Raw genomic sequence first — 64,568 nt, 5'->3', positions numbered from 1 at the left:
GAGTTATAAGATCACGTTTTCAGAATGTGCGTACTGTAAAGGAATTAGAACGAAAACCTGGACTTGGCATATCGACATGGCCTGTCAGGATGTTGCTAATTAAACCTTGTACATTTTCACCAGCAAGAAAATTGAGTCCGTATTGGATAAGGTGCCCGACTTACTCGGGCTGCCAAGAAAACACATACTTCTAGTGAAGAATTACGCGAATGATATGCAGCAAGATGACAGCATCAGCACACGGTATTGTTGACACTACGTCAACTGCTGCACTTAGCAGATGATTTAATTGAGAAACTCAAGGTGAAAATGAACCTCAAATTATCTGCCCAGAAGTTTGCAAAAGGCGCTTTCTTCGAGGAAAGCAGTGACTTTTTGAAACACAAACAAATTAAAAATAGTAAGCTTTTCTTTCTAAATACAGACGACCTCACAATTTTGTGTTATTAGGATCACAGAAGAATAGCACCAGATCCAAGTTTTAAGTTTAGTTCTATATTCTGTCTTTCAAACTTATGCTATAATGTGATATGCATGTATGTAACTTGTTATACTTTAGCCTCCTCCTTCTCCAGAGGATGATAAAATACTATGTGTCCTAATGCTTTATATATTCATGTTATAGAACACACACTGAAATTTGTTATTTTAACCTTATTGTACTAAACCTATGTAAATATACATGATTATTGATTCTAGTCAGATTAATGTAATATATTTTAATGCTATAAAATAACTATGCTGTTTCAAAATCTGTATCTACACACATCTATGCTTGAGTAGGTTCAATTTTAGCAGTTTGCTCAGTTGATTGTTTTGTTTGTCTAATTATCTAAATAATTAATTGACTGACTGGTTTGATAAATAATCGATTTCGTTATCCAACGTGGTGCTGCCATGTATTGCTCATTTTGTCATGATAAACAGTTTTATTATTTATTTTTTTATTTATTTTTTAATAATATGTCTTACGTTAGGTAGTTGTATACTATATGTGCTATTGTGTTATCATGTAAATGTTGAGTTTATAAGTCGGTTTTAAAAGCTCTTCAGAGCTTGTGTTTATATGTTTATATACCCGACTTTATAAATAAATATTACTTGACTTGACTTGACTTGATCCATTCTAGAACAACAATCTAGTACTAGCGATCAGTGTATATTGGTTTTAACGTAATCAAATAAGAAAACACATGTTTTTAATTAAACACCACATGAGGCTGACTTTAAACAAAATATTAGAAGCAGCCATCACACAATTATAGATCATTCGATAATATGCTAACTATGTATCTCGATTGAATGTTTTTAGATTTCTAATAATTCATGTATGCTGACGCTCTATATTAAGCACACGTACTTTCTTTAGTGAATGCTTTCTAACTCCACAGCTTTCATTATGTACCCTATATTTGTACAGAAAATATTTATATGAATTATATGCGATATGGAACTTCTTTGCATAATTATAAAAATGAGATAATTTGAATGAGGTTGAACTGTTAGTAGATTACTATCTTATTTGAATAAAAATAAATAATTAAATACAATAAAAGAAAAAACGTTTCCGTTGTCATTGATTAGTGTATATTTTATAAAATAACATTAACCATTACATTAAAATTATCGGTCCAGCTGGATGCTTCCATGCAGATTAATACATTCAAGGAAGCAATATAAAGAAGCGAAACGCCAGCTGCTTGAGCAGTATTGCATTCTCATTATAAAGAATTACATGTAGTTGGTCCTTTATTTAAGACCAATTGTCAAAACAGTACGAACCAGTACAATACGAAACAACATACACATATAGACGAATAAAGCTGGGGTCACACATTAAAACACATTAATTGTTACTTCTTAGTATAGGGAAGCAGTGAATTTGTTAAGCAGGTTAAATATAAAAGTGAACAAGATTGACATGCGCTTACAAGTTCGCAAGCAGCTTATTTCGACCCTTCAGACCTTTGCAACTCGTGGTAGGACTAGGTTACACCATTTTCATGATCAGCAAAATACGAACTTCAACTTATGTGTACTCATTTTGTAATGGGTTTGTGTTCTTTTGTTATTTTTAATTTATTAAGTCAGACTAATGTTTATCAACAGAATACATAGTTCAATTATTAAAAAAGAGCTGATATTATGTTTTCGAGTATATATAAATGCATGTATGGACAATCTATGGAAACAGGGTTTTCAACAGCAGAAAAAAACTGTAAATGGGGTATAAGTGCCATTTTAGTCTTATATAACATATCCTCACAAATATTTTATTCACCTACGCATAACACAGCTCATCGTGATAAACATTATTAGACATTTAAGCATGCATGAAATAAAAGATAATAAAGAAATTATGCGCCAGAGTTTTCATAAAAACAATGCATTGAGTATAAGTTATATAAACAACTGTGTATACAGAAACAATTGGTAACAGGCAAACATAAACTACAATAATTTATTATAAACTGTACATTAACGACAATGATAGTTTTATTGTATAGGTACTTTGTCTTTCCCAAAAAGGACAGGCCATGGCGTCTTCCCTATTTAAACTAAAATGCACTGTCAATGGCGAGGCAAACTGTACGGCTCGGCGTAAGAAATGTTAAGAAAATAATGCGCGTTTAGGAAAAGGTCGTTCCCTATTCTAAACTCCGGAATACAGTAAGTGCCATCGTGGTTACATGAAAATCCTGAAGGCGACAATGCGAGTGTGCGATAGTGCGATAGCGACAATGTGATAGTACGATGGCGACAAGGCGAGTGTACCATGGCGACAATTTGATAGTACGATGGCGATAATGCGACAACGCGATAGTACGATCGCACTATCGCTTTGTCGCCCTCTGGATTTTAATGTGTAACCACGATGGTCCTAACGGTATTCCGTACTAAACTTATATATTTTCTAAATGTAGCTCACAACCAGTGTTTTGGCATTAAAATTGAGTCCGTAATTTAACCACGTCATATATTCAAAAAAATGGATAACTTACCAAATATGCATTGTATTTTATAAACATTCAAATATTTCGTTAATACTCTCATTATGCTCTTCGACTTTCACTTAAATCGGGTTTAAAACATCTATGTCAATGTGTTTCCTTCACACTCTCTTCACAAATTGTTGCAGACCTTGATCAACTATATATAATAATTCGATACAAAATGGTAGTCGATATAAATATAAACCTGTAGGGATGAAATAAGCAATCCCGTCATTGATGATATTATTTATTTATTTGAACGTATTTCAAAACCGTCAAGTTATGTATGTTGTAGCTTATTGTGATGTCTTTAAAATTGATAAACAATTCTGAACATTGTCTTCTTGAACGTTTGTATATAAGCTACCGAATTAGTAATGTAGGTATGTCGCATTACAAAAGAATAACAAACAAAAGACAAATAGCATTTAACAACAGATACGGTTAAACCAATATTTATTTTCAGTCGTTTGATTTTCAAACATGAAATGAAATGCCCATTGAACGTTTAATTCAGAAGTTTTATATCCGACCTCTTGTTTAATCCAAAAATTTAAAATTAAAACGAAATTAACAGATTTTATGAATCAATCTACAGTATAAAGCTCTGGATAATTAAAAATGTTTCCCACCAAAAACCGATTATGATTAAAATAAGTGGTTCATGTACCATGTATAACTTTATTTATCGTAATTTATCAATCTAATGCGTCAATATTGTTATCGGTAAACGCCTCCGCATAAACAGTTTGCAACATACTGTATGTGCCTGATAACTGCTCACGCTCATCCCATTTTAAACCTTTTACAAGGGGTTGAACGTAAATAATTCATCATTCGGGTTTATGTTTTTTATGTCTTTATAGCAAAGATGGCGGAGTGTTGTTGATATGTTTTGAACAAATGGCATAATTTTCATTTTTGAATATATAAATGTTGGCCATTGCTTTTATAACTCCAAATTATCCCGTTCTATATAAACTATTGATGCTAATAGAAAAAACGCAGTTATTGAAAAGGTATTGAAGGGAAAATTCATCGGCATGATATTTACACCAGCTATTTTACAAGGAAGTGTCTGCGTTCAACAGTTTTAAATTATACCATTCAATATCACAAACGGGCTCCCACATATGTACACATGTATTTGTTTTGTATATTGTCAGCACAAAACTGTCTTTTCCATAACTGTTATTCATAATGTTCATAATGTTTACACAGTTATGTCAATTTTAGTCAATATAGTGTTTATGGAAGTTGAAGTCTATCATAGTACACACGTAGGTAAATTAAATTTTACATACGGAGTTAAAACAAACTATGCACAACCAGCTTTTTGCAATTTTTGTATTAGACAGTAATTAAATGCAAAACTTTTCATTTGAGATGAACTATATATTTAAGATGCATTGATAGTCGTAGTAGAGGTCATTGCAGTAGTTCTATGAGCAGATGTAGAAATTGAACATAATGTACGTATAAGTAGGCGTACACGTTAGATCATATACAGAAAAATGGAAAGTTGGTAATTGAATTTAACCTTTATTTAATTTAAACAATAAGTTTCAAGTTCAATCGCAAATTTCTTGTATATTTTCTTTACGTAATAGGTTATGTTTCGGTTTAACTACCGATATTATAGCGTTAGCTTAAATCCTTTTCGATTGTTTTGAAGTTTTTAACCTCGATGAATTCGCCGCATGACACATTGACACTATTTATTTTGAGTACATTACATTTCACTTTGTAATTCATCCAAACAAATAAAAACTCAATACATCTCAAAAATGTGATAAAGAAACATACAACGAAAACTGTTAAGCACATGTCAATATAACTGGATAGCATACCATACACAATAAACAGCTGTTTACTCATGGGCAATTGTCTTCTGTATAAACAACAATGAATTATTAAACTGTAAATAAACGTCATCAGTCAGTTTTTACAGTTTTTGATGTTCTGCGATAAACTGGGGTATATCATCGACTTCAAAATACACTGTTACAAAGCTTGTCGGCATCATGCTGTATTGAAAATGCATGGTAATTTACAAGTCCAACTACACACTTGACCTCATGATGCCTACCTTTACATCCCATGACTTTATTATCAGCGTATGTTTGCTCTGCACAAACAGTGTATTCATGTCACATACTAATAGTCAGTGTCAAAATGCAAATCTTACACAATCATGAATTCATCTGTATGAAAATATACCGCATGTTTATACTAGTAAATGTTCATTTCACTCATTACTAAAGAGAATGTCGCTTCAACCCTACTGGTACATCATTTACGTTCACCCCCTTGCTTTAAGTTTTGAGATCTGATACTCGATAGCTGCAGTGGTATGTATACATGTACAAGGAACTGATTAGATGCGCATTCGCTTGAAAACAAAATAAATTTGTGTTCGCGATTAACGTACAAGGTAAGATTGTTTTAATAATTGTGTACTGTCCAATATACATATAAGTTTATTGCAAACTTATATATGGTAGTAAGATCTCGGATGTTTACTGTTGCTTTATAACGAACGTTCTTATCGAATTTTAGAAATATATGTTTGCTTAAATATGTTGCACTTTGAGGTCTATAATTGTATTGTATTTAAACAACGAAAATATTTTTTTGACGTAGCACTTCATTAAATAGAATGCAGATTCCATTACTGCATAACACTTGATTTTGACACTGTGTTTTCGGAGAAGGGTCCGCCAGTATACATGGTGTGACACGACTACTAGGGCTACCTGGTCGACATTGTTGTACTACTTGTTTATTTGCAAAAGTGTCAAATATTCCCAAGTGAGTTTTCGTTTTCGGAAAATTGTCACTCATATGTTTAAACTTATTGCGGCTAATACGTTTTGATCGATATTTTCAAGCGTCTAAAAAGTAGTCACGCACATGTATATAATCAGTAGAATAAAAAAATTACTTACTCGAAAATACACAGTGAGTGATTATATTGTGGAATGAAATACTTTTTAATATACACATTCATGACCGATTTATTGATTACATCTATAGGTGTAAACCTGGCAAACACAAAACTATGGCGATCTGCTCGTAAACGTTATAGATAATACAAACTAATACATTTTGATGTAATGCGTTACCAATGCAATGTCGGCAAGGGAGCGGAAAGGTCACTGCTTAAGCATCGTAAAATCTAGTTGAAAGGAGATCAAGTCCTCACAATTTTGTCCAAAATTAATTACAAAATATTTAATTGTAAATAGCGATCAACAGCAATGCATTACAATTCAAAATAAACAGCAAATAACACAATGGTAACTATCTGAGCCATGATTAAATGCAGCTAAAAAGGATCAACGAAATGTCATATTTTATTTAAATCGCTTTACAGGTATGATAGTATCATTAAATGTGGCGATCATCGTTGTGCAAATGCATATAGACGCTTCACCAAGTGTTGTAAAAACAATATTACATAGCTTGGTTGTTAATGTTTGATTCGAGCTATATTAAGTAATATTCCCTTTATTGTATTCAAGAAATAAAAATAGTGTAGCCCATTTTGTAACTGAACTAAGTTGATCTATTACAACCTTGCACACACTAAAGACAATTCAAACTGTTAGATTTTTCATCGTTCATCGACCATCGGCCGATGAGATATTCCATGCGATTTAAATCCATATACAAAGTGCCATTATAAATTCGCGTCTTTAATGCATGTTGTTTAAATACATGTTCTAATGATTTAACACCAAAATATGATTTTATTTATCATGCTTTGTTCTACTAGTTTAGTTTCAATTGTTACTTTTTGCATTCAATATAATAACAAACCATCAATTTAACAGGTGTGTACACTTCATTAAAAATTCCTGAATTGAGTATAAATTCGCTGTTACTTGTTGTTTAACGAAGTGTTAACTAACTAGTAGTTGATTTTTGTTTTAGCCAAAGCCGATGTCTGCGTGTCCGTGATTTGTTGCAAGTTTTGAGACCAAAATGGGCACTCTACCTTTAGGGTTTGATGTTCAAAGTTATTTGCATTCTATGCTGTTGGGAGTCATATCCTTAAGTACACAAATGTTTGCATATATATGTCGTACAGTTTGGAAAAAAACGTAGACGCGCATCAGCTAAAAAACACTGAACAATTTGCATGTTGTTTTTGTATTTGCAGTTTATGTAAATTTATCAATATTATTTTTACACTTCCTTAACGCCTCACCTTAGTATGGAATATTTTTTCGAAGGCAATTTATAAATAATGGCAGAACAGGCATTAATTTGAATTGTCGGTCTTATTAAGATTCCGGAAACAATGGCGGGACAGTTGCCTGATAAGTACATGGATCAGCTGGAGTCCTGGATTGGAACGGGACCCAAGATCTTTTCACTGCTCTACAAGATAACCTGGGATGGGTGTAACTCAACACCATTTCACCAGAAATGTGACAACCAAGGACCCACTGTGACAATATTGTACAATCATTGGGACTCCGTGTATGGGGGATATGCAAGCGCCAATTGGAACAGTGCTGGTAATCATATTCAAGATTCAAACTCGTTTCTGTTTCAATTGAAGTTTTCTGGAGCTCCAAAAAATACCAAGTTTCCTGTAAGCAAAGTCCAGTATGGGTTGTATGGAGTAAGCTCTCATGGGCCATGTTTTGGCGCGGCTTTAGATCTACATACCTTCAATGGAACGATTAACCAAACTGGAGGCTATTTTCCGTTAAACGGTACCATGGCCATAGGAAACTATTACAATAGCCAAGGTCTATCTGCGACTCAAATCAACAATGGAACTATGTACGTCACTGAACTAGAGGTTTATCGAGTGACAGGTACGTGCGTAGACTGTTCTTTTGTTTTTTTATTCCATATCAACACAAATTTAGCTTTAATATATGAAACCTATGGGTGAGGTTGAATCAACGATGGTGTTATAATGTAAAAGAACTGTTCACATCAGTGTGAAACAAATAGGTAATATTTTCATCCCATGAAAACACTTTACCTGCAATTCGCGTTTATGTAAACGTATGCACAATCTTCACATACAAGCACCGGCTGTTTCAAGTGTACTAAATACATATGTGCCATTTTAATTCACCGTGCATATCTATTATTACTGATAATAAAAATTATGTCATTTACACAAATTGTTTATCTTGCTCAAACCATTTAAACATGCATTATACGATAAGAGATTATATATGCATTTAATTAGTGCAGATGGAGAAAGGCAAAAGACTCCTGTTCAACCGTGGAGAAAAACTCCTGAATGGAATGAAAAGGTAGATACGCAGTGTGTTTAAATTTAATATAAACACGACAAAGATATAAATTGACAATAAACATCTATTGACGCTACACTATGAACCATTAATGGCTGTCTGACTCTCCATATGTCAATCCTTAGATACCAAGTTCACCCAAAGTTGCGAATGTACGGCATTCTTACAACCATACACGCTTCCTCATGATACGAACTTGTGCCAGTACAATTGTTTTCATTCTAACCTAAACTTTGTATTAGTCATGCCACATTTTTGAATTTATAATAACTTTACAGCAACATCATCACTTTAAAAGCTTTAGTTAATTCAGAAACGATATTAAGTGAACAGCATACTATGCTTATTATTTGAGAACATTTTTCTTTCGGATGCCAAATTTAATTAGCAATTAAAAAAAGAGCAATGCGTTATTGCGATTATTTTGGTGCGGATAATTATCTTTGCCATAAATCAGTTTCTTGAGACGCTTACCGAGGACATCGTATCGTTCAAACCTTCCGGAGAGTTGGGACTGTCAGATGTTCGTATCCTGATGCTTGGTCCAGTGGGGACGGGCAAGTCCAGCTTCAACAACACCATCAACTCGGTGTTCAAAGGCCGTATCTCGCAGAGAGCTCGATGTGGGAATGCTACACATAGTATAACAACCGCGGTACGTATTTTAATAATATGAAAGACCGACATTTTAACTACATGTACTTGAAAAATTTAAGCACTTTCACCAAATCAAAAATGCTTATTTTAAAGCATATCAGTTCAAGATACACGTAACATGTTATAAAACATATCGGAATTAGTTTGTATTGCAACCAATGGCGATGTTGCGTGCCCCTTAGGCGATTTATAAGACCTTTTGTGAATTCACCTTTTGTAAAAAAAATGGTTGCGATGGTTACTTGTTTTTTTTTAATGTTTCTATTTGTAGTACACTTTCCGGTAGCGACATTAGGTATTCCAAAAACATCGTATAGTATTAAAATATGTTTTGACGAGACTTTACTCTTTCTTTCTTATTGTTATTGTCAAGAGTATTCATGTTTTATAGCCTGCCTGTATTTCAGTACACCCCATATGTAGTGAAGGCGCGTTCAGGAGCGTCGTTGAATTTCCGGTTTTGTGATACACGTGGTCTAGAAGTCACGCAAGGTCTTGACATTCTGGAATGTAATTACTTACTCGATAGAAACATTCCAGACTATTACGAGGTAGTAATAAAATGTATATAACTGCTTAACTTATATTCATACGTTTTAGAGTTTGCTTCTATATCATACATCTCATTTACAAAAAGCGTCCTCTAATGTTTGTTATTTATTATGCTATAAAATATTCACTGGTGTGTGGAACAGTTAACATATTTGTTTAATTTCGGCACTCATGCAGGTGCCTTATACAGATGTCATACTAAATTAATAAGATCATTTGATCGTCATTAATCCTTTTCAGTTTAACCCAGCCACGCCAATCTGTCCCGACAATCCCGGGTTCGTGCATCATCCGAGAGTACCTGAAAAGATTCACTGCGTTCTCTTTGTAATCGACGCAAAAACTGTGGGCGACATTCCACCAAAATTGGTTGAAAAGATGAACAGCTTTCAAAAAATCATGAATCACAAGGGTAAAACCAATTAAGTTTCATGATTATTTGTCAAATAATGATAATTTGATTCTCAGCAGGTGTGGATTACAACTTACAAATATGCAAACTAATATGCGTACTTTAACAACACATAATCTATCATTTAAGGTATTCCACAAGCCGTTCTGCTGACCAAAGTCGACTTGGCCTGTCAAGATGTTGCCAGTAAAATCTCCAACGTGTTTACCAGCAAGACAATTGAGACTGCGGTGGACAAGGTATCCGGGTTGCTCGGGTTGCCTAGAAACAACATACTTCCGGTGAAGAATTACGAGAATGAGATGCAGCTGGATGACAACATCAGCATCCTGGCGTTGCTTGCAGTGCGGCAGGTGTTGTACTTTGCAGAAGATTACATTGAGAATCTTCAGGAGAAGATGAACGCGCGCAATGTCTCCAGTGAGAAGCCTTACAAACAGGGAAATAAAGAGAAACGCAGCGACAAAGAATAATAAAAACACTTCAATAATGACACAGTTTGGACACCATATAGTAAAATAACGTGTAACATGTTATGAATGACATCTATGTATAAAAAGCTTTCTTTTAAAACATATTTATAATCTGTATTACTCCAAGTAAATGTTGTCTTAAAATATCAGATAAATAACACAATGTTAACGGCATGTGCTAATGTGTTTATGACAGTGTTTTATCTATTTGCAATTGTGCACATTTTAAATTGTAAGTTACATTTGTATATTGTAACATTATCACATGGATTTATAGGATGTTCTCATGATATCTTACTTACAAAAAGTATTGCATGTTGCAAACTGCTTTCACTGGCTACTTGTATTAATATTCATATACTGTAATTGTCTTTGTATGTTTCGTCCGAGTGTTGTATACTCGTTCCAAAAGTCTTGCTTTAACGTTTGTTTTTAACTTGTTTAAAATGTATTGTTTTATTTGGTTTCAAAACGTATCCTTTTTAATTACATTGGCGTAGTGTAGTGATGTTGCAATTACAATTGTCACTTTCATTTAACGCAATAAGAACGTACATACACACTGTCATATAACTAACGTAAAGAAATTTAACGTATTTTAAAGATACTGCCACGCCACCCCCCCCCCCCCCAAAAAAAAATATAAATACATAAATTCGGTTGGTAAACATTGTGTCAATTCGAAACTCTCAGATATACCTATGTCAATTCAATATCCTGTAAGGCAACATTTGGCCCCTGATGAAATGCATGTTTGGCTAATTGCCTGGTTACAATATCAGCATTATGACCTACTCATAATTATTAGTATCCACTAACTCGACCGACGATAATAGATTTAATTCGGAACTCGCGCGCTTTGGGTTTTTCCGATTTCTTAGCGCGCGCGGGAGGTACAAACATTGTTATTAATACAGTAATGACCAGTTATCGTCGATATCCGATTTGCTTCCCATTTAGAAGTGAATAATAAGTATTTAAACGACAGTAGTGTTTCTTTTAAGAAATGTCAAAATTCAAGTATTTTGTTGTTATTACTATTATTATTAATAATTACACATAACAAAAAAAAACACTGATATACATGTATGTCAAACGTTTAATACAGGATTGAAGTCTAAATACACCGTTCAGATGTACAGCCGCCAACACGAATGGGTCCAGTAGCTAACATCCATAAAAGACATGAAAAAACAGATTTTGTCAGCTGTATGGTAATGTAAGGAACCTATACAAACGGTTTGACATATGCACTATTTCTTCTGAAAAACATTATTCATGTTTTTGTTTTTTCGGCATGCTTTATAGATATAGCAAATAAAAGTCATGTATGGTAAAGCTCGTTAGTGATGTGCCTTCTAATTTAAGGTCTTAGTCTTTAGCGAATACATTTCTTTAATTTTCAGATTAGATTTAAGATGAGCATCACACTATAGCTATATGAATAGACATATAAATATCCAACTGACATGGAACGATATATATTAGTTCTAGTATTGCGAATGAACTGAGGATAGCAAGGTTTTTGTTGTTTGGTACTTGTCTGTATAATATTAAATATATATGAATAGTTTAATACATATACGATGGAGTCAATGTCTTGGTAGTTTCGTTGACAGACTTGCATTTAAAATGTATGCCTAGGCCTACGCACAGTATATGCAATGACACAGTTACGTGACCTAAGCTGTTTACATGAGCATGCAGCATTATATCGTGTTACATAGTATTCTTACAAATTAAACGATCGAGATTAGTTCATCTTAAAAAAATGATTAAATCATGATATTTTTATCAACTATAACGAACGTTTGAGTAGAAAAGTGGTGTTTACTATTCAGCGATAAGAGAAATTATTGATTCACTCTCTTTTAAAATATGCTAGTCAGCTTTTGTTTGTACCCACCTCGCGTACTTAAATATCGGAAAAAACCCAGACTGGAGAGTTCCGAATAACAACTATTGTGGGCAGGGACAATATTTTTGCGTTATCCACGTTGCGTAATCTTTTTTAAATCGATTATATTCTCAAAAGTAACGATTACAATTAAATAATGATATGTTGCAAATATAAAAGATTTGAACATACTTATAAAGTGGAACATAACTTGAGTTTGGCCAACTTATTTTGTGTATACAGTAATAGAAACAAACATCATATTTAATATAATGTGATGTTTATTGTAATTTATAATTAAATTTAGATCATACCTTAGTTTGTGGTTTGTAAACATACAATAATACAAAAATATAACATTAATAAAGATGACGACACATGTGTAATATCGATATACATGTATACACATACGTCTATCACTTAAAGTATCAGAGCTGAGTGCTCAAGTCCAAAGATCTGTACATAATTGTTTATTAATATATCTTTGTCAAGATGTGTATCCGTTGATTAACACACATATGGCATACTCACGATGGTCTCGCTTAAGGGTCGTCTAGCATTTGTCAAGTGTGTGGTTTGAAGCTGTATAAAACCTGTTTAATACGTAATCCGGATAGTGACATCTATAATCTCGCCCTTCTTTCATCAAGGGCGACAATAGACACACGAAGCGATACACAATGTTTTTCGCGACAGTCGCGGCGACGCACGATATTTTTCGCGACAATCGAGGCGACGCACGATATTTTGCTTGACAGTCGCGGCGACGCACGATACATTTAACAGGATATATCGCCCTTGTGTAGGTAGCCCAAAAAGCGATATATCGTGTTTAATATATCGTGCGTCGCCGCGACAATCGGGCAAAATATCGTGCGTCGCCCCGACTGTCGCGAAAAATAGTGTGCGTCGCCGCGACAGTCGCGAAAAATATCGTGCGTCGCCGCGACTGTCGCGAAAAATATCGTGTATCGCTTCGTGTTTCGTGTCTTGCGTTCAAAGGGCGACGCTAGACACGCGAAGGGACGCACGATATTTTGCGCGACAGTCGCGGCGACGCAAGATATTTTATTATTCAAATATCGCCCATATTATCCAAATCTCGTGTATCGCGGTCTAATTTCAGACCGCGACACTAGACACACGAAGCTATACTCGATATTGTGCGCGACAGTCGCGGCGACTCAGGATATTTGTACTGTTCAAATATCGCTGTAATTATATCGCCTGTTGACTGTCGCGTTTTCAAAAAATCAGGGGAGACAAAAATGAGATATGTTTACGTCATCAACCATGTGCATCATGTCGTATATATATATTTTGATATAATATTATTTTATAATAATGTTTATGTCTGATCAGCAATTAAAATGTATATAATTGATATAACAAGATATTCGCTTTTTATACTTCAATCTGGCCATAAATAAAAATATAATATTACATAAATATATAATATAAACGTATATTTGATGATAGGGAAATCGCTTGGAATAACAATTTTGAATATAACACTGAGTTACCTAGGTTGAGTTATTAGTTGTTCGATACTACGGTTCAACGTGCATAACGTGCTTTTTGTTTAAATCATATAAGACATGCACAAAAGTGCGAACTTTATCTGAATATAATTATATAATAGTCATTTATATTATTTCTGGAACCCTGTTAAGCAATATGAAACAAACGTTTTGCGCCCTTCAAAAGCGTTTTTATTAGCCAATATAAATATTATAAAATTGTTGTTTGCACTGTATGCAGTTTTATTTATGCCGATAATTTATTTGATAAAGCATTATCAAAGGTATTTAAAAGGTAAAACAATACCAGCAACAAAAAAACCCGTCTAATTAATGTATCAATAGACTGGACATTAATGTTCATCGTAATCTGGATAACCTATAAATGATGATTACACATGTACCGAAAAGAAATCTTCTGGTTTCATATTGATGTCTAACTTGAAGTTAAACGTTATCTACAAATCTGCAATCCTGTTGGAAGTGATACAGATTATAATGATATAGAATCTTAAAATTGATAGACATTTTACTCCATTGTTCAAATTTTGAATAGTTTTAAACATATATATACACCCTTGTCAATATATATATATATATATATATATATATATATATATATATATATATATATATATATAAATTATTATGAAAATTAATTAATGTGTACTCGGTTTATTAATGCTAGAATAATCTTTCATAAGTGTGTCGAGGGCAGCAATATTGGTAATAAATGGTTAAACAGTTCCGTAACACCGTTTAAAAAACAGTCGACAGGCGATATTATTACAGCGATATTTGAACAGTACACATATCATGCGTCGCCGCGACTGTCGAGCAAAATATCGAGTATCGCTTCGTGTGTCTAGTGTCGCGGCCTGAAATTAAACCGCGATACACGAGATTCGGATAATATGGGCGATATTTGAATAATACAATATCGTGCGTCGCCGCGACTGTCGCGCAAAATACCGTGCGTCGCTTTGTTTGTCTAGTGTCGCCCTTTGAACGCGAGACACGACACACGAAGCGATACACGATATTTTTCGCGACAGTCGCGGCGACGCACGTTATATTTAACACGATATATCGCCTTTTGGGATACCTACACAAGGGCGATAAATCGTGTTGAATATATCCAGCGTCGCCGCGAATGTCGCGAAAAATATCGTGCGTCGCCGCGACTGTCGCGAAAAATATCGTGTTCGCTTCGTGTGTCTAGTGTCGCCCTTGATGAAAGAAAAGCGAGATTATAGATTGCACTATCCGGATTCCGTGATTTAACCCCCCAATGATGAGGATTGCTTGTTCAAGTCGGTGACAACCGTTGTAATTATGTGTTATTAGTTGCTTGTGTATTTGTGCGGCCTATCAAGTATATTTGTTTGTGCGTAAAACTGTTTGGAAATTCGTTCCTGGCTACAAATCGAGGACGACATGTATTAATTGTTTTCTCTGCGGCTGAAGTTTCACTTTGTTTATATTAAAGAGCCTCACAATGGGAAAACGGGGCTAAATGCATGTGCGTGAAGATTTGTTCCAGATTGGGATTCGCAGTCCGCACAGGCTAATCGGGAACTACAATTTCCGCCTAAACTGGATTTCCCCCCCCCCCCCAAAAAAAAAACTTTCTTCAAACGAAAAAAAACATTTAAATTTGTTCTTATTAGCCTGTGTGTTCACAGGCTAATTTTGGACGAGAGTTTACGCTCATACATTAAGCTGCGTTTTCCCAGAGCTCATTTTGCTGCTCAATTGTGTAAGTCTGCTATATACTTTCCAAATATCTTTATTTCGCTAAAATTTTTACTAATTTTGGACAAACAAACACTTTTAATGGGTACTTTATAAATGTTAAGGTGTATTGTTGTGCGATCAGTAATATAATGTTATAAACGATCAGTCGTGTGGATAGACTTCACGCGTCTCGGATTTCAAGTCAATGTCTTTTTTCCATTACGAATGATTGCTTTGATTTATGAGATCTAGTAAGATATGGTAAATAGGGTTAGCGAACAATGACGGGTTTGACCCTGCAACACGATGACAAAACTAACCTAATGTGCGTGTCAACCTGTTGAATAGTATAAATATTGCATATACTTGCTTTAAGGCAAGGCACACTTGCAAAAAATGTTTTAGTATACGTAAAATATTAAATCGCGTGCCTTCTCAAATTATACAACAGTGCAATTATAAAGCAATTAACTACATATTAACACTTAAACTGAAATTATATTTATATTTTATTTGATATATACATAAATTTGATTTACTCACTGAAGACTTAAAAATTCAAAAGAAAAACTTGCTTTCTATTAATAATAAACAAACAAGCTCAACTAAAATTTGAGTCGCGTAGTGCGATATTGGGTCTTATGCTTAAACGGCAAGCGTAGATCCAGACTAGCCTGGTCAGGAGCTCACCGGTCCGCTTAAATGTCACGCAAGGTTTCGTAGTCTTATTTGATGACAGTTTTACTCCTAAAAAATGTGTACTGATGCAGAGGCAGAACTGAAGCTCAAATGTTATAATTTGTCCTTAGGCTTATTTTCGCACAACGCTTGCCATTCGTATGGTGTGTACAACATTGCGAACTGACTTCTACCCATGCTAATCTTTGAAAAAATCATGATATAAAATCATCTTAACAATTTAAATTATCCAATCCACTCGATTTATTTTTAACAAAACTTAACAACAACCCTAATGCTACAATCAGGTTATCAAATATCACAGACACATCTCTCAGTACTTAGACATCATATTTTAAACACCTCCAGGACGTTCTGCATGTGTTTGCTTCGCCCTCCGCCACTAGAGAGGGTCGACACAAGCATCTGGTCTTCCATCACCGTAAGCGCCACAGCCTGTGGGTTAATGATGCCGGTAAGGACGGCAAAAAGCAGAACACCGTCCGGCGACACCTTAAGGACGTTGTGAGAGGCAAAACCGCATACGTATATGTTGCCGTTGATATCAAGACAAAGCCCGGTTGGGTTTCGTAACTCGTTGTTACGGAAAATAAATTTCGGTTGCGAGTCGATTTTAACGCCCGTGAGTACCAGAGCCGTCAGCGTGTGGAGCGTGTAGTCAGTGACGTACAGTTCGTTCTGATCGCGGTTGGTTTGAACGTGCTGCGGGTCTGTGAATAGAAGCTCGCCGCGGTGGTTGTGACGTAATGATGCCACCTCTTCGCCGGCCTTTGTGACTATTTTAACGTAACCGCCTTTGACCGTAACCACAATAAAGCCTTCAATAGCGCAAATACCATAGCATATATTGCTTGTTTTGATTAATCTCTCCGCACAAAGGTTGTTGTTGCGTACCTTTACGATAACGATCTTATCGTTGTCTGGAACTGTAACGGCCACCGTTAAAGAATCCACAAGCGTCATGTCCCATATTTGGCTGGTGAAAACGTACTGCGTAATTATTACCCCGTCTTGATGCACCAATAGCAGCTTGTTGTTACTTCGGTCAAGAGTTATAAAGTGGTTATTGTTAAGAGAACATATGGATGTTATCATAGGCTCATCCTGATCGTCCTTCCGGTGCATGCGAATTTCATGGAGCTTCTGTGCATGCTCAGTTGAGTTTAGCCGGAATGTGGTCTGTGTCGGTTGTTTGGTCATTCTAGTCGACGTTGTCGAAGTTGTTGAAACGATGCTTGCACGTCTCGACATCTCTGCGTTCCTTGTCTCACGATCGTCAAACAGGTCGTCATTCTCGTGGGTTACTTCTACTTTGCCAATGACACCGGGGGATGTGTTAAGGGCATCGGAAACATTGCGGTCTATGGCGAGATCATAATGTACGGGTTGCAGTCGGCTGTGAATACGCTGGAGTGTGTACTTGTACTCGTTACATCTTTGTCGTGCAGCGTTCACTTTGTGAATTGTCTGAGGAGTGATGTATTCCCTTTTCATCCCTTGCGATAGGTCCTTGGACATTTCAATGGCGTTGAATATATTTTCACACTCTTCGATTTTTGCGTCGATCTGCGTATTTTCCGACTGCTGCGCGTACTCCAATTCTGCCGTAATGTGACGTTCGAAGTCGTCTGCAAGACGTTTAAGGCGGTCTCGAAACAAAGACACTTTACGCTGGCATTCAACTTTCTCCGACTCGTTTTGCATTTTCAGATCAAAGAACATCTTCTTCAATGTCAAAGACGTGTCACTCAAACTGTCCATCACTACCAATATGTTATCGATTTCGCGTAACTGCGTTTTCTCGTTAAAGTTCATAGAGGTCAAATTAGAGTCAAGGTTGTATCCCGATGACCTTGCACTAGTTTCCCGCTCGCGAGGGTTTAGGTCCCCGATTGGACGAACCTCGTGGGTCTTCGTTAGTTTCATAGTCTGATGAAACTGGTTACACACTTTACAAAACGCCTCGCGACAAAACGGACACCAGAACGAAGCGACCAACGATCTTGACCTTGTTTTACACGGGTCACAAAAAGTTGCCGCCATTTTTAATTGTTTGCCAGGTTATTGTAAAATGTGTCTTTTAAATATACAACGTTACCTTTTGACTCCTCTTTCCGCATGTATATTAACACGGAATATATTGCAGACATTTTCTTAAATAATAATGTTCGGCGTAAGTTTTCATATCGTCTTTTATCATTTTCCTTTTTTCAGATTGAAACAAACGTACAGAAACAGCTTCTAATTTAATTGTGTTATATATTAACGATAAAATAGTAACAGTCATTATCCGCCGTCAATCTTTTTTAATACGTGCAGATTAAAGTAATGTATCCAAACATTTAAAAAGCTTTTAACAAACGAAATTTATACTAAGTTTACTAAAATCTTTTGTTCGAAGCCCAATCAGTTGAAACGCTATTAAATGGATCAATAGTGTGAGTGTATGATATCATATTTCCTTTAATCGTATTGTTCAACGTTGACGTTAATTTATCGGTCGGGAGCGAAACAGAAATAGAGATCGCCTTGCCAGTCTAATATACGTAATATGTAATAGCATACTTTGGTTTATATCATAAAAGAAGTCATGCAACCGGTATTTGTTCTTGATACGCTTTAATTTTTCTATTGTGATATACACGGAAAAGTACTAATTAAAAGATTTATTTGTATGCTAGTTAATAATATTTTAATTGTTTACAATTTTTACTTTGTGTTTCTACGTCATCATCTTATTACATATATTAAAATGTATGTTTTATCAGCGTAATGCGAGTCATACCTAACAACAATTTCAGTAAGGAAACAGTCGTGAGTGGTAATTATATCAAATCTTACTTAAACATTTTAATCATATTTGTTTATGTTCATAATGAATAATTGTAATGTTTTACTATTTCAAATGCATTGCAAAGGCTATGAGATAAATATTAAATTATAAAGTCAACAGCAATGAGATATAATGTAAAACATAACATTCAATACGAACATTTATAGAAATGAAATATGTTTTTAAAGCATTTATCACAAAACATATGAAGTCCTTCATTTCAGTACATTATAAGAAACCGATGTAAAGTGATTGTTATCTCTTAAGTTCAATTTTAAGTTCAGTATTACGGATACCGGTAATTAGGAGAGTTACTTTTATTTAAAATAAATTTAAAATTTATACATTTGTTTCCATTTTACTAGGATATTGATCAAAATTATGTATTGATAACAATTTTACACAGAACTTAAAACATTTGCATTTTATAAATTAAAATTTTCAAGAATATAAATGGTACGTTTTACAGAATTTTGAGAAGTTGCCGAAGTTTTTTTAAAAATGATAAAATTGACATATTTTATTGAATCAGAAAGCTATACAAGCAAGTCAAGCATTGCATTCGATCATTCTTTGTCAGTGCATTTTTTTATCACCATTCGTCCGCGTTCTCCTTGGAGACGTTGCGCGCTTTCATCTTCAACTGAAGAACTTGAATGTAATCATCTGCAACGCGCAGCATGTGATTCAATGCCTGCAACGCCAGGATGCTTATGTTGTCATCCAGCTGCACCTCATGCTCGTAGTTTTTCACCGGGAGTACATGGTTTCTAGGTACGCCAAGAAGGTTGGATGCTTTGTCCACAGCGGCCTCAATTTTCTTACTGGTGAACACGTTGGTAATGTTACTGGCCACATCCTGACAGACAAGGTCGACTTTGGTGAGTAGAACGGCTTGTGGAATACCTTAAATCATAGATAACAAGCAATGCAATATTGTGTGAACAAGGTTCTCTAATAGAATTACAGAACACAAGAAGATAAATACTGCATCCGATAAAATCCTCACAAATACTTTGACATTAACATAGGTTTCCAAAATAAGCGTTATATTACAGTCTGTATGAAATTGTCAATACAGTAACTGCACACATCTTGTTATGCATGTCCAAATGATGATGTATTTGTTTTTAGACACGGTGTTATCCAAGATGGCGACCTGTTAGTCACCTTGCAGACAATACTACTGCTTTCGAAAAGGAAGTAAGAAAATGTCATGTTAACTTAACTTAAGTGAATAAAAATAAAAGCATGTTGTAAACAACGTTTTATCACAATTGAAACTCTCAAAATTACTCAATCGTTCGGCATGTGCAACACATTATAATTTTCGCACTTACTAATAATGAGTAATTATAAACAAATTAGTATTACAGTGTTTGTTTACGTCGTATGTGTTTTGGTTTCACTCCCTAATGTTTAATTTTTGTTCAATGTGTGACAACACATTGGAAAATGGTCATGCCAACAAATTGTGAACAAGCTCATTTAAAACAGTCATGATGCCTCCGCATTCGACCATCTTCAATCTGATCAAAGCAAACATAATGTGTTTCACACTCATGCATTTGAACATAATGTCTGTGATTGTATGTACATCAGATTACGCTGAAGATGTATAAGAAAGACAAAGTTGTAACAAAACGGTCGTCAATGAAATAATTGGAAAAATAAGTCAACGCTTATATAACAGTATGACTATGAAGCGTGTCACAATTCGGAGACGTACATTCAGTTTGATTGACAAGTTATCTTCAAAGAACAAAGACTAATCAGAAATCAATAAACATACTAACCCTTTTCCCACTCTGTTTATGGAAGTACTTTGTTATTTTAGTCGAATACCAGTATCTAAGTATAATGGCGTGCGATTAAATGAAGGCGAAAATCTGTCTACTTGCGAAATATATAAGACCTTAAAACCAAACGTTGACCAACCCTATCCTATAATCTTAAGCAAATAATGTGTAGACCAACTATATTTCACCTTTTAGATTCACAAGTTTTTGGAAACTGTGCATCTTGTCGACCAATTTCTGTGGTATGTCGCTCATCGTAGAAGCGTCAATCACAAACAGAGCGCAGTGAATCTTTTCTGCACACTTTGGTTGATGTACGAACAAGGGATGATCGGGGTTGATTGGAGCAACTGGGTTAAACTGTCAAGCATTTAAGCATTCCATAAACGTTCGTGAAGACATTCGAAAAAAGTTTATTACATGCAATTACTCATGTCGACTCATGAGCGTTTTGTATTTACAACATAATGTTACCAACGGGCATTAAAGTATCAAATTACATGATAAGTAAAAGTAAAATACATTCTTAAATCTACATATATTTTGGAAAATACCTGATAAAAATCTGGGATGTTCCCATCTAGCAGGTAGTTGCACTCAAAACTGTCAATACTCTGATTGACCTCTAGACCACGTGTGTCACAGAGCCGAAAATTCAACGGAGCACCAGAACGCACATTCACTTCATAAGGAGTATACTGAAAACCATACACGTTATTTTTCGGGTATTATTTTTTATTATTTCACAAGAAGCTAGTGACGCTATTGGCAAACATTTTGTGGATTGTTAAAATAAATGCAACCATTTTTTTTTCTTAATTGTTCAATTTTTTATCACAAACGTTCATCTATTGTTAAATTAGCAGCATCATTCGTATACAACACTTAACTGATTGTCTTTCTGCTATTTAACTGAAATTTGGAATATGGGATAAACGCTGTCACAATGGTTTCATACTTCTTTCTAATGCTTTTAAAATGCTGACATACCGCAATTGTAATTCCACTGGTAGCGACCCCACATGGGGCACTTTGAGAGATACGACCCTTGAACACCGAGTTGATGGTGTTACAGAAGCTCGACTTGCCCGTCCCAACTGGACCCAGCATCAGGATACGAACATCTGAGAGTCCCAGCTTACCGGAAGGTTTGAACGCTACGATGTACTCGGTAAGCTTCTCCAGATACTTTAGTAAGAATTGTTAACATTGTTTATTATACTTATGTATGACACTTAAAAATGTTCGCTCCGATTAGCATCTTAGGTAAGTTTTATAAAATAGCCTGTGATTTAAAGCAAATTACATAAACAATATATTTAAGTGCGTTTTTATTTTTCGCTTGTTTTCTCAATGTTATTAAACAGAGGAGCATGCGTATACAGTCGCTAACCGGGTTTAGGCGAGGTAAGTTGGAATTTACTTCCAAGATGTCGTCGTTTTCGTGTTTTTTGTGAAGGAGTTGTGGTAAACCATATTATATGTATATTTCTTTTAAATGAATACGCCCGTTTGGCTTTACAGTGTTTGCGCTTCCAGTACTGAAAAGGACAGATAGAAATGCTATTATCTCGTACATCAGCCACCCCACAATCTATCCTCTTGAAACTAGGCGAATTGATTCAGTTGGTCGGCAGGTGAATTATAATAATTATAATTCTACAGTAAGTAACGTAATTAAGAAAACACTTATATTGCATCGCCAATTCTGCTTTAAAACTATAATATTGAAGTACACATGTAAACTTATTAAAGATTGGTATTTATTTCGGGTCAAGCTCTTAAACATTGGAAATAGCTGTTTGTTATTTGGAAGCCAAGTTCCAAAATATGTTTAAAAGGAAGTCAGTTTCAAAAAAGGGGTTAATCCTTTTTTTACAAATAATTAGTTGTCAGAGATGAAACGGTGTTTGGAAAATGAACACACTCGTAATTTTTGTTATATTTTACTGTACACGTGCGTCCATACTGTGTATCATAAGAGAAAATGATATGTGTACGTCCAATTTCTCGATGGTCATGTAAGTAGATATATATTAGTGGACGGTTTTCCTTCAATTACTTTTTTTAACCCGACGTCTACGATCTTGAATCATAACAAACCGAGGGAAGCGAAACACTGAGAGAGAGAAAGGGCCAACTCATTTAAAAGTCATGAGAATATAAAGTGTCTTACCGGTTAAACATATCCGCTATTCCTTAATGAAAAACACGAAAACGACGCCATCTTGTAAGTAAGTTCCAACCTACCTCACTTAAACCTGGTAAGCTCCCGTACACGCATGCCCCCAACCCCCCTGTTTAAGGTCAAACATGTCAAAACATTGCATTAACAAGTTCTGACCTTAACCTTATCATTCCATTCAGGATTGTTTCTCCAGGGTTGATGTAGTTGTGTTGGAGTATTCTTCCGATGCCCATCTGTGCATAATATATATACAAACATAACGATTTTAGTCATCATAAAATGGCGAAAGATTATTATCAAATTAAAATATAAAAAAACAATCTGCACAATAAAAAAGGTAATATGATAATGATAAAAACGCTAATGTAGTTTCATAACTTTGGAATCTAAAATGTCGTAATTGTAATTTAAAAAAGTCGTATTATGTTGCGGATTTTTTTCTTTTCGAACATTCATTAGCAATCATTGGAAAATACACAAAAGTATCAGGCTGTTATAGGCATGTCACTTTATATTGAAAATACATTGGCATATTCCGATCATAACGTACTTGTACCTGTAATGCTGTAAACTTCTAACTCGGTGACGTTCAAATTGTTATTTATTATTTTGTCAATAGTGAGGCCTTGATTGTTGAAGCTGATTCCGAAGTTCGTAGAGCCGTTTAAAGCGAAATAGCAACCAGAGCTGTTCACTGTGTCCTTGAATGTTACAAGATCGTGTCCAGCGCCGAATATAGGCCCGTATGAAGATAGTGCATACATTGCAGAGTCTGCCTTCGTTACTGGAAACTTTATGCATTGGTCGGTGCCTGAATATTTCAGTTGAAACAGGAAAGCGTTTGAATCTTTTATATATGAGCCGCTGCTGCTGATCCAGCTCGAACTCCCATATCCCCCATACACCGATCCTTGTTGGTTGTACAACACTGTCACAGTCGGTCCCTGATTTTCACACTTCTGGTGGAATGTTGTAGCATTACAACCGTCCCTGGTTATTTGGTATAGAAGGGTGAATATCTTGGGGCCCGTGCCAATCCAGGACTCCAGCTGATCCATGTATTTATCATTAAACTGCCCAGTCATTCTCTATCAAAGCTTAAGAAATATATACTTATACAGATACAATTTATTTTTAATTTTGTTTTCATACATTTTGCTAAAAGAACATTTGCATTGTATTCTTACGTTTACATGTTTGATAAGTAGTTATGCTTGTTACAACGCGTTTGATTCAGTTAAAGAATCGTTATCATTGAATTGAGAATGAATTATTTTTCGGGCTGAATAGTATTTAAGGGACCGTCAACCACGAATGACGAAAAAAGAAAAGTTCTAAAATACCGTATTATTTACAATCATTAGTTTAAATTGATTACAATATCACAACTGGTATATTACATTACTTGAAAAAGTTCATAATTTCAGTATATTTTTTAATAAAATTTCGCGATGTGAAATCGATAGTACATCGCGAAAATAGGTGACATAACGATATACACACTATAAATAACGCAAGTAGATTGATCATTTTATATATTACATATATACAATTCACTAGGCATGCAAAATTTGCATTTCTGGGTTTATCACGTGACGATGATGATCAATCTACTTGCGTTATTTAGAGTTACCTGGTACCTGTACCCAGTAAAATTTATTACCAAATATACTGAATATATGAAAACTTAACAACTTTTTTCAAGTAATGCAATTTACGAGTCGTGATATTTTAATCAATAAAAACTAATAATTTTAAACAAATACGGTATTTTAGAACTTTCCTTTTTTCGTCATTCGTGGTTGAACGTCCCTTTAACATAGTGGTTGGATAATTATGACATTGTATCTGCATATGTAAAACTTAATTACAATCACGATGTTTGTATATTATAAAAAACAGTTATTAAAATACTGGTATTTGGATCTATGGTGTTTTATAAATCGTTTCTGAGATATTATAAGCCAATTCGTTGACTAAATTGGAAAAGCAATGGTGCAATTTGTTTATCTGATTTCGTTTTGCTTGTGATTTAAACCGTTGCAAAAAAGCTTCTTAAACTTCATAGCCAAAGGTTATGTCAACAATAAACCAATTTGACAATTAAACAAGTGTATTTTAGAACAAAACTTTCATGTATTAAAACCTACAATAAATTGCACAAAGAGCTTTTTACTGTTCAAACGTTTAGTGATACATTTATAAGAGAATTTATTTGTTACTATTTTTCTTTTTTATTATTAAAGCAAAGTCGGTTTTCTTGAAGTAACTCAAATATATGGTAAAAAGTGTTTCGTTTTAATGTGTCACGTTTATCCTTAAACCTTTTCTGATCTACAATTACTTAAAAGGCTATTTTATTTTTTATATGCTTCGCTTCTTGTTCTCGTTTCAAGCCTAAAGTGTGGTAATCATTTTCTGAAAATGTTGAACCTGTAACATTTGATAAACAAATCTACACAAAATATGACGCACACCACATTTGGTACGTGTGAATAAACTTTTTATTAATTGAATACATTAATATATTAATCCCGTATTCACTTATATCTAATATCAACAGTAAATGTTAAATAAATAAAGTTTGTTTACCTTATTCCTTTAAACGATGACTTCCACTTTCGCTTTAGCATATATGCGCATTTAATCACTTCCGGTTGCGCAACGATAGCTCGTTTTATATCATGTTGCTGCGTATCAAATTTCCAACTGCAAGTGTCGTTTGTTACGTGTTTAACAATTTTTTACCAACAATTTTTATCTAAAAGGGCATATCTACGGTTAATACGAACGTTATTATTGTCGTATATATTTGTACGTATTTATTGAAAAGTGGCTTTGTCCACTCCTAGCAAATTATTGTTTTCATGTTTATAAAATATTGTTCCGTTGATATTTTTTCCGCGGGTGTTGTGGATAAATTGAAGTTGAAGAGAACCGCTATACACATTGTCAGTTGTAAAATGTATATTTATGCGCGCGATTTGTGTCAGCTTAAGTGCAAAACAACAAAAGGCTTGTTTCGAAAAAAAGTATTTCCACATATTATATATAATTATTAACGAATCTATCAATATATCTTAGAAAATAGTTAAATATATCAAATACTGAGGGGGAATGCTATGCTATTGTTATACAGATGTATATAATAGTGGAGAGATATTGTCGATATGCCCCTATATAACATGAATAAAACGAATTGTTAATCTCACATCAATTTTTTACATCAATTTTTTATTGCATTTGAAACGTGGCTGGTTATATAATAGCCTATTAAAGCTTGTTGTGTTCAACCATTTTTTAATGAAAATTCCGGACCGGCAAGCTCAAATGGTTGAGCGATTGACTAAACCTTCGAGGATCACGTGTTCGATTCATGACCAGGCAAAATACCTGTGTGTGGATTGATCGTGCATTACGTTATACGGGCATTCCCCCCCCCCCACACACACCCACTTATGTTTAAAGGCAGTTGTCAGATAATGACAAATGTGTTTGCACTCGGTAAACCACATAAACCATGGCAATTGTGAGTTTGTAAACTGACTGCCTGTTTATAAACGAAAAACTTTTGAGAAGTTTACACAATCTAATCAAACAAATAATTAACTCAGTAAAATACAACAAGAAAAACACGAAAAACAACTAGTATATTATTAACATTATTTATATGATTTGTTTTATGAATGACACTCAGCTTTTTGTAATTGAAACAATTCCTAATTAATGTGTTTAATGAGTTGTAAATTTATTTTCAGTATACAGTACCCTGCCACATGTTAATGTATGTGTACCTTATGCATGATGTAGTCACCTGAATTCTAATGTGGGTGTGTACATGTAAGACAAATAATCAGTGCGTTTGGCATTAAGTTAAAAGTAAAATCGAGTACCGATAGTTTTCATATTTGGACTTTATCAATTAAATTAAACAAACTTAAATGTGTACATACATTTCAGAAAATACCTTAAAAAAGTAAAAAAATTGTTTCCATCCAGCAAGAAGCTGGTCTCAAATTTGTCAAGACCTCCAGTCAACGCAGATCGCTGAACCGGAAATGCATTATTGCACCAGAATGCGACTTGTTTGCATAGTTTACGTACTGTCACATATTCTATTTTTTAATTGACCATCAACTTTGTTTTAAATGTTAGATTATTAAGAATAGTTGAATATGAAAAAATAAAAAATACTTATACAGAGCATTGCATATTTATTACATCAATATTTGAAAGACTGGTTAGGTCATTGTATATCAAGACGCCTAAATGTAGAATTGTACGATTGTATAGTGTCATCTCCTTGAGGTAACAGTGCGTAAAATGCGATCACCAGATTGCAATACTTAACTGCGATGTTTATGATTCACATGAACCATTTATTGACAAAATTGGTTGGTAAAGACAAAATATTATATGGTGGATTAATAAACAAACGTAATTCATGATTTATAGATCAATACATACCCTAAAACTAGGTCTGTATAAATACCAACACGCATTTGTGTCTTTATGTCCATTGAAATACATGTCTCATACTTGCTTGAAATACTAACAGATATGCTTATTTTCAAGACAGAGTCACAACAACGTAAAAACTGTGTTTGTGATCCCGGTCAATGCCCGATATCTGATCAATGTTGGGTCACTGGTTTAATGTCCTCTATGTTCTGAGAAAGGTATTATCGGAAATTGGCCCATATTGATACTACAACGCAGGTTTGTAAAGTCATTGCGCTTAACCAACAATAACAAATGGATTTTAACGATCGGCATCTTAGCAAATCACCTGGGACGCCGCACATGTCTTTCCGAAACAACAATAATAAGTTACGAAATTACGCGACCTTATACAGAACCAATATGGTTTCAATGTTCATGAGCATGGGTTATCCTGGAAACATCATGTAAAGATGACACAGAGCTAGAAAAATATATTTTAAAACAGTTGTGAACCACGATGTTCAGCTTGTATTTGAGTTAATATGACATCTTGAGGCCTACTTGCTAGATGGTTTTTGATCGGCACCGTGTTTGATTAAAAGTTGCGTGTGTGTTTCGTATGAATGTGCTTTATATAATGGTTTAAACATGTTTTGCAATTGCTTCCTTGCAAACATCAATAACCATGAGCTTTACTAGGGTTTATCTTCTGCAGGTTCAACTAAAGTCTCGTTTTCATGCGGTTGTGATCCATATAGAACGACGTTGTGTCTTGCTTGAACCTGGCAGGTCAAGATGAATCAACCATCAATGGGAGCGATAAACTTTCATCCCGGATCAACAATTACCAATTGACCTCCGAGTCTATGCGAATTAATTATTACGGTGATCGCCCAGCAATATGCAATAGTTCATGGACCACTTTTTCAGATTTTTAAATCTCCTGATAAAATCGTGAAGTTCCGTCTACGATTCAAATGTAAATAAAACATGCATTTATTATCACGGCCACATTATATACTGCATGAAACACGATCGATAAAACACTAAGCATATACCGGTACAAATAACTCACACAATACATTCGGTACATAAATTATGCATATCGCAATAATGGCGAATATAACAAAAAGATATAAATTAATATGTATACAAGTACCATAAGCTAACAGTCGTGGCGGATGTATACATATTAATTTATATCTTTTTGCATATTGATATGGTACTATCAAAACATAATTATCAATGTAATATTGTCTGTGTTTGAATCACAAATAAATATACATGTCTATGATGAAACATTTTTTATAAGATATACATGTACATTATGAACAGTCAATAATAAACAATACTTAGAGCTATATTATGTAATATGAACACTTTCATGGCATTTAAAGATACATCGACAGATAAATAATAGAAATACTGCAGAACATATACCTAGTTGTCTAGTTGAATATTTAATGAAAAAGCTAACTGTTAACTGATTTATACATTTAACATTTGAATTTAAATTCATGTTATGAATATTTAGATGTTTTTAACAATAACTTCAAAACACACGACTTTGTTTTAAAGAGTATGTAACTGTGCTGACACATCAATCAAAATTGTGTTTAAATACCATATTTACATAGTGTTGCAAGCATATTCATTCACTAAGATGAAATCAACACCGGTTCAAATGGACACTTTATATTATCTCGTTAGTTTAAAAACAAGGTTTCTGTGTTGAATGTGCACCAGATGAAAACATATGGTATTAATAAATCCAGAAAAGCAAAGCTTGCCACTCGATCACTCTTTGCCGTTGCTTTTTTTCTCTCAAGAATCTGGTAAGTCCGGCTTCTCGATGGCGACATATAGCGCGCTCATCTACATCTCAAGGATCTGAAGATAATCCTCTGCATAGAACAGCAGTTGACGCAGTGACAGCAACGCCAGAATGCTGATGTTGTCATCAAGCTCCATCTCATTCTCGTAGTTCTTCACCGGAAGAATGTTGTTTCTAGGCAATCCCAGAAGGCCGAATATCTTGTTAGCAACACCGTCAAGTGTTTTGCTAGTGAATATCGAAGTTCAAACATATCATATAAATTATGTTTACAATATATTATTAGTATTTCATAACTTTCTTTCATTTTGGTTTATTACTAGTTTGATCGGAGTTTAATGCATTACAGATAACAGTGTCTAGAACGAAGAAACGTTTGTGATTAAAGACAAAGAAATGGCCAGTTATGGAGTTGAAAAGTACACAATGGTCACTCTTTATTTGAGTCTAGAAAATGTCACACTAAAGGTATCAATTTGCTAGTCACAATCAAACACATAAAACAGCACAAACGTGTTTTCATTCTGGACACTGTTATCTTTAATGCATTTAAGAAGATTTATTATTCTGCACAGTATTTTCTATGACGTAAATATAAATATTGTCCATTTAACTTAGATTTGAACTCAGCGAGAAAATAGGCCTAATTGTTTTTAATGAAAATTCAATACTGCTCCAGCAGCTGGAGTTTCGCTTCTTTATATTGAAGATAGGTAACAAGATTAGATCTACATTACAAAAAAATAAAAACATAATCGTTTAAAAAGATATAAATACAATCTATAAGAAAAGAATCACATGCTTTAAAAGTGTCTAGTTAATAATTCACGCTCCAATTAAAATGTTTCACAATTGGTAAATGAAGAGCAAAATAAAGTGTTCATCCTTTTCATACTGTGTGTTGTTGGCCCCTTTGATAATACTATTTAAACCAGAAAACCATTTAGACGTAAAAAGTGCTGTATATTTCATATGAATTGTTTGTACGCATAGCAGGATAAAGAGTGATAGGAAACAGCAATAGTTTTATAATAAAAAACGAGTGCGCATAATTTAATTTAATGTGGACAGGAGGGAAAATATGTATTTAACAGAGTATAAAATTGTTCAACACAACTCGCGCCGTTTATGACCCATCTGTATCCTGTGTTTGGGTGATTTTGAGTAGAATACCTTGTTATATATATATTTGATACTGACATTTTTTCAGAAAAGTTGATTTTTCGTTATAATATGATTATTTATCATTCAAAATGATGTTTTCACTAATTAATATCATAGCCACACGCTAACCACCTATGAGAACGAATATAAAAACCACATCACTTTTGAAAAAATAGGATAACAAAATCATTGAAAAAGATTAAGACAAAATCACTTTCGAAGCAGATGCTCATACAATATTTACTATTTTAAATAAATGACTAAGAAAGATGATATATTTTATTTTGAAGATTTTCCCGTAATTATCTCAATTCCCTAGTGTAACGACTTTGGAAATCATACAAGTTAGATATTAGAATACATGCAGCTGTATTACTGTTGATGCTGATTCTCTACAATATAGTGATAAGAGAATATTATTTTCAATGGCTGTATACCTGCACATTAACAAAAATTACCATTTGAATTACATACAATCAAACAAAACTCATTACTTAATCTTATCCAATCAAAGAAGCTATTTGTTCAAATAAATACATGTTCATAAATATTATAAATCATCCTTAACCATTTGTGGTTTTCTTTCCGTCTATTAAAATTAAACATGCAATAGTCATACTGACGTTGGAGCAACTTGTGCGCGACGTCGTAACGCGTACGCAAATGTTCTTACACCCTAGTATTTGTTTTCCGACAGTAGATCGCATTTATAAAAAAAGGCTGCCGCAATCAGATAATTGACCCATACAATAGACACGCAATAGACGCTATGACGTTATATCTCTCCGAATTTTCACATTTTCAAACTGCCTCGTAATCGCTAAACACATGTGAAAATGCCTTTCGTTTGAAGTATACTGGACTCCGGCCGCATATGGCATATGGCCCTTTAATCAGAAGTTATAGTTACTTATATAATATAATTATACTTGTATTAATTATTATGCTTTATTAATCCATTAATTTATATTCCTTACACTTTATGTGTTTGTTGATACTTAAAATGAGTACCACATTTGGCGCCTTATATTTCATACATCTACACCAAGCTTCCGATCTTGAGTATTTATAATAAGATAATTGTTTAACACTTTTTTTAAATACGTGCACACGCTTGATTTGCTTTGTTGCGTTAAATTTTATTACACATATTTGAAATTACGTATTAATTGTGAAAGTTTACTGTTTTTCAAAACATTTTATTAGAAGCAGCAGTACATATGAAAAAAAAAAAAAAATAACTTTAGAGATTAAAAAAGATGCATATGAAATACATATTAAATTATCCATAAAATATAATTCAATAATCTACAACGAATTTAGATTAGTAACGTAAAGAATGTTTCTACCTTTACTATACAGATGTATAAAGGCTGTAACAGTATACACGTTTTATGAAGCTTATCGATGGTCCCCATTTAAAATGCCGATCTTACAAAAACACAACTATCCAGGAGGGCTATTTTTTCATTTTCATAACTATATGCAAAATGCTGAAGTTAAAAATTATTCGGCTTCGCTTTTTACAATAATATTCAGCTTCGCAATTTTGAGTGTTCAGCTTCTCATTTTTGCATATTTGTATTTCCATTGTAACTTTCGGTTAAGTATACTGTTTGGACAATCCAACAAATGAAATATTATGTTATTTATACACAATTACTACGTAACATATATATCAAATGTAAAACAATGTAAAGAATTAAAGCACACATCATAAATAGTTCCTTTGTTAATATACATATTGATATTATACATATTACATATGTTAATATAATAATTAACCATTTGTATCAAATAACCAATCCGTAACGAATATATAATTTCCGTTTAACTTTTTAAGCCTAAACTAAATAATCCGATTGCCTAGTTTAAGTAACGAGATATACACATTGCTTGTCAATTAGAAATCATTGGAGAAAAGCAATGCGGTGTCTCCTATTATTCTTGGTCACTGCCTTTTTCTAATGATTCTCGTTGGTCCAGCTTCTCGCTAGAAACACCACACGCTTTCAGTTTGTTCTGAAGGACCTGAATGTAATCCTCTGCAAAGTGCAACACCTGACGCAGTGCCATCAAGGCCAGGATGCTGATGTTGTCATCCAGCTCAATCTCAGTCTCGTAGTTCTTCACCGGAAGTACATGGTTTCTAGGCAACCCGAGAAGGTTTGATGCCTTTTCCACAGCTGCCTCAATATCCTTGCTCTTGAACACGTTGGTGATGTTACCGGCAACTTCCTGACAGGCCTGGTCGACTTTTGTTAAAATAACTACTTGTGGAATTCCTGCAACCGATTATAAGAAACAAAACAGTATTATTTGAATACAGTTTTCTTTTATAATACGTTATCACATGACGAGCAATACTGAGCTTATAAAAAGATTTACATATAATTTCACACAAAAAGGGGTTTTACAATTAGTGTTATATTTCATCCTTTGATGCAATAAAGCAATTGCAAAAATATGTTAATTTCTGTTCAAATGATGATGGGTGTTTCACGGACGTACATATTATCCAAGATCGCAATATGTATGTTATCTTGAAAAAGTTAAATCAGAATACTTATTTACAACAGGAAAGATTTCATGTTAAATGAATTCAAATAAAGCATGTGTTATAGAAGAAGGTTTAATCGGACATTTTCAATTTGATTGAGACATAATGTAACGTTCTTCATATTGTTGGTGTATATAAAGATTTATTTAAGAAAATATGTCAATGGTGTAACGAAGTTCGCCGAACAATGTAGCCAAGTAAAAGCAACGATAATAGCAAATTGATCATCGTGAAATTTGTAGACGAAAATATTAGGTCAAATACGGCGTTTTGTTCGTCAACTTTTTTATATCTTGACATTTGTCTTTAAGCATGAAAGGGACGTCTTCTTATATGTATTGTTAAAATTTAATAGCTATGAATTGTATTAAATTGATTAATATAAAAAGCGGAATAAAGTAGCGCCAATATTATGACAAGTGTCACGGAATACATAATATCTGTCTTCATGAAGAAATGCATAAATGGGCATCATATGTCAGCGTCAAATTAGACGAGAAGAATGCACCAAGTTATTGTCCATGGCTGGGTTCACTAATTAGTTGTCTATGGTAAGCGAATGTAGCACTGTTAATTAGTGTATATGTTAAATGACAAGTGAACTTTCATATATGCAGTAAAACAAACGGGGTTTCGCTTAACAATTGGCGTATATGTGCACAAGATATTTCAGTCACACATAAAACCATCCCGTATCAGGTGATTCAACTCGTGTTAAAGTCAATCATCTAGACAGCCGTCACTCAATTTATTTGTACATTATTGTATAAATTGGCATCTGCGATGTATGAAGGACAGCTAAGAATCCGATATACGAGAGGCCGGGTATTGTTGTTTATTTTCTTACAGGAATTTCGGGTCCTGTCTTGGAAGTGTTATTAGTCGATTATAATATCCTATCAGGATGGATTTGGACGGATTTTGTCATGTCTTGGAAACGTTGTAAGTTACTTGGAGAATTACATGGATTTGGAAGTATTGCATAAACAACTAATTTAAAGAATAATTTGGACTTGAAAACTTTATGTTAACAACTTAATAAAGATCAAAGTACTATCCATCGAGTTTATTTATATATGTGTTGTAACGGCACAACAAGCATTTAACTTTAGGAAAAAAAAGAAGACTTTATCCAACGTGGACTAGAACCAGTGACTTCTGGATAAAGAGGCTTTTACGTTTACCACTTGCCTGTCCGGACTTTCGCGTTACATCACGAATTTGGTACTTTATATAAACAGTCCAGGTGTTTTCACAGAATATAACCAAAAAAGTGCGCAAACATTTTATAATTTTCACAATCGCAAATTATGATTACTTACAAACAAATGGGTATTTTTGTGCATTTAAGCCTTTGTCTTTAGTGGTTGTTTGCTTCCTGGTGTATTGTATTTCTTCAATTTATTGAATATGTGACAAAAAGTTGGAAAATTGTCATTCCAACTATTTGTGATCAAGATCTTTTAATGAAATCTCAGATGTTTCGACAGTTGACCATATTGAAGCACTCCCACACAAATTGAAATGAAGCCTAAGGTGTTATCTACACCAAATAAAGTTCAAGATGCATTTCGAAAGACAAACTCTTATTGAGATATTCGCCAATTGATAATTTTACATATTATAGGAACATATATCACACCTTTCACATCAAGTTTGAATAACAAGATATATCAGATGATGACTCACCACAAAACCAATAAACATGTTAACCCTTTTCCAAATATGTTCATCTAGGTATTTGTTTCAGTCGAATACAAGTACTTTGTTGCAATGTGTTTCAATAAAATGCTGATGAAAAACGGTTGACTCGCGAGCTATAAAAGGACTTACTGGTAAACTCATCACGCCCCCTACTATCGTCAGACAAATTATGTCAAGACAACTTATATAACTTATATTTAACCTTTAAGATTAACAAGTGTTTGGAAACTATTCATCTTGTCGACCAATTTCTGTGGTATGTCCCCCACTGTAGCCGCGTCGATTACGAACAGAACGCAGTGGATTTGGTCTGTAACCATTGGTTGATGCACGAACCCGGGGTTGGTGGGGCTGATTGGGGCGACTGGATTAAACTGTAAGAGTGTTTTTAATATTCCATACGCGTTCATTTAGTTATTGAAATATAAATAAAGGATCTGGCACGAGTTGTCATATCATACCATATTTTATTTTACGAGTTCAGGAATTATGTTAGTAAGCGAGCCTTTGGCGAGCTTACTAACACATTTCCTGGACGAGTGTAATAAAATATGGTATGATATGACAACGAGTGTAAGATATTTTTATCACATGCTTTTAAAGGAGCAAATTAAATAAAAATTTACGCCAACATAATGATCAATCCCGAATGTGGTTTACATTTCGTGACGTCATTTGACGGTGCAACGTCTTTTCAGCAAAATAACAAAATGCGATTGGTCAATAAATGTAAACTAAGCCAATGACAACTCTATAAAATGTTGTATCACACAGGAGTAAAATAAAAAAATATGTAGTGGTTATATTACATGGGAAACAGGGTATGGCATGTGATAATATATATTTAATATAATATCTAATCGTTAATATCGACTCAAGAACGTTTTGCCAGAGAAACGGAATGTAACAGACATAGAGAATACTAGGTAAGCGTTGAATACAGAGAAGTTTATGTTGCGAGGCTTAGAACGCCGGGAGCGCGAGCCTTGGCGAGCGCTTTCGGTGTTCGAGCCGAGCAACATTAACTTCTCTGTATTTAACGCTAATCCTAGTATTCTATTTATTCCATTTGATTTTTTTTTAACGTGACATTAACATAACTAGATCTAATAACCTTACCCTAACAATTATTTTAATTAATTCTTAACAATTGCTTAAAATCCAACGAATGTAACCATGCGTAGTGATATAAATGTATTTGTTCTGGTACGCAAAATAGTCTTAAAAAATCACACACAAACTGTAAAACTAGTAAAAATATCACCATATGCATCGATTCAATTTTACGCAGCATGCGAATTGTAACACATTACGACCGCGAAAAAAGATTTTACTTCAATATAATTCATTTTATTTCGAAAGAAAATGATCAAAATCCAATATGGCGGCGATTGCTCCTGACAAAATGATGTCGATGTCAACATAGATTCTACATGTACACTGTCGACGAGTAAACAGACAATTGCAGCGACTGACACTTAATTTGACTAAATATGCAGGGCAATACGTTTTCCGACTTCGGACGACGAATTTAAGGACGCGCAGAACGTGTTTTTTTTTATAATGTTATGGGTATGCCGTGTGTGATCCAATGCATCAATGGCCCCCATGTTAAAATCATTTCCCCGAGAACAGGGATCGACAAAAGTACAAACAAAAACCAAAACACGTTCGAACTAGTATCTTACCTTTAATTATCCTTTAAAATCCATCTAATAATCCATTTAACTCAATAATTGGCGATTTTGCATCTAGGGTCTTTAATAATTATTTTAGCATAGTTAAATAAAGACCCTTATGCCATTCTATCACTATTTTCAAATGAATTTATGAACTCGTTAAACTTTCTTATTCGTCACACGCTACGTCATGTACTCTATGAACATTACTGCTGTTAAAATGAACCGGAGCATTTTATCAAATAATAGCCGTTGGTAAACTCGGATGCATTTGCAGATTTCTGCATACAAACATAATTATGTTTAAACGTGCACCATGTTAATTGTCTATGATAAATGCCCTTACTGTGTACAAGAAAATAATTAAATATATAAATACACAAAGAATGGAAAACATTCCATTACACAACAGATAAATCAGTGGATAATACCCGTGTACAAAATGGGACATTCCGAATTCCAGTGTGGTGCTATTTTTACCATCTTATACTTTACACAGCTCTATGCTTAACGTGAATTAAATCGGATAGCAAATATTGCAGATTATTTATGAATCGTGCGATATTTGTATGGCTTGTTGTACATTCTTAAATGTCAAAAGTATGTGCATGGGTTATAAACAATACACATTACACGAAATAAGGATAATGTGATTAATTGACAATTCAAACACCGTATGTCGATATACAGTACATGTACATGTGAAATAAGTCGCGTTTATAATAAATCGTCAATTTTTTTTTGGAAAATGACGCAATAAGTGTCATTTTATGACGCCATCAATCAGCTGCTTCATTATACGGATGGCGAAAAATTATGTCAAATGACTAGATTTAAAGGTTGAAGGTCGTATAATTTTGAAGCTAAAGTTTTCTCGACGTTATTAATTATGAAAAATCATTCAGTGGTAAAGTAAAAAGTAGTCCGTGCACGTGACAGTTATATCCCACAGTGTTGAATACAGGCTAGTATATTCCATAAGGTGTTATACCGTCAATGTCGCGTCGAAAATGGGATAAAAGCAGTTACTTATTACATTTTATGCACTATCAAGTAAATTACATGGAAAAATTCCATGAGTTTAAAATCTACACACATTAAGGAACATACCTGATAAAAATCTGGGATGTTCCCATCTAGCAGGTAGTTACACTCCAGACTTTCAAGGCCTTGAGTAACTTCTAGACCACGTGTGTCACAGAGACGGAAATTCAACGAAGCTGCAGACCTCACATATACTTCATATGGGGTGTACTGCAAAGCATGTACGTTATATTTCTGGTATGTATTGCAATTATTAAAATCGGGTGTTGCTAGCGACATCAAGTTTTGGGATTGATATACTGAATGCAAGCATCATTTCCTTGTATGTTAAAATTGAGGTTTGTTATCACATGTTATCTCCACTTAAAATTTGTAATACGTAGCATTTTACATGTAGTATTTTAAACTAATTTAATTTCTGCTATTTAGCTATTATCAATTTACTATTTATAAGTGCAACTTAAAATGTTGAAAAAAAAGCAATTGCACAATGCTCCATGCATCTTTTGAATGGTGTTCAAATGCTGACCGCAATAGTTATGCCATTGGTAGAAAGCCCACAGGGGGCACTTCGAGAGATGCGGCCCTTGAACACCGAGTTGATGGTATTGTAGAAGCTCGACTTGCCCGCCCCTATTGGGCCCAGCATCAGGATACGGACATCTGAGAGCCCAAGCTTTCCGGAAGGTTTGAACGATACGATGTCTTCGGTTAGCGTCTCGAGATACTACAGTCCGGATAATTGATATTGGCAGTGAACCTGATATATGATACCGAACAAATATCCACTCTGATTCGCAGTAAGTTAAGTAAAACTTTTGAAAGATCGTGCGAGTTAGTGCATAGAAAATCATGAACAGATTTAAAAGCGTTCATATCTTATGCTTGTGTTTTTTTTCAATGTAATTTAAGTTAAAACACGTCAAAACAACGCAAGAATAAGTTCTGACGTTTACCTTTTCATTCCATTCATGAGTTTTTCGCCAAGGTTGTGGTAGAATCTTAATCCGCTGCCCATCTTTGCATAGTCAATATACAAACATAACACAATTTGGTCATCATAAAAAGACGAAATATTAAAATCAAATTTAGTGTTTTTGAATCATCAAAATCATAATGAAAAACGTTTGCATACTAGAAAAGGTAATATGGAAATGATAAAAACGCTAAAATAGCTTCATAACTTTGTGTTAAAATGTCATTAATGTAATTTAAAATAGTCTTATAACGTTTGCGTAAATATATTTTGTCGGAAATTCAATAGCTATCGTTTGAAATACACACACGTACCTAGCTGTCATATGGATGTCAGTTTATTTTGAAAATATATATATAGGCATATTCATAACATACTTATACCTGTTACCCTGTAAACTTCTAACTCGGTGACATTGAAGTTTCCATTGTTTATTTTGTCGAAAGTAAGACCTGAATTGTTGAAACTGCTTCCAAAGTTTGTATAACCGTTTAAAGCGAAATATGCACCAGCGCTGATGATTGTGCCGTTGAAGGTGTGGAGATCGTGCCCGCCACCAAAAGTTGGTCCATATGTCGACTTTCCAAACAACCCATTTGAAGGATTCTTAATTGGAAACATGTTGAATGTATCGCTCCCTGAATATTTAAGTTGGAACATGAAGGCGCTCGAATCTTGGATATAATCTATATATGAGTCGCTGGTGCCGCTGATCCAGCTCGCACTCCCATATCCCCCATACACCGATCCTTGTTGGTTGTACAGCACCGTCACAGTTGGTCCCTGATTGTCACACTTCTGATGGAATGTTGTAGCATTACACCCGTCCCTGGTTATCTTGTACAGCAGGGTGATCTTGGCCCCCCGTGCCAATCCAGGACTCCAGCTTATTCATGTTCTTTTCTGGCAACTTTCCACTCATCCTCTATCAAAGGTAAATCATATATATAACAATCATACTTTATTGTTGTACAAGTTAACTAATGTTTAATAAGTACGCATCTTTTAAAGAGTTAGTTTTTCTATCTGGAAAATTCACTCAAAGATTCATGATCATTTAAAACAATGGCCTTTTATCGTTATCATAACAAGCTGACGCAAGTCTCTGTAAGACTAGGTTTTTTAATACGGTATAGTTCATAACAGTCTATATTTGATAACTGTTTAAAGTAGTGAATAGTTTGTTAGAAATGAAATAAAGCGCATTACATTTTATGTCTGTGAGGTTGATAGAGTTAATGATTGAGTGCTTAAAGGGGCCTTTTCACTGATTTTGGCATGTATTAAAGTTTGGCATACAATGCTTTATATTGATAAACGCAAACATAGGATCTTAAAAAGCTTCAGTAAAAAAACGAAATAAAATTAAAGAAAAAAAAAGTAACCCTTAGTTCGGCTCGAATCACTGACCCCTGGAGTAAAAGTCTATCGCTTAGACCACTCGGCCATCCGTGCTCATCCATGAGTTATGTATTTTATACTTTATTTTAGCAATCCTCGTAGTATCAAAACTATAGCGACAACGACAAAACTCGCCAAATAATTCAATCGTTTCGCGTTGCAAGACTTTATAATTTTCAGCTTTTTTAAATCGTCAAAAGATGCATATAATGGATATTTTAGAGCATGGTAATGATCATCACTGTTTCCTCACAAATATCATAACTACAACGAAAATTTGCGAAACTGAATATTTTTTTTATTTGGTCAATTAACCAAAACGTGAAAAGGCCCCTTTAATAAATTTGATGCATCGATGTTCATGTGTGTGAATGCATATAAGTGTCTGAGATACGTATAGGTTGAGTGTGAAAGGGTTTATCGCTTAACAACATGAACACTTGATTTAGTGACCGTGTGAGTGGCTGACGAAGCTTGAGTGTGATAAGTGATTGCCGCAGAATTATACTAACATATTGGTTGACAAAGTACTTTTTGTCTGCATATATAAATATTGTTTACATTATGGCCCGCGACGTTTGTATCTCATACATATTATTGCGTGTTTGAGAAATCGCAATTTTTATATGGAAATACGTGACCGGGACAAGTTGGAAACGCGTTTGTGAGATGTGTGAGAGGGTTTCAATTTATTTTGTTTTTCTTTTTATTCAAACCTATTCAAACAGATTTCGAAGCATGTGTTAACAAGTATCAGCTCTCAATATATAGCAATTAAACAATTAATTAAAATGCTGTGCACAAAACATGTATTAAAACAAATATAAGGTTGCGTAAAACAGATTTAATTGTGTTCGAAACGATCTAAAAGTTGCTGCTGTCCCCATTTTTTATGTTCATGTTCACAAAAATTTATATGCTAAACATTATATATTTATATGCCTGTGTGTCATTGATCGCTGTTGACTGCATTGTGTATTATATGTATGGTTACTCATGGGATAAAAGCCTAATGTATTCTGAAATAAACCCTATCAATTATATATTTAATCATTTAAAGCATCACAACTTGACATGCTTATTCCCGTAAATTGTTTGGTATCAAAACCATATTTTAAAGAGAGTATATACTTTTAACGAAAATCCATTAAATGTGTACGATAAATTGATCTTATATGAATAGTGTCAATGCCGATATGCATAATAACAAAATGTATGTTTCGGTTTAAATTACCACGGTCACCCTTAAACCTTTATAGAGCTACAATGATTTGAATATCTTCGAAAATTCGTTATATTAATATGCCTTATATTCTCGTTCCAAGCCTTATTAATGATAATCATTTTCTGAAAATGTTGAACCTGTAATAATCGAAAACAAAACAACAGCAGTTAAGACACACATAACATTTGAGACGTGTGAATACACATACACTTTACATAAATTGTGTCAATTAATACGATTAGTATCATACCTCTAGTCACGTATATTTGTTATCACAAGTTCATGTAAAATTACTCAAACTTGTTAACCTAATTTCTCTTTATTAATACATTCAGTTTCGCGTTTGCATACTAACGACTAGAACCACTTCAGTTTGTGCAAAGTAGCTCATGTATTCAACCTCCGCGCAGAGATTTGAGAGATTAACCGAGACTTACCTAAGTGGAAGGTTGATCACAATTTCATCGACTGCAAACTCCTTAAGGGCTCACACACGTAACGCGATCAAAATTTTATTTTGACTGGGTTTTACCCATATTATAAATAGAATTCGCATTCCGCTCAAGAGGTAAAGCTAGCAATAACTGCTAATATTGAGCGTATGTAAAACACAATTTCTTAGCGTGGCCAGCGACTTGTTGCGGCCCCGTTAATGCTAGGGCAATAAGTAGAGCGGATGTAAAACATCCCTTACGGACATAGTCCATTCTCTTATTCGTAATTGGTTTGAGATTAAAATGCGTTTCACGCGTGTTTATCATGTTCACTTGGATTTACCCAAGGAAAGTATTGCCTTTCAGGCTACCATCCTAAATTGAATGGATTTTATTGCGCTTGGATTTAGACACAAATTGGATTTCAACCTGAATAATGCCTTTCAGGCTGGAATCTAGGTCATCCTATCAAACCACGACATTATTTTTCTTTACGAAACATGGGCTTATAGTGACAGTAATATTGAACTTTCCGGCTATACCGTGCATAATTTATATAGAAAATTCCAGCATCGGAGATCAAGACGAGCCAGTGGTGGAGTTGCTCTGTATTATAGAGACGCACTTTCCAATGGTATTTCAATTATTAAAAATAGACATGATACTCTAATATGGATTAAATTAGACAAAGTGTTTTTCAATTTAGACAATGATATCTATATATGCGGTGTTTATCTGTGGGGCGATGATTCCCCAGCATACAATACAGTTAATATAGACTTGTTTGAATGCCTGGAATTTGACATTACATACTATGAAAGTAAAGGTTCTGTCTATCTGATAGGCGACTTTAACAGTAGAATAGGTGATAAAAAAGATTTTGTTGTATTTGATAGTGTAAACCATTGTTTTGATGAATTTGATTATGTTCCCGATTATAATATGGAAAGGGCTTCAATGGATAAAAAATGTAACACTTTTGGAACAAAACTGCTTGATCTTTGTAGGTCAAACAATTTGCGAGTAGCTAACGGTAGATTAGGTAATGATTTTAATATTGGATCGTTTACTTATGTCTCCCAGCACGGAGCTTCTGTCATTGATTACCTACTCATAAAAGACACGAACTTCTCAAGTATACGTGACTTTACAATATATTCTGTAAATGAATGGAGCGATCATACCCCAATTAGTTTCTCTCTTCTTTGTAATAATATTACACCTGTAGTGAATGAAAGCTCCCATGTTAGATATAATTGGAATAGTGATAATATAAATACATTTCGAACCAGTCTGATCGCCAAATTGCCCGATTTTAATAGGATTACAGGGAATATTGATAGCACTAGTCGGTCGTCTATAAATGATGCACTGAATAGTTTTACCTTTATAATCCGGGGAGTAGCGGATCCGTTATTTTCTAAAACAGTATATCACAAAAATGACAATACGTCATTCTCCGACACATCTCATGTGAAAGATGCAGACTGGTTCGACAATGAATGTAAAAATTTAAGAACAATATATTTAGATTTACTGTATGACTGTATGCTTATAATACATGTAAAACGAAAGTTAGTAGAGAATATATTTGTAAATGTAAAAAAGAATACAAATTATTAGTACGAAAAAAGAAGAATTCTTACTTAAAAAAGAAATGCTCTGAAATGGAAAAACTTAGGTTTTGTAAACCGAAACAATTTTGGGGTTATTTTAAAAAGAATAAGAAATCTGTTGGAAATGATGTTTCTGTAGATGACTTTTGTAAATACTTCTCATCATTATGTAACGATGTATTTGTATGTAATAATGCAGAAGCAAATGTGTTTTGCCAAGAAAATAATTTTGATAATGATGATTGCCCCTTTGATGAGTTAAATATTCCTATTACTGCTGATGAAGTTTTATGTGCTGTTAAATCTCTCAAAAAAGGCAAAGCTGCAGGGCCAGACTTCCTTTTAAATGAGTATTTTACTGAAAGTATAGACATCTTGTGTGCTCACCTGTGTGATTGATTTAATGCCATATTAGAGTCTGGTTTCTTTCCCGACAAATGGAGAGAAGGAGTTATCGTTCCTGTACATAAGAAAGGCGATACAAAAAATGCACAGAATTACAGGGGAATAACACTAGTTAGTTGTTTTTCCCAACTTTTTACAACTATTTTAAATAAAAGAATTGAAACGTTTTGTGAAAATAATAATGTTATATCTGATGCCCAATTCGGTTTTAGAAAAGGGAAATCAATTGTTGATGCGATATTTATTCTCCACTCCGTAATACAACACTATATAAATAATAACAAGCGTCTGTATGTTGGTTTTATTGATTTAAAATCTTGTTTTGATAGTATTAACAGAAATTGCCTTTGGCTTAAATTATACAAATGTGGTATTCAAGGTAAACTATTACGTATTGTTAAGGATATGTATGAAAAGGTTAAAGGGGCCTTTTCACAGATTTTGGCATTTTTTTAACTTATTCATTAAATGCTTTATATTGATAAATGTAAACATTGGATCATAAAAGCTCCAGTAAAAAATCAAGAAAAAATTTAAAAAAAGGAAAAGAACATTGCCCGGAGCAGGTTTCGAACCAGTGACCCCTGGAGTCCTGCCAGAGTCCTGAAGTAAAAACGCTTTAGCCTACTGAGCTATTTAGCCGAGTACACATTCTTGTCGTATTTTATACCTTATATAAGCAATCTTCGTAGTTTCACAAAATTTAACGACAAAAACAGAACTCTCCAAATTATTCAATCGTTTCGCGTTGCAACGCTTTATAATTTTTAGGTTTTAAAATCGTCAAAAGATGCATATAATGGCAATATTAGAGCATGGTTAATGTTCAGTATTACTGTTTCCTCACAAATATCATAACTAAAACGAAAACTTACGAATCTAAAACAACTTTTTTCAATTTTGTCAATTTACCAAAGCGTGAAAAGATCCCTTTAAGTCTTGCGTTAGCAGTTGTAATACGTACTCAATACGTTTTTAGCTACGCTGTTGGACTACGTCAAGGGGAGGTAATTTCGCCTCTGTTTTTTTCTTTATTCGTGGAAGACCTAGAACTACATTTACAAAGTAATTTAGATTCAGGTTTATATTTTGAGGATATGTTGTTAATATTATTGTTATTTGCTGATGATATGGCAATTTTGGGTAAAACACCAGAAGACTTACAAAATAGCTTAGATAGTTTATATGATTATTGTAACTGTTGGGGTCTTGAGGTAAGCACCCAAAAAACTAAGGTTATGGTTTTTAGAAAAAGAGGCAGAGTACTTCCAAATGAGAAGTGGAGTTACCATGGGAACTTGTTAGAAACTGTAGATAACTTCAACTATCTCGGTACAATTTTTAATTACACTGGCAATTTCGCTATGAATCAAGAGCATTTAATTGGTAAATCATTAAAAGCATTGAAATTACTTATGTATAGTTGTAGAAAATATGATATTAAACCCAAATTACAATGCCAGCTCTTCGATTCCTTTATAGGTTCAATATTGAATTATTCTGCCGAGGTATGGGGCGCAACTAAATCTAAAGAAATAGAGCGTATACACCTCAAATTTTGTAAAAGTGTTTTAAAGGTCAGAATGAGTACTTGTAACGCTGGTGTTTATGGTGACTTAGGAAGGTACCCGTTATATATTACTCGATATATTAGGATAATAAAGTATTGGTGTAAATTGTTAAATACTGATAATATTATTATGAAAACGATTTATCGACAAAGTATATCTGATTGTTCAAAAGGTTATAATAATTGGGTATCAAATGTTAAACAATTGTTAGAAACATATGGCTTTGCTGATTGCTTTATAAATGGTGATAATCTTGATTGTAAAACATTTCCACATATATTTAAACAAAGATTGATTGATACTTATAAACAAGACTGGCATAGCTCTGTTGAAAATAGTAGTGTATTAGATTTGTTACAAAATTGTAAAGATTCTCTGTCATATGAACTTTATCTAAATGTATTGCCAAGGTTCTTTGTCACTAGAATAAGATTATCTGCACATTCCTTAAGAGTTCAAACTGGTAGATTCGGTAGGAATAGAATACCAAGAAATGAGCGATACTGTCAATGTTGTAACTCCGTCGATATTGAAGACGAGTACCATTTCACTCTTATTTGTCCTTGTTTAAGCAATATACGTAAGAAATATATTAAGAAACATTATTATGTACGACCATCAATGTTCAAATTTATTGAGCTATTGAAAACTGAAAACAAATCTGTATTGATTTCAACTTGCAAAATATATTAAAGAAAGCTTGGAAATTAGAAACGAAATTACAAATGTTAACGAAAACTGATCATCCTCTTTACATGCTGTGTTATGTTATATTGAAATGTCCATTAATTCGTGTTTATATATTATACTGATATACGTGATGTTATAAATTATCATATAATAATATGTGTATATGATGATGTACTATGTACAAATCAAATAAAATATCTGTTCTGTTCTGTTCTGTTCTTGATTCCTGGTATTAGCCTCGACGTAAGTTGAATCAGCTTTATATTATGTTTCTATTTGACAAATCTCAAAATAACTTACACAAATGTTCGCTAATAATGATTTTAATGCTTATGTATAAACTTACCCGGTGTAATCCGTGTCAATCTCACTGAATTTAATTTTTAAAGATCTCTAATAAAATGTCTGACTTCGTGCTGCTGATAAGCCTTCGTCCTGATCATTCGGCTGCGGAAGCTGCGTCATCTCTCGTGTGGGGCCCATTAAGGGAGTTATGCAGGAGATGAAATTGATTTTAACCAGCATAGCTTGATCATTGTATGTGAGAGCATGGAACGACAACACTTTATGGAAATTGTCACTTAATGTCGCGTTCCCGCTTATTAAGTTTCAAACTTCAACGGAATCATTGAATATAGACAATTATCTAAAGCGGTTTAAACACGTTTGGACCAAAACTATATTCCCTTAAATGTGCATATACGGCTAATACAGTAGTATATCTATATATATTTAAATCATTCTTAATAAGTATTTACTGATTATTTATTTATTTGAATAGTTGCTTTATATAAACTCTCAGTAATATAATATTGTGTATTTCTATGTACTGTTTGTTTTCACCCTTATTTGTTTCAATACAGTACAAAAACTTGTAAACATAATCGTATTTCTCCCATTTGATCGAATCTTTATTTTGCCTACCAGACTGGCCCTGATGTAAACACGCAGATGCGCGTGACTTCACGCAGAATTGGTCTATTACAAAATCAGAGGGGGGGGGGGGGTTGGTTATCAAGCAAACGTCAAGATGGCGACGTCCATTCCGAGACAGTTATTGTTTGCTGATATGACCAGCATACACAAAACTAATAAAAGTAATAAAATGTATGAAGGGTTTAAAAAGGCGCAAAATACCAATCTACACGCAGAGTTGTCGTTCTTTGCTCTCACATACAATCTCTGTCATCACAAGAAATCCTACCAGATTTTGTCGGATTCCATTATTGGAGTTAAGTATTATAATATTATAAAAGAGTAGAATCATTTTGTTTTGCATTTTGAAAAAAGTGTATAAGTTTAGGTTCGTGATAAAAAAATAAATTACCTAAATTAAAAAATAAATTAAAATATCAACGGTAAATTTATTGTTCCACGTGGCCATACTATCATCACGTGATTGGTTATGACGGCGGGGATATGATGCGCGGAGGTTGGCAAAATACCTTTCTCGTCATGGACGTCGCCATCTGAGACTATCACGTGATAAACCCCCCCCCCCCCAGCTGAAGATATTGTTCCAGGGATAATTTCCAAAAGCGCGGGAAAATGAAGAGTACTTCAGTTTATCCCATCATCAGACTTGCATTGTCGAAATAAACCACTGTGGATTATATTTATCCCGGGGGGATAACTTCCCAAATTTTAGGGTAGGGGTGTCCCACTGAGACTTCCGAAATGTGACCAATTTTTATACCGGAACTCTGATAAAGTTGACCCATTTTTATACAAGATTTTTGATAAAGCAGACCCATTTGTATACGATACCATTGAAAAAGTGGACCCATTTGAATACAAGAAATTTGATAAACTGGACCCATTTTAATACTAGAAAATGACACATGTCATACTAGAACTTTAATCTCTATCATATCAATACAGTATACTAATTGAATTTGCTATTTAATGTTTATTTGAAATATTTCATATATGTTTCTTACAACTTTGCCATTTAAAAATCATACCCATTTTTATACAAATACTTTCAAATCTATATGCATTTTATACATATGTACAAGCAAATTTCTGATTTCAATACCCATATCTATACTAAGATGCTCAAAACCATACCCATATCTGTAATTTTAGTCCAAAAACACACCCCATATTTTCGGCACACCCCTATATACCCGTATATAGGAAGTTACCCCCCCCCCCGGGATATTTTCCTTTATTTCGGCAATGCTGAAATAAATCTGTCTCGTGCGGCGGACTCTTATATCAGATATGTGTGGAGGATGGTCATATAACTCGGAATCAACTAAAAAGTAATCATTTTAGTAAAATCGAATCAGATTCAACAAAACAAACAATTTGATACCGAGATGTATTATTTTAAACACAAAATGTAACACAAAAAACATTTTTCACGAATATTAAGTGCGCGTACTCATGACGTCATTATTAACACGTCAAACGACAAAAGTCACATTCTTACCCGCTAAAGCTGCAGTTTTTTGCCTGGGGCGTAGCATCAAGGCCACAGTTATGATACAAATTGCTGAGCCTATCCGAATGGGCTGGCTGCCAAATACAAAATTCCCAAAAGTCCGATTTACCACTTAATGCATGCACAATACAAGTAGTTCTTCGAAGATCTCAGTAACCCGCCTTGAACATACATAATAACACTATATAACATGACAGTGTCTTAAAAAAAATCAAAAAAATATTATTGAAGCAAAATTGCTTCGCATTCGCTACGACATAGTTTGTATTGCTTACATATTCATGCGATAATAAGTTCCTCACTTAACGGTCTAGGTCGAAACGATACGAGTGTTTACGGAGACAGTAAGAAGAATTTTTTTCTGAGACATTTTTTTGAAGACACTATATTTGGTATTTATAAACATATTTAAAAATATTGTTATTTTATTTGACGTTAACAAGACATTCCAGAAAAAAAGAAAATATCAAAAACAAATATTCACGATCTCGGAAATAGACCAAGTAACCGGATATGGTATTTCACTGCGCAGGTCGAGCGCGCAAATCGAGCGCGAAAAGTTCGACGTGAGACAAAGTACACAATCTGTACACCGTTCTTTATAAGGGTAAGTGGATTTTCTTTTGTATACATATAACAAATGAAGTATGAGGGCTTTCCTGATCTGTTAATTATGTAATAAAAAGCTATCTTAGGCTATTGAAAGTGATTTTTTGTCGCGTACAATAACAGTTTTTTTGCAGCCATGTTGTTGTTGTTGTATATCTTCACCGCCTAAGTAGACGAACCTCTACCAGATCTTTAGAGTTGAACAAAAGGTTATCGTTCCCACCAGCAGTATCGTGTAGTCGTCCACCGTATATGTACACTTTAGTTTATGCACAAATATTGTCTTTTCTTACAGTCTCTGAGCTTATGCACTCAACCGCTAGGGTCAATCCTTATAAATTCGGACAAAGGGAGAAATTCGGACCATACTTCTTCCCAAGAACACTAAATCTAGCCCCAGGCCTTCAGCGCCTACAGCGCTTTGGTTTAGTATTGTTTTCATTATTTCTTTACAATCGGGGACGAAGAGGCATGATAAACAGAAAAAACAGGTTAGTGCCTGATCTTTTTGTAATATATTAGGCTCGGCACGAATAAAATAACACAGTAATATTTGCTTAAAATAACTTTGGGATTTTCCTTGTATGTTCTATTTTCCTAGTCTATGTTTGAAGAAATAATTGACGACTAAGAACATTTCTGGGATAAATCGAATGCTAGGTCGGTGCCGAATAAAGTGAAGTTAATTTTGCTCGGCCCGAAAATCTAAGCCTCGCAAAATAAACTTCGCTTTATTCGGCACCGACCTAGTATTCTCTATATGCCTGCTATACGGATACTCACTAGATTTGTGCATTGTTTTTATTTTATTCTCTAAACGGAGTAATACATATTTCTGCGTTAAGTGTTAAATAAAGGGATAAAAAGAGAGTATAAAAATTACTTTATACCTGTGGCAATATTGGGTAAATAGCACGCTTTGCCACATAAATGCTTTCTAAATGTAAATATAACACATTATTATGTTTGTATTTACTATATTATTATATTATGTTCATGACAATTGAAAAGAGACGGATAATATAACAGTTTCTAAAAAAAACTCAAGTGTTCAAAACGGGGCCAGAATTGTAATTCGATAAGGCACAGGACTACACTGCTGAAACATTCTATCCTTAGTTTAGTCAACAATTGGTCAGTCAGCCGTGTACAGTTCACTGCTGCAACACTATACTCAACAATTGGTGGGTTAACCATTTGTCAAGAGATGGGGTACAATACACTTATAAAACAATGTACTAAGTTACTGTTGCAACCTTGTACTCAGCAAATACAGGGTCAGATAAGATAAATACAAGATCCTTACAGATAAATATTTCAAATGTTTCATGAATTTGTTTAATATAAAAACACAATTTATTTTTATTTTTTATTTCATGACATAAATAAAGCATATTGCAAATATTGGTAGTAAATCGATTCCATGCACTAACGTTGTACGCTTTGGAGATTTTTCAAACTGCAAACGTATAAAGTCACATAAATATATAAATGGGCAACGACAATACAAATAATCGGGTTAAAGTTTCTATCATAAACCAAAGAGAAATAATTATAAGAAACGGCGTAACATTGTAGAAATCTATCAAGTTTCTTCAAGTTAACAAAATGCATACACCCGAATCAACACTAATGACATCATTTTAATTAAGCAGGTTACGGTCATATTTCAGAATGCCCAAGCGATCTAAAAATCTTTTGATTCAATACTCATTCTAAATGTCATGTTATTATTAATAAACGATTATACATTATTTCATAATACTGCATAACGAAGGTGAAAATTGTGAAAAGGTGAACAGTTGGTTATTCAATGCAAATGTATCTTTTCAAACAAGTGCACATTCAAAACAAAACAATATAAAGTGCTCAATACATATATAGAGATTAGCTAAATGAACATAGCAGTCAGGCTTGAAAACAATTGTAAGATCATAAACCTTAACAAATTATTTAAGTCTTTGTTTCACTATAAGGACCAGTAGAGTAGTGTTTTGATCCGTAAACACAATCAATATGCATACTTTTACTTAAAATTAAGTGAGTCGGGACGTCCAATAGTATCTTTGGATGAGTAATATAAATTTTGAAAATCAGAGATGTCTAAGGTCATGTTTCATATGGTCTTTATGGAAAAGCTTAGAATAATCAAACATTCGCAGAAAACTAAATCCTTAAACTGTATTATAATTTGCAGACGCAAGCAACAATAACATGGACAACACATTGACAGTTTCAGGAAAGGAACAAGTTCACAAGAACAATTACAGTCACACTAAGATATAAAAAATCAGAAACACACTTGATAGTAAAGAGTCGATAATGTTTTACGTAATCAATTTCCTTAAAGATCATCATGGGGAAAGTATTTCACAATTTGCTTAAATTTAAAATGAAAAGATAACACATTCTGTAAAAAAGAGAGAAAACATATTATCACACATACACAAATTATAATTGTCGTATCCACATTATCTTTATAAATAACAAGTTGTTTATATATTTTACAATGTATATCAAAGTTTACAAACCTATTGGTATTTATCATAGTATCTGAACACGATACTATCGGTCACTATAATGTCCATAAGCGACCCATCCTCACCCACAATCTACGCTGAATCTCTGCCCTTTTTCCACACCTTACATACCAATGTTCTAAAACCTCAATCATAATAATCAACACATTCCCTATTCCTACATCTTCTATATTTCTACACTTCAACATCGCCAACCTTTTAAAACGCAATTATTAAATTAACCTCCCCACCAACCTCCCTGTCATAATCCCACATCCCTCCATCCAAACCAAAATTACCAATAAACCACCCACTTAAACCACTATAATCCCTACCTTCCAATACACACACAACCAAACCTCTATTTCCACACTTTCACGACACCGTTTCTCGACGCCGTCAACATGAGGCGCGGTAAGGCCTGACACAGGGCAACGTCTGTGATGAAGTTATTGTGACCCTGGGGCGTGGCCTCGGGACCCCGGGGCTGACTGTCCCCCAATTGGAGCGGGCTTCTTGGTGTACGACTCAATTATCACATATGTGCCCTCTATCAGCTGGGACCTTACATGGAAAAAAACACTGTTTAAGTCCTTCTTGAATGCGTTGAGCTTCAATGAGTACATACGCACAGATCAAAGTGACGCGGGGGTAAGTACGTTCCATTTTGGTTATAGCAACTAGAAACTTTTGTATAATGTGTTACTTTGTAAGCTGATAATTTTGTTGTACAGTGTTTTCTTGGGATTTTCTGTTGTTTTCTGACAGCAAAGAACAGGGCTCCAAATAAGGTTTTTTTCACACAAGGGTACTGTACCCCCTGAACATTTTGTCACGGGAATTTTAACCCATGAGCTTAAGCTTTAAATAATATCTTGAATTCATTAAGGATTGTATAAAAGCTTCAGATAAAAGAATGCTTTAAAAATGCACTTGAACCTTTTGAAAATGTGTGCAAGTAAAAAATATGCATGAAAATATCGTACAAATGAAAGAAGAGTTCAATAAAACAGAATAAGACAATTATTCGAAATTTTGGTTTGCTACATTAACTATAAAGAAGTTATTGGTAATGCTTCGATAAATATTCCATTTATAATTTGCTTCATCATAAGACTGAAGAGCATCTAAATAACTCTGAGAAAAAGACTTTGGTGCAACAAAGCTTAGTAAACATGTTTAAACTAAATACATTTGCCAATCTTTAAATTTCGATACTCTTTAAGCGGACTGCGGTGTGCTTAGTCAGGTCTCCCGCAGCGTTGGCCATGATGAAGCTATTTGCGGGGTAACCGAGGTCCCGGAACCGGTCACGCATGTACGAGCCTCCAGTCAGGAGGAACATGCAACTGTCTGTGGTCGCCACGTGCATACAAAACACTGCGTGGGGGCTCTCCTAAGTGCATGAAGTAGAAAATTAAATTTCACAAGCCATGAAGAGCGATTAAACTTGCTGTCCACCCCAGAATGGTAAGCTAACTGATACCTAACCAACACAATTCAAAGAAAAGTGATGTTATGTATAATATTAAATAATGATGAAAAACACGGTTATATTATTTTTCATTTTTGTTTTTAGCGAATAGCATGCGTAGGTCGTAATTTGCATTAAACAAAACAATTCCGTTTGTGGAAGTTAATGTATAACAGGTTGAAACTAATCTTTTTTCCTAAATGTTAACTAAATATATTTACACATATACACAAATACCCAAGAGATCAGAAAAAAAGATAATTGCATCAAACACTAGATTATATATTAATACAAAGTGTCGCTGCCCAAATACTGTAGATATTACTGTATTTGTACCATGACATATCTGTTTATTGGAGAGTGTGTCATAATGTCATACATGTTTTTCACAAAATAAGGCAGTATGACAAACAAGTGTTCTTCAAAAGGTGGCACTGTTTTGAAATAGTTGATACACACGTATAACTGTGTATCGAACCTATGTGATACACTAATACACTAATACATACTTGTGGTTTTGACAAGGTGGGTGCACTAATGAATACGACCAGCACTCTGGAAAACCGGACTCAATGCATGTGCAGTCTTTACAGGCTAATCAGGGATAACGCTTTCGCTCGAATGTTTGTTTGTTTAAAAAGAATATATTCTTAACTAAAATACAGTCTTTGCGAAAAGTGTTGTCACTGATAAGCTTGTGTGAACTGCACAGGCTTATCTGAGACGACACTTTACGAACATGCTTTAAGACTGTTTTCAAATAACGTGGCGTATATCTGTGTTTTTGACAATGTGGGTACAGCGCTGGCCCATAGATTCTTCCTGCGGGCATCTGTCTCGATAGCCCACATTGTTACCCTGCACTGCCGAGATCACCCATGACTATTCCTTCGGTTGTTGCAGTAGGCGGCGCACACGTGACTTAAGATGAAAAAAGGTTTTGACATTTGAGCCGCGCTCTGGGAAAACCGGATTTGATGCATTGACGTAAAGTGTCGTTCCAGAGTAACATTTGCAATCCGCACAGGCTAATCAGAGACGACGCTTTATATGGTAGACCAGTTTTTGTTATAGGGCAGAAACGCTTGATCTATAACAGCCTCTATTTGCAACATACTCGCTATATACTCTTATGGAGGACTTTGATTGTTTTTCATATTGTCAACTTAAACCAAATTAACTACTTCAACTGACACACTTAAATATGAGGTGGTGGGTTTCATGTAGTGGACCACAGAAAGAAATGTGTATTATTAACTTTGTGTTCTTGCTTGAATCGAGAAAATAATTGCCATGAATACCGCTTGTCATGTAACAAATTGGTATTAAACAAAAATATAATAGTTGTAACCTATTTATTTAGCTGGATTTCATCGACATTGATAGGCTTGTTTAAACACTCTCGATTCCATTTCCTGGGTACAAACAATACTTCAACATATGTACTCAAACCCATTACTTCATGTTCGCTAGTCGGACGCCATTTTACAACGCAACGGTAATCTCTGATAATATAAATGGAGACTCAATCCTCAATTGTCGATTGTCTACTGTTAACATAGTTTTCCCTGCACCTGTCAGATTTTCTATGGTCGTTATGGGCTACTGAAAGCGCGGGACCTATCACAAATGTTTCCCGCTAATGGTTCCTACACAGAGCCAACACTTGGACATTAAAAGGCCGTTACAGTGTAACACAGGAAATATAAAAAAAACTATTGCGGTCTCATAGAAGATTATTTGTGGTTTACTGTAAATCTGCATAATAAGATCACCTTAGTCGTGACAAGTTCTGACCCTAGGACTTGATTTGAACACACTCAGGAGAGAACCACAAGATTATGTTAAATGCCAAATTTAAAACCCTGACCGTAGTGATTTTCATTAATATTTTTTAAGTTACAAATTATTTGTTTATGATCACAGTTTGAAGATGGCCATCCAAATATCATTCCGGTGAAATTTTATTAAAATATAAAGAGCGGTTAGAAGTAGTTAGAAGAATCAGGTTAACGGACCCAGGACACCCGTATGGACGACTGAAAAACGGTTACCATAGAGGATACCCATGTGTTATGTGTGTACTTCTAAGCTAACAAAATATATTTGTCATAATTGTATGTTAACGTATCTATGTTTTGTAGAGGCCAGAATATGGTTAGTTATTGCAAGCTAAATGGACTGTCAATTATCAGCACAAGATGAAATATAAGAACTCCCCTTATTGAACTTAAGTGCCCTCTTGGAAGACATTGAGATTACTGAACTGTAAACAAAGACAACAATGATAAGAGTATGTTCGCACTCAACGTACACTATACACACTCTCGACATAATATAAAGAACGTATCCAATGTGAAGAATTTGTTAATACAGAACATTATCAATATGAGCAAAAATGATGACAAACATCATCAATGAAAAATTGAAAACAACATCACCGAGCAAGATTATGAAAATATCATCACTAATAAGGCTCTGATAATAACATCACTGATACAGATACTAATAACTGCCTCACAGAAAAAGGGGATGATAAAATCATTATTGAGAAAGATGCTGATAACAATATCGCTGGAAAAGAAGTAAAAAGCATCATTACTGACAATGAATGAATATAACACAATCACTAAGACTGATAATGATAACAGCATATCTTAGAAATATCATGAGAACCACATCACTAAAAATAAGGGAAAAAAACAACACTGAAAATATGCGGGCAACAGCACATCTAAGGCAGATGTTGTTAAATACTTAACTATTAAGCAATTAAGGGTAAACATCACTAATAAAGATGATTTATTGTATTTTAAAGATTTCCCCGTGATTATCATAGCAGAGAATATGACATACATGGCTGTATACCTTCACATGTAAAATATCACACGTCGAATACCATACAGAGAATTCAAATTACATTACTTTATCTTAAACAATCATAGGAAAGGTTGTTGGTATAAATAAATAAATGTCAATTAATATAACATACTTATTCAATCCCCCTTAAAGATGTTGTTAAATACTTTACTATTAAGCAATTAAGGGTAAACATCACTAATAAAGATGATCTGTTGTATTTTACAAATTTCCCCGTGATTATCATAGTATCATTTTAACAACTAAGTGTTACGGACTTGGGAATCATACTAGTAAGATATTATATTAGAATACGTGCAGTTGTATTATGGTTGATGCTGATTTTCTACATTATAATTAGCAGAGAATATGACATGCATGGCTGTATACCTTCACATGTAAAATATCACACTTTGAATACCATACAGAGAATTCAAATTACATTACTTTATCTTAAACAATCATAGGAAAGGTTGTTGGTATAAATAAATAAATGTCAATTAATATAACATACTTATTCAATCCCCCTTAAAGATTTACTATTTACTTTTTAAGTGTTAACATTTAACAAAAAGTCGTAATAATGACGTTGACGTAACTTTTGCGCGACGTCTATCGCCATCATCATCAATCACTTGACTGAGGGGGTGCCGTGTCCAAACCAAGCCAGCTTTCGTCGTTTGACTGTCGCCAGTAGGACTCTGGTGGACCAACACGTGCTGCAGTCATGTTTCGCACGTGCTCGTTGGTGTTGTGCTCTGTGTAGGAACACAAATGTTTAAATGTCTGTACGCGCACAATTACTATCACGAGCGTAAGTGTCCTTGCACTCTAGTATTTCTTTTCTCACAGTGAGTTGAATTTATAATATAAATGGACGATGCCGCCATCAGACTTTTCACCCGTAACTAGATACACAATAGACGCTATAAGGTTAGATCTGCAACACAAACATACAAGATCGATTTTAATATGCACGTTTCGAGACTCGAAGTGACTGCCTCGTAGTCGCTTAACACAGGTGAAAATGGCTTTCGTTATGAACTAGACTCTGGCCGCATACGACAGGTGACCGTTTTATCCTAAGTTATAGTTACTGATTATATAGAATTATCATTTTATTCATTGAATGCCGCATAAATCAATTAATTTTTATTCGTTAGTTGACATGTGTTGCTCAAACTTATAAAATATATTACCACATTTGGCGCCTGACATTTCATACAAACATATACACCGAGATTGAAGTCTTGACTATTTATCAGAACTGCACATTTATATTTCATACTGGTTTATTTTGTTTAGATTAACCCTTTCTCACTTAGAAGAAAAGTGAAAATGGCTATGCGCAAACAACATAAAACCACAACAGCCTGCGAGAAACTCGCAGTTTGTTCAGATTTTATGCTGTTTGCTGCTAATCAGTATCTAAGGGTTTGAATTAAAGCCTTTAAAACTTGAATCAAGTAAGACAGGTCTTAAATTAAATTTAACTTTCATAGGAACTACAAATGCGTAAAAATACGTTTCTAAGGGGTAACAGGTTAATTACAGTCATGTGAAATTGCGTATCAATTGTAAAGTAGAAAATTTTGACAGTCCAACAAATGAAAGAGATAGTATGTAATGTATACTCTATCACTACGTAAAAATACATCACAAATGTAAAATTAATGTTATGAATAAAACTACACATCATAAATAGTTCTTTTATTTATGCGCCGATCGATGTTGGACATTTATACCACATTTTACTTGAAATATAACTATTATTATTCAATAACTCGAAGTCGTGATGAAAATACAATTCATGTTCAACAATTAAAAAAATAAATTAAGTACCCGATTAACTTGTTTACGTAAGGAGATATTCACATCTATTTGCTATAACAAAATCAAACGGAGAAATGTCCAGCTGTGTATCATATTATTGGTGGTCACTGCCTTTTTCTAATGATTCTCGTTTGTCCAGCTTTTCGTTAGAAACATTGCACGCTTTCAGTTGTTTCTGAATGACCTGAGTGTAATCCTCTGCTAAGTCCAGAAGCCGACGGAGTGCAAGCAACGCCAGAATACTGATGTTGTCGTCAAGCTGCATCTCATGCTCGTAGTTCTTCACTGGAAGTATGTGGTTTCTAGCCAACCCGAGAAGATTGGACGTTTTGTCCACAACGGCTTCAGTGTTTTTGCTGGTAACCACGTTTGTAATTTCATTGGCAACATCCTGACAGGCTAGGTCGACTTTGGTTAGCAGAACCGCTTGCGGAATTCCTAAAATCAAAGATATTCAAGTATGAAATTGTGTAACAAATGTTCATATGTGCACAACAAGATTTATCACTGAAGAAGATAAATAATCTCATATCACGATTTAGAGATATGAGAACAAGTTCTGTACTTTTTACTTGGGATGTTTAAGTAGCGCGAAAAAACGTCCGATATAAATGTTAACATTTGTTTTATGTTGTTCAAAATTCATAAGTTCATGTTCGTAGAAACGTGTTAATTGAGAAAGACATAACTGCATCTAAGCTAATGGAATGAAGTCTGTTTTTCATCAAACGATGGTCGAAATGTTCATGTAAATAAAAAAGTATAAATTGTTTTAAAGAACAAATTAAGGGAGTTATGCAGGAGATGAAATTGATTTTAACCAGCATAGCTTGATCATTGTATGTGAGAGCATGGAACGACAACACTTTATGGAAATTGTCACTTAATGTCGCGTTCCCGCTTATTAAGTTTCAAACTTCAACGGAATCATTGAATATAGACAATTATCTAAAGCGGTTTAAACACGTTTGGATCAAAACTATATTCCCTTAAATGTGCATATACGGCTAATACAGTAGTATATCTATATATATTTAAATCATTCTTAATAAGTATTTACTGATTATTTATTTATTTGAATAGTTGCTTTATATAAACTCTCAGTAATATAATATTGTGTATTTCTATGTACTGTTTGTTTTCACCCTTATTTGTTTCAATACAGTACAAAAACTTGTAAACATAATCGTATTTCTCCCATTTGATCGAATCTTTATATCTATATCTTTATCTTTATTTTGCCTACCAGACTGGCCCTGATGTAAACACGCAGATGCGCGTGACTTCACGCAGAATTGGTCTATTACAAAATCAGAGGGGGGGGGGGGGTTGGTTATCAAGCAAACGTCAAGATGGCGACGTCCATTCCGAGACAGTTATTGTTTGCTGATATGACCAGCATACACAAAACTAATAAAAGTAATAAAATGTATGAAGGGTTTAAAAAGGCGCAAAATACCAATCTACACGCAGAGTTGTCGTTCTTTGCTCTCACATACAATCTCTGTCATCACAAGAAATCCTACCAGATTTTGTCGGATTCCATTATTGGAGTTAAGTATTATAATATTATAAAAGAGTAGAATCATTTTGTTTTGCATTTTGAAAAAAGTGTATAAGTTTAGGTTCGTGATAAAAAAATAAATTACCTAAATTAAAAAATAAATTAAAATATCAACGGTAAATTTATTGTTCCACGTGGCCATACTATCATCACGTGATTGGTTATGACGGCGGGGATATGATGCGCGGAGGTTGGCAAAATACCTTTCTCGTCATGGACGTCGCCATCTTGACTATCACGTGATAAACCCCCCCCCCCAGCTGAAGATATTGTTCCAGGGATAATTTCCAAAAGCGCGGGAAAATGAAGAGTACTTCAGTTTATCCCATCATCAGACTTGCATTGTCGAAATAAACCACTGTGGATTATATTTATCCCGGGGGGATAACTTCCCAAATTTTAGGGTAGGGGTGTCCCACTGAGACTTCCGAAATGTGACCAATTTTTATACCGGAACTCTGATAAAGTTGACCCATTTTTATACAAGATTTTTGATAAAGCAGACCCATTTGTATACGATACCATTGAAAAAGTGGACCCATTTGAATACAAGAAATTTGATAAACTGGACCCATTTTAATACTAGAAAATGACACATGTCATACTAGAACTTTAATCTCTATCATATCAATACAGTATACTAATTGAATTTGCTATTTAATGTTTATTTGAAATATTTCATATATGTTTCTTACAACTTTGCCATTTAAAAATCATACCCATTTTTATACAAATACTTTCAAATCTATATGCATTTTATACATATGTACAAGCAAATTTCTGATTTCAATACCCATATCTATACTAAGATGCTCAAAACCATACCCATATCTGTAATTTTAGTCCAAAAACACACCCCATATTTTCGGCACACCCCTATATACCCGTATATAGGAAGTTACCCCCCCCCCCCCGGGATATTTTCCTTTATTTCGGCAATGCTGAAATAAATCTGTCTCGTGCGGCGGACTCTTATATCAGATATGTGTGGAGGATGGTCATATAACTCGGAATCAACTAAAAAGTAATCATTTTAGTAAAATCGAATCAGATTCAACAAAACAAACAATTTGATACCGAGATGTATTATTTTAAACACAAAATGTAACACAAAAAACATTTTTCACGAATATTAAGTGCGCGTACTCATGACGTCATTATTAACACGTCAAACGACAAAAGTCACATTCTTACCCGCTAAAGCTGCAGTTTTTTGCCTGGGGCGTAGCATCAAGGCCACAGTTATGATACAAATTGCTGAGCCTATCCGAATGGGCTGGCTGCCAAATACAAAATTCCCAAAAGTCCGATTTACCACTTAATGCATGCACAATACAAGTAGTTCTTCGAAGATCTCAGTAACCCGCCTTGAACATACATAATAACACTATATAACATGACAGTGTCTTAAAAAAAATCAAAAAAATATTATTGAAGCAAAATTGCTTCGCATTCGCTACGACATAGTTTGTAATGCTTACATATTCATGCGATAATAAGTTCCTCACTTAACGGTCTAGGTCGAAACGATACGAGTGTTTACGGAGACAGTAAGAAGAATTTTTTTCTGAGACATTTTTTTGAAGACACTATATTTGGTATTTATAAACATATTTAAAAATATTGTTATTTTATTTGACGTTAACAAGACATTCCAGAAAAAAAGAAAATATCAAAAACAAATATTCACGATCTCGGAAATAGACCAAGTAACCGGATATGGTATTTCACTGCGCAGGTCGAGCGCGCAAATCGAGCGCGAAAAGTTCGACGTGAGACAAAGTACACAATCTGTACACCGTTCTTTATAAGGGTAAGTGGATTTTCTTTTGTATACATATAACAAATGAAGTATGAGGGCTTTCCTGATCTGTTAATTATGTAATAAAAAGCTATCTTAGGCTATTGAAAGTGATTTTTTGTCGCGTACAATAACAGTTTTTTTGCAGCCATGTTGTTGTTGTTGTATATCTTCACCGCCTAAGTAGACGAACCTCTACCAGATCTTTAGAGTTGAACAAAAGGTTATCGTTCCCACCAGCAGTATCGTGTAGTCGTCCACCGTATATGTACACTTTAGTTTATGCACAAATATTGTCTTTTCTTACAGTCTCTGAGCTTATGCACTCAACCGCTAGGGTCAATCCTTATAAATTCGGACAAAGGGAGAAATTCGGACCATACTTCTTCCCAAGAACACTAAATCTAGCCCCAGGCCTTCAGCGCCTACAGCGCTTTGGTTTAGTATTGTTTTCATTATTTCTTTACAATCGGGGACGAAGAGGCATGATAAACAGAAAAAACAGGTTAGTGCCTGATCTTTTTGTAATATATTAGGCTCGGCACGAATAAAATAACACAGTAATATTTGCTTAAAATAACTTTGGGATTTTCCTTGTATGTTCTATTTTCCTAGTCTATGTTTGAAGAAATAATTGACGACTAAGAACATTTCTGGGATAAATCGAATGCTAGGTCGGTGCCGAATAAAGTGAAGTTAATTTTGCTCGGCCCGAAAATCTAAGCCTCGCAAAATAAACTTCGCTTTATTCGGCACCGACCTAGTATTCTCTATATGCCTGCTATACGGATACTCACTAGATTTGTGCATTGTTTTTATTTTATTCTCTAAACGGAGTAATACATATTTCTGCGTTAAGTGTTAAATAAAGGGATAAAAAGAGAGTATAAAAATTACTTTATACCTGTGGCAATATTGGGTAAATAGCACGCTTTGCCACATAAATGCTTTCTAAATGTAAATATAACACATTATTATGTTTGTATTTACTATATTATTATATTATGTTCATGACAATTGAAAAGAGACGGATAATATAACAGTTTCTAAAAAAAACTCAAGTGTTCAAAACGGGGCCAGAATTGTAATTCGATAAGGCACAGGACTACACTGCTGAAACATTCTATCCTTAGTTTAGTCAACAATTGGTCAGTCAGCCGTGTACAGTTCACTGCTGCAACACTATACTCAACAATTGGTGGGTTAACCATTTGTCAAGAGATGGGGTACAATACACTTATAAAACAATGTACTAAGTTACTGTTGCAACCTTGTACTCAGCAAATACAGGGTCAGATAAGATAAATACAAGATCCTTACAGATAAATATTTCAAATGTTTCATGAATTTGTTTAATATAAAAACACAATTTATTTTTATTTTTTATTTCATGACATAAATAAAGCATATTGCAAATATTGGTAGTAAATCGATTCCATGCACTAACGTTGTACGCTTTGGAGATTTTTCAAACTGCAAACGTATAAAGTCACATAAATATATAAATGGGCAACGACAATACAAATAATCGGGTTAAAGTTTCTATCATAAACCAAAGAGAAATAATTATAAGAAGCGGCGTAACATTGTAGAAATCTATCAAGTTTCTTCAAGTTAACAAAATGCATACACCCGAATCAACACTAATGACATCATTTTAATTAAGCAGGTTACGGTCATATTTCAGAATGCCCAAGCGATCTAAAAATCTTTTGATTCAATACTCATTCTAAATGTCATGTTATTATTAATAAACGATTATACATTATTTCATAATACTGCAAAACGAAGGTGAAAATTGTGAAAAGGTGAACAGTTGGTTATTCAATGCAAATGTATCTTTTCAAACAAGTGCACATTCAAAACAAAACAATATAAAGTGCTCAATACATATATAGAGATTAGCTAAATGAACATAGCAGTCAGGCTTGAAAACAATTGTAAGATCATAAACCTTAACAAATTATTTAAGTCTTTGTTTCACTATAAGGACCAGTAGAGTAGTGTTTTGATCCGTAAACACAATCAATATGCATACTTTTACTTAAAATTAAGTGAGTCGGGACGTCCAATAGTATCTTTGGATGAGTAATATAAATTTTGAAAATCAGAGATGTCTAAGGTCATGTTTCATATGGTCTTTATGGAAAAGCTTAGAATAATCAAACATTCGCAGAAAACTAAATCCTTAAACTGTATTATAATTTGCAGACGCAAGCAACAATAACATGGACAACACATTGACAGTTTCAGGAAAGGAACAAGTTCACAAGAACAATTACAGTCACACTACGATATAAAAAATCAGAAACACACTTGATAGTAAAGAGTCGATAATGTTTTACGTAATCAATTTCCTTAAAGATCATCATGGGGAAAGTATTTCACAATTTGCTTAAATTTAAAATGAAAAGATAACACATTCTGTAAAAAAGAGAGAAAACATATTATCACACATACACAAATTATAATTGTCGTATCCACATTATCTTTATAAATAACAAGTTGTTTATATATTTTACAATGTATATCAAAGTTTACAAACCTATTGGTATTTATCATAGTATCTGAACACGATACTATCGGTCACTATAATGTCCATAAGCGACCCATCCTCACCCACAATCTACGCTGAATCTCTGCCCTTTTTCCACACCTTACATACCAATGTTCTAAAACCTCAATCATAATAATCAACACATTCCCTATTCCTACATCTTCTATATTTCTACACTTCAACATCGCCAACCTTTTAAAACGCAATTATTAAATTAACCTCCCCACCAACCTCCCTGTCATAATCCCACATCCCTCCATCCAAACCAAAATTACCAATAAACCACCCACTTAAACCACTATAATCCCTACCTTCCAATACACACACAACCAAACCTCTATTTCCACACTTTCACGACACCGTTTCTCGACGCCGTCAACATGAGGCGCGGTAAGGCCTGACACAGGGCAACGTCTGTGATGAAGTTATTGTGACCCTGGGGCGTGGCCTCGGGACCCCGGGGCTGACTGTCCCCCAATTGGAGCGGGCTTCTTGGTGTACGACTCAATTATCACATATGTGCCCTCTATCAGCTGGGACCTTACATGGAAAAAAACACTGTTTAAGTCCTTCTTGAATGCGTTGAGCTTCAATGAGTACATACGCACAGATCAAAGTGACGCGGGGGTAAGTACGTTCCATTTTGGTTATAGCAACTAGAAACTTTTGTATAATGTGTTACTTTGTAAGCTGATAATTTTGTTGTACAGTGTTTTCTTGGGATTTTCTGTTGTTTTCTGACAGCAAAGAACAGGGCTCCAAATAAGGTTTTTTTCACACAAGGGTACTGTACCCCCTGAACATTTTGTCACGGGAATTTTAACCCATGAGCTTAAGCTTTAAATAATATCTTGATTTCATTAAGGATTGTATAAAAGCTTCAGATAAAAGAATGCTTTAAAAATGCACTTGAACCTTTTGAAAATGTGTGCAAGTAAAAAATATGCATGAAAATATCGTACAAATGAAAGAAGAGTTCAATAAAACAGAATAAGACAATTATTCGAAATTTTGGTTTGCTACATTAACTATAAAGAAGTTATTGGTAATGCTTCGATAAATATTCCATTTATAATTTGCTTCATCATAAGACTGAAGAGCATCTAAATAAC

The 64,568-nt window shown here is 34.2% G+C and overlaps 4 protein-coding genes and 1 long non-coding RNA gene across 13 annotated transcripts in view; 1 reads left to right on the top strand and 4 right to left on the bottom strand.

Moving 5' to 3' along the window:
- Nucleotides 1-5,330: 5,330 nt before the first annotated feature.
- On the top strand, nucleotides 5,331-11,710 carry LOC127881172 (interferon-induced protein 44-like). Of its 2 annotated transcripts, none has more exons than XM_052428872.1 (7): nucleotides 5,331-5,427; nucleotides 7,288-7,825; nucleotides 8,217-8,278; nucleotides 8,736-8,933; nucleotides 9,343-9,486; nucleotides 9,728-9,899; nucleotides 10,029-11,710. In XM_052428872.1, the coding sequence occupies exons 2-7, from the start codon at nucleotides 7,300-7,302 to the stop codon at nucleotides 10,370-10,372; spliced, it is 1,446 nt and encodes a 481-aa protein (XP_052284832.1). In that variant the 5' UTR covers nucleotides 5,331-5,427; nucleotides 7,288-7,299; the 3' UTR covers nucleotides 10,373-11,710. The 2 variants fall into 2 exon arrangements, with proteins under 2 accessions (XP_052284832.1, XP_052284831.1); XM_052428871.1 differs by lacking the exon at nucleotides 5,331-5,427 and adding an exon at nucleotides 6,946-7,000.
- Nucleotides 11,711-16,552: 4,842 nt separating this feature from the next.
- LOC127881441 (uncharacterized) lies at nucleotides 16,553-18,151 on the bottom strand. The gene has a single exon (XM_052429336.1). It carries the CDS (start codon nucleotides 18,149-18,151, stop codon nucleotides 16,553-16,555), a length of 1,599 nt encoding a protein of 532 aa, XP_052285296.1.
- A 676-nt stretch (nucleotides 18,152-18,827) lies between these two features.
- LOC127882185 (interferon-induced protein 44-like) lies at nucleotides 18,828-46,262 on the bottom strand. 6 transcript variants are annotated; one of them, XM_052430681.1, is made up of 7 exons: nucleotides 46,138-46,262; nucleotides 23,602-24,142; nucleotides 23,202-23,278; nucleotides 21,848-22,045; nucleotides 21,412-21,555; nucleotides 21,046-21,217; nucleotides 18,828-19,964 (listed from the first exon to the last, which is right to left on the bottom strand). In XM_052430681.1, the coding sequence occupies exons 2-7, from the start codon at nucleotides 24,128-24,130 to the stop codon at nucleotides 19,651-19,653; spliced, it is 1,434 nt and encodes a 477-aa protein (XP_052286641.1). In that variant the 5' UTR covers nucleotides 24,131-24,142; nucleotides 46,138-46,262; the 3' UTR covers nucleotides 18,828-19,650. The 6 variants fall into 6 exon arrangements, with proteins under 6 accessions (XP_052286641.1, XP_052286644.1, XP_052286640.1 ...); XM_052430684.1 differs by having other exon boundaries at nucleotides 23,602-24,133; nucleotides 46,138-46,200; XM_052430680.1 differs by lacking the exon at nucleotides 46,138-46,262 and adding an exon at nucleotides 41,326-41,601.
- On the bottom strand, nucleotides 32,117-46,256 carry LOC127882186 (interferon-induced protein 44-like). 3 transcript variants are annotated; one of them, XM_052430686.1, is made up of 7 exons: nucleotides 46,134-46,256; nucleotides 38,833-39,374; nucleotides 38,430-38,491; nucleotides 38,003-38,200; nucleotides 37,540-37,683; nucleotides 34,953-35,124; nucleotides 32,117-32,771 (listed from the first exon to the last, which is right to left on the bottom strand). In XM_052430686.1, the coding sequence occupies exons 2-7, from the start codon at nucleotides 39,107-39,109 to the stop codon at nucleotides 32,428-32,430; spliced, it is 1,197 nt and encodes a 398-aa protein (XP_052286646.1). In that variant the 5' UTR covers nucleotides 39,110-39,374; nucleotides 46,134-46,256; the 3' UTR covers nucleotides 32,117-32,427. The 3 variants fall into 3 exon arrangements, with proteins under 3 accessions (XP_052286646.1, XP_052286645.1, XP_052286647.1); XM_052430685.1 differs by lacking the exon at nucleotides 46,134-46,256 and adding an exon at nucleotides 41,513-41,639; XM_052430687.1 differs by lacking the exon at nucleotides 46,134-46,256 and having other exon boundaries at nucleotides 38,003-38,233; nucleotides 38,833-38,851.
- A 16,006-nt stretch (nucleotides 46,263-62,268) lies between the features above and the next one.
- Nucleotides 62,269-64,568, bottom strand: part of LOC127882387 (uncharacterized) — a 3,659-nt gene continuing 1,359 nt past the window's right edge. Inside the window, exon 2 of the long non-coding RNA XR_008050519.1 lies at nucleotides 62,269-64,568. This exon is cut by the window's right edge and continues 260 nt beyond it. This is a non-coding gene — a long non-coding RNA (uncharacterized LOC127882387).

The sequence above is a fragment of the Dreissena polymorpha genome, chromosome 5, assembly GCF_020536995.1.
Source record: "Dreissena polymorpha isolate Duluth1 chromosome 5, UMN_Dpol_1.0, whole genome shotgun sequence".
NCBI classification, from domain to species: Eukaryota; Metazoa; Mollusca; class Bivalvia; order Myida; family Dreissenidae; genus Dreissena; species Dreissena polymorpha.
Note: the sequence above shows the minus strand (reverse complement) of the source record. Positions and strands in the feature narration are given on the sequence as shown.

What these genes read in the sequence shown, in the direction of transcription:
- LOC127881441 (XM_052429336.1), bottom strand. Translation starts at nt 18,151, where the DNA reads ATGAAACTAACGAAGACCCACGAGGTTCGTCCAATCGGGGACCTAAAC.
- LOC127881172 (XM_052428872.1), top strand. Translation starts at nt 7,300, where the DNA reads ATGGCGGGACAGTTGCCTGATAAGTACATGGATCAGCTGGAGTCCTGG. An exon ending in AGAGGTTTATCGAGTGACAG is followed by an intron (nt 7,826 to 8,216) that starts GTACGTGCGTAG and finishes TAATTAGTGCAG; the next exon opens with ATGGAGAAAGGCAAAAGACT. An exon ending in CTCCTGAATGGAATGAAAAG is followed by an intron (nt 8,279 to 8,735) that starts GTAGATACGCAG and finishes GCCATAAATCAG; the next exon opens with TTTCTTGAGACGCTTACCGA.
- LOC127882186 (XM_052430686.1), bottom strand. Translation starts at nt 39,109, where the DNA reads ATGTTCCAACTTAAATATTCAGGGAGCGATACATTCAACATGTTTCCA. An exon ending in AGAAGTTTACAGGGTAACAG is followed by an intron (nt 38,492 to 38,832) that starts GTATAAGTATGT and finishes GACTATGCAAAG; the next exon opens with ATGGGCAGCGGATTAAGATT. An exon ending in CTCATGAATGGAATGAAAAG is followed by an intron (nt 38,201 to 38,429) that starts GTAAACGTCAGA and finishes TCCGGACTGTAG; the next exon opens with TATCTCGAGACGCTAACCGA.
- LOC127882185 (XM_052430681.1), bottom strand. Translation starts at nt 24,130, where the DNA reads ATGACTGGGCAGTTTAATGATAAATACATGGATCAGCTGGAGTCCTGG. An exon ending in AATGGAATGATAAGGTTAAG is followed by an intron (nt 22,046 to 23,201) that starts GTCAGAACTTGT and finishes TTCTTACTAAAG; the next exon opens with TATCTGGAGAAGCTTACCGA. An exon ending in CCAGTGGAATTACAATTGCG is followed by an intron (nt 21,556 to 21,847) that starts GTATGTCAGCAT and finishes TATGGTTTTCAG; the next exon opens with TATACTCCTTATGAAGTGAA.